The sequence below is a fragment of the Suricata suricatta genome, chromosome 10 (assembly GCF_006229205.1).
Source record: "Suricata suricatta isolate VVHF042 chromosome 10, meerkat_22Aug2017_6uvM2_HiC, whole genome shotgun sequence".
Lineage (NCBI taxonomy): Eukaryota > Metazoa > Chordata > Mammalia > Carnivora > Herpestidae > Suricata > Suricata suricatta.
Window position 1 is genome coordinate 97,983,143 of NC_043709.1, and position 56,423 is coordinate 98,039,565.

The following is a 56,423-nucleotide window of genomic DNA, read 5'->3' on the forward strand; positions in this document are numbered from 1 at the left end:
AGTTCGCCCCTCTGCTACTTCTCCAGCTCTCCGTTCCCTCTGTCACCATTATTTCTTTTTTCCCTGGAGAGGTTATGGCTACATTCTCACCTCCTCCATCCTCCGTAAGATTAGTTAGCCTTTCATATTCCCTTTTTAAAAAGTTTTTATTTATTTTTTTTAGTAATATCTAAATCTAACATAGGACTTGAACTTATGACCTTGAGATCAAGAGTCAGATGCTTTTCCTACTGAGCCATTCAAGCACCCCAGCCTTTCCTATTCCTACAAGCACCCGTCCCTCATCATTAAAAAAAAAATGTTTACTTTTGAGAGACAGAGAGAGAGAGAATGAGCAGGGGAGGGGGCAGAAAGAGAGGGAGACACAGAATCTGAAGGAGGCTCCGGGGTCTGAGCTGTCAGCACAGAGCCTGACATGGGGCTTGAACCCACAAACCGTGAGATCATCACCTGAGCTGGTCTGTTGCTTAACCAACTGAGCCACTCAGGTGCCCCACACCATTTTTTTTTAAAACAGAATTTTATCAAACAATTTATACCACATATTTCAAAATTTAAAGTAAATACACATTTATCCTAAACAATGAAAGAAACTTTCTTTTTATGCCAGGCTTACATATAATGGCTTTGATAGTTGACACAGACTATTAAAAACTCCTTGTAACACTAAAAACTAGGACATTAAAGTTGTTATTAATTGTGAATACTATTAATTGTGCAACTTTTTAAATTTAAAAATTATTTATGTTTATTTTTGACAGAGAGACAGAGAGACAGTGTGAGTGGGGGAGGGACAGAGAGAAGGAGACACAGACTCTGAAGCTGGCTTCAGGCTCCGAGCTGTTAGCACAGAGCCGGACATGGGGCTTGAACTCACAAACTGTGACATCATGACTTGAGCCGAAGTTGACTGCTTAACCAACTGAGCCACTCAGGCGTCCCTAATTGTGCAACTCTTAACATTGCTACCACTTATCGAATGCTTAATACTTGGTAAACACTTCCTTCTTCAGAAGCTGGAGAATGGGGTGGAGTGAAGTCAGCCAGAGAGAGGTGGGAGGTGTCTGAGCTCCATTCTCATCTACAGATGCCCTGCTCTTGGGATGGAGAGCCAGGGAGTATAGAGTCTAAGGTGTGGGGTCAGTTGGTGGATCAAGGGGAGAGGGAACCAGGAGCTCTGATTCCAAGTCACAAAGACCTTGGACCTCACCCCTCAGTCTCCCTGTATTTCTAACAACCTCAGCAGATGGAGGACTTTGGGCCTGGAAGGGGTATAGTGAAGGTCATTGTGCCTACAGGGTATTTGGGTGAAGGTTGTACCCTTATTGTGGGATTCATCTGGGAGATATCCTGCACAAACGGAGGTAGCATGAAGTACCCAGAGTCAGAGTGTGGTGTCTGACTCAAGGGGACAGATAGAAAAGTGGCAATGTGTCTATCATAGCAAAATGGGCTCTTGGACTGAAATTAGGGCTCGGGGGTTTCAGCTGGCTGTGTAGAGAACATGCCATGTGTGTCCCCGGGCCTGTTTTCTCATCTATAAAACAAGGGGCTACAGTAGCTTATGTCTAAGGTCAATTTGGATTGATGTATCAGAGTATTTGGGAAAGGGGCACTGAGAATATACTGGTAATACCTGATCAAGATTATCTGTGATTTCCAAAGCATTTTCACAAATAATGATCTCATCAAGCCTCATGACAGCATTTCCCCCATGTAGGTGGGCTAGGCATTGTTACTGTCACTTAATAAATGAGGCTTGGAGGAGATTTTGCCACCAGTTTTTTGTGGCAAAGCCACATCAGCAGCTGGAGGTCCTAGCCAAGCGAGAGTGAATGAGCACCTGACTGGGGGGAGGGGGGTATCAGGGCAGAAAACTAGGGTTTGGGTTCTCGTTGGAGGGGTAAATTCCCAACTAAGGGGGAGATTAGGGTGTCAGTGGAGAACTCCAGGGCTTAGGGAAGAGTTCCTAAGGAACATTGAGTACCTGTCATGGATCAGATGCTTACCTGTCCTGTCTCAGTCGATCCTTACAGTAGCCCATGAGCTAGGTGCTCTCTCTCCATTTCACGGATTGGAAAACAGACCCACAGAGTGTAGGTTATTTGTCCAAGACCACCCAGCTCAAAAGCAGAGGATTCTGAACTGGAACTCAGTGAATTGGACTCCAAAGCCCTGAATCGTTCTAGTGTTGTTCACGTGGGGAAAGTCTGGTGACGGATGAGGAGGGAGGGGCTTATTGCACCGTGGGGTTGGGTCGGGATGGGTCCGATTGGTGGGTTGGGGTCACCAGGCAGCTGGATCTAGGACTCCAGCTCCTCTGACTGAACTACGAAGGGTTAAGGACCTTCGCCCCCTCCTCCCGCCTCCTCCTGTCTCCTCCCCCTGGCTCTTCCTGTCCCGAAGTTGCAACACCCCATCTGCCACTCTCCCTTCCCTCCCACCTACACTCTCCTCTGCTTTAGTTTTCTCCTACTTCTCAGGACTCGGGCTCGGGCTCTGGCCTTCGGGGTGTGAGGTCCCTAGGACCAGGCAGTGACCTTCACTCTAGCCCCTCCCCCGCGTCGGCTCAGCTCCCCTCTCCGGGGCGCGGGCTCTTCTAGAGACCTACCGGCCCGTGCATCCCGAACTCCGTCGCTGACGCCGCCGCCACTGCCTGAGCCCTGATGGGGGAGTGAGAAGCCAACACTGGCCGGACATGGGCCTCCCCACCGTGCCTGGCCTGCTGCCGCCTCTGGTGAGACCCGGGACTAGGGCCGAATGGGCTGGGGTGCGGGGAGGACAGGGCGCCGCCCGGGAGGAGTGGGCCTTAGCCCTGGGCCGCGACTTTCCGCCCGCGAGGCCCGACTTCAAACTCCGCCAGAAGTTCGGTTTTCCCATTCAAACGCCTGCTCTGAGTCGGAGACAAGGGGGAGGGAGACCCCAGGACAGCCATGAAAGTTTGCTGGGCTATGGAGGTGATGGGGAATGTTGGGGCAGGTGATCCCCCAGGGCGGGGCGCATTTCCAGAGGGTAAGGAAAGGAATGGAAGAAGGACGTTTAGTCCTCTTAGAGTCCAGATGATTCAGAGTTCTGACCTCTGGTCAGCTGGCCAGCGGGTGTGTGTGGGGCTGGGAGAGGTGAGGCTGCTCGTGGGCCCTGGTAGAGCAAACCTTGGCAGGAGATAGGAGTTGGATGCTAGTGAAGGGGGGAAACTGAGTCCCGGAATGGCGTTGGGTTGGGGGTAAGTTTGGGATGTTGTATGCTTCCCTATGGAGAGGGGTTATTTGGGAGTGGAGTGGGAACCGGATAGGGACAGGGCAGTGGAGAGCTCCCCAGGGTCAGGACTCCCACTGCTGGCATTCCCCTACTCTGCTTTGGGCTTAGCTTCCAGGCGGTGGCCTCCATTGCACTGACTCTAGGGACTGACTCTATAGACAGCTACCAGCACCTCCACCTGGTGTCCGACCCTGTGCCAGCTTTCAGCCCCCTCCCTGCAGACCCAAACAACAATCTCTTGGTTTCTTCTTCTACAGATCAGTTTGGGGAAGTTGGTAGAAAGTTGTTTTTGTCACTGGAAAATGTCCCTTTCTTGTGCCTCAGCCTTGTTTCAATGTATCCTTGATTTCCCTGCTTTTCCTGGAGTCAGCCTGTGTGTGCGATACCATGAGCCTCTCTTCCCCACCTAGTTGGGTGGATTTTCCTGGCCTATGTTGACTAGTTTCTTCTGGGTCCCTGTCCTTCTCTGGCCCCTGCCCTCCCAACTCTCCTCTCCTCTGGGTCTTGTCCTGTCTCCCCTAACCATTTCTTCCTTTTCTGTCAGTTTCCCCAGAAGTCTCCTTTGTGAAACTTTGTCTCCCTAGTTCCTCCCTCTCCCTTTCTGTTCTGCTGGGAGTCCACATTTCCAGACCCTGATTCCCCATGCAGCACCTCTCTCAATCTGAGTTCTTGCTATTCTTCTCACTGTCTCACCTCCCATCTTCCCAACTTGTCTCTTGACTTCTCTCAAGCCTGTCCTTCTCCCAGACTCCCTCATCCCCCATCCAGCTGCCTTGTCTTCTCTTTTTTCTTTGGGGGTACATCACTTGGATTCAAATCCTGGCTCCCTCACAGACTAGCTGCCTGAACTTGAGCAGACTACATAACCTTTCATGTCTTAGTTTCTTTAACTCTAAAATGGATGTAATAATCATTATTTCCTAATGTTTTTTAAAATGTTTTATTTATTTTCAAGACAGAGACAGAGCATGAGCGGGGAGGGGCAGAGAGAGAGGGAGACACAGAAGCAGGCTCCAGGTTCTGAGCTGTCAGCACAGAGCCCGATGCGGGGCTCAAATCCACGAACGTGAGATCATGACCTGAGCCGAAGTCGGAGGCTTAACCGACTGAGCCACCCAGGCGCCCCCTTAATGTTGTTTTGAAGATTAATAAATTGTAACACAAGTGACTCTAGAATAAACACGGGCAGGTCCACTTCTATGTGGACTTTCCCCCCCATTAAATACGGTACTGTGAATATATTTTCTTTTTATAATTTTCTTAGTGACATTTCCTTTTCTGTAGCTTGCTTTCATGTAAGAATGCACATACAAAATATGTGCTAATCGATTGTTGATGTTATCAGTAAGGCTTCCAATCAATGGGAGGCCATTAGTTAAGTTTTGGGGGAGTCAAAAATTATACTAGTTTGTGATTAAGTGGGGGGGTGCCAGTACTCCTGACCTCTGCGTTGTTCAAAGGTCAACTGTATGTTAGATCTTCAAATTATTAAGTGCTGGGTCTGTGCTGTACGTTATTTTAAGTGCTGGGATTACAGCAGTGAACAAAATCTCTGCCCCCATGGAATCTATGTTCTAGTAGAGGAATAAGGTATAGAAAGCACTCAATAAACATTAGATTTGTATTGTTAGTATGGTGATAATTACTTGGTGGCAACTGTGCTGGGAAAACAGAGGGTACAGGTGACCTGAACAGATAAAGGAAAGTGCCTGGTGGCAGGGCCAGAGGATGGCAAGTAGGAGGTTGGTTGTGAAGGGACCCAAGGTCGGCTTGGAGCTGGAGGGGAAGCAGTAGGAATGAAAGGTCTGAACTGTTTTCAATTGCTCACCAGTCCCTGGGCAATACTGAGCACACCAGAATGTATGTGTGGGTGTGTGTGGGGGAGGTGGTGGGGAAGAATACAGGAGAGAGTGTGACAAAGCTTCTAGGATTTTGCTATTCTCAAAGAGCTTGCAGTCTGGGAGCAAAGATGGCGTACAGCAAAAAATGATTTCATAACCGTCTGGGCAGAATATCTACAAAAGCATTTTGATGTGGTGCCCTGGAACATGGATGGAAAGCAGGACCAGGGAAGGGAATAAGCACCATCCAGCTGCCTTTTCTTACTTAGCAGACCTCATCTCTGGTGTCCGTGCCTCAGCTCCCCCTCCTGTCTAGACCGCAGAGCCTACAATCAATGGATTGTCTCTGACCCAGCTGAGAGCTTGATAGTATGAGCAGCATGTATTCACTCTAGATCCCTAGAAGCTATATGGGACCTGGTGCCTATGTGGTGCTCCTTAGCTCCGTTGAATGAATCAAGGAACAGGTGTTGGTCAGATGGAATGAGGAGTGGAAATCCTCATAGAAAAGTGGATTTGGAGTTGAGATTCGAAGTCACAGACTGGCAGCATGGCTAGAAAGAAGGGAGACTGGATTGAGGGAGCGTAGGGGAATGGAGAGGTGGGATTTTGTGCCGGGGATGGTGGTGGCAGGAAGCTGAACACCTTGGCTGGAGTGGAACGACCTGTTGAGGAACAAAAAGATGTGAGAATGAGAAAGTTGGAGAAAGTGGGGAAGGGAATGAAGAGAGACTCTTGAATGTGGTCCCAGGTAGAGGAATTAATTAATTAATTAATTAATTAATTCAGAAACAGTTCTCTGAAGGGCCCATGGTGGCTGGGCACGTATTCAGGATAGCAGTGAGGTTCCTCTGCAAGTACTCACACTGGGAAGAAGTGACTTGTATGGAACTGATGTTCGAGGTCAGGCTCTGGAGAGGAAGGTTCCCACACATCTGGGTGCAAGCTGAAGAGTGAACATAGATAAAATGGATTGGACCAGGAAAGAGGCTGGTGGCTAGGCAGTCAGCTGGGAGATGGTTGCAATAATGCAAGCGTGAGGCAACCCATGGTTATGGACAGGACTGAGAGACCACGGAAGAAGGACTGGTGAGATGAACTGACAGGCTGGATGGCCACAGGATAGGGACGGAGACCTTGAGGAGAGAAGGGTGGCAAAGCTCTTGGCACTGTGGGTGGTGAGAAGTTGGTGGTGTGACATTTGTCTAGACAAGGAGATTGATGAACTGAGTTTGGGGCATGTCGAGGGTCTGGGAATAGCCAAATGAAGTACCTAACAGACTAGAGCAGGGCTTTTCAAAGTTTTATCTGCCTTCAGATCATTCACACGTGCAGCATTCAGTCACCAGTGATGCTCAAAAGGAGAGAAACACTCGTCAAACTCTCCAGTGAGGAGGTGTGCGTGTACGTGCACGTATGTGGGAAGAAGTGGGCATTTGACAACTCTCCCCTGGAGATGAGTATGTTCCTTCATGGGAGCACTGACTCTCTGCTTCCCTCTCTGGGAGTCATTGTCTTCAGCTGGAGTGGAAGACAGATGAGTTGTTAGACTGGCCAGCCAACCCATGTTTATTCTGCTCCTTTGGTTTTGGGGGCTGAGAAGATACCCAGGATGATAAGACACTATCTCTGACCACACATGCTCTTCTGATCGCTCATCTCATAGAGTTTATGGCCCATTTGGGAAGATCGTATCTATACACCCAGGGTAATTATATTATAATAAGAGCCAAAAGTAATATAGTTAATTTCTGTTATTGAAGTTCACAGGAGGCTGAACATCTAATGAGCCTGAGTGGAGGAAGTGGCATTAAAGGAGGGCTTCAGGGGAGAGAGGTGGGGTCTCACCCAAGCTTTTAGAAGAGAAGCTGTCATAAGCTCCCCAAAGATTGACATTAAAAGACAAACACATTTTAATTTAATGAACAAATTAATGCAGGGGAAGGGCACAGCTAGGTCATGAGGTGCTGGGTCAGGGTTAGACCACAGGGTCCCTCTGCTCTCATCCTCTCTGCCCCCTCTGCAGTCCTGGTACAGGAAGTCTCACTTTAAAGTCTCCCCAAGCGGAAGTTGTGGGGGAGTTGGAGGGGTGCTGGGCCACCCCCTCAACTGTCTCTCCCCAGGCACCTCCCAGCTTCCTGCCCTTCCCCTGCTCCAGGCGACAGGTGCAGGCTGGCTAGGGTCTTTGTGATCAGAGCTCACATCCTAATTCTGCTGCAAGGTGCAGCTGCTAAGATGGACACACTCCCCTTCCTGGAGCTAGCTGGTGCTGACTGGTGGGAGCCTGAGGCCCTGGCTAGGAGGGGTTAGAGCAGGCTGGCTGGGGCTATGAGAGACCTGGAAGTAGTGCTGGCTGTCTTACATCCCTTCTTGCCTGTACCTTTACTCCTGGAAGTGCGCATTCCGGGCTCTGGAGTTTTTCCTGTGCTGCCAGTGGAGATGGGGGGAAGGGCTGTGGAGACTCAGAACTGGCCTTATTTCCTAAGGATCGTTTGGGGACCCCAGGGAAGTCCCCAACCCAACCCAAGTGGCCAGAACCAGCCAGGCTGTGGGAATACAGTGAACCCCGGGTGGGAGGGCAGCCTTAGTTTGCTTCCTTTTGGAACTGGGGAGTGTGGGGGGGGGGGTCCTGTGAGAATCCAGGGAAAGGGCTGGTCATTTGGGGACTGGTTAGATGGGGAGGAGGACCCGAGGTGGGGCCTGGTCTAAAGGAAGGATGCTGAGGGGTGGGTAAGAGCTGAGTGGCCCCTCAGTGGGGGCGGATAGTGACCCGCTGGGAGGAAGCCAGGGGTTGAGGAGGCTTTCCTTTGGGATGGAATGGGAGAGGGAGCCATTTCCCGAAATATGTGGGCCAAGTGGGACAGGGGTCTGCTGCCGACTCTTTGGAGAGGGGAGAGAAGTGTGCTCCGAGTGGGGGTTGGAAGGAGAGCCTGGCTGAATGGAGAGGGCTCAGATGGGGTCCTAATTTCTTAGTCCCTTCAGCCTTCGTGCTGACTCATGACCCTTGAGGAGCTGGAGCTGGGGAAGCTGCTAGTTCTCTCTCCCTTCCCCTAGATGCCCTCCCTCCCTGGCCTGAGTCACTGGGCGGAGTTGCTGGGAAAAGATTTCCCTTTCCCGGATCTGACTTAACCCCCAAAGTGCTGGAGAGGGAGGGGGACGCTAGGCTTGAGAAAGCCTCTCTCCCTCCCTCCCTCCCTCCTGGGAAGCTTATTCCTCACAGGCCAGGGGTCCCTGAAAGGCTCCCCACCAAGGCTGTTAGGGGGAACTGGAGCCCCCAGTTTTTCTTCCTGACTCTGTCTCTGCCGGTTGGCTTTGCTACTGTGGGAGCTGGCCCCGCATGGAATTCCAAGTGTCAGTAACCTTATGTCCTGAGAGCTCTTCTTCGGGGAAAGGAACCACAATTTCAGGATTGGGAAGTTCTTCCCATAACCACCCCTGACTCTTCCTGTTGTCCTGGACGCCCCAATCTTGTTCAGGAGAGGTGGCGGTGCTGGAGCGCCCTGGAGAGGGGGCTGCCTTCTGAGTAGGGGGGCGCAGCCCTGCCGTGGCTGCTGCTCTGTTTCTCAGTGTGGCTTCTGATTGTGGCTGAGGCTCCAGCTTCCAGGCTGCAGCCTCTCTCAGAGGAAGACTCAGGGCACGACCTGCCTCCCTGCCTGCCTACCGCACTGTGGGCTGCTATGCTCTCCTGTCCCGGACTGGGATTTCTGTGATCTGATTAGTCTGTTTTTCCCCCATTTTTAACACACTTTGAGGACATTCTCTTAACTTTACATAAAGGGGCTCTTATAGCAGAGGGAAAAAAAAAATCAAGGCCCAGGGAAAGCCAGAAAGAGGCTGATAGGAGATCAAGGAACAATGTCTAGATTGGAGCTGAACATTGACTCCTGGCTTTGCTGTCCTTGGCTCTGAAGCCAGAACTGGGCGAGTGACTCAGGGCAGTGGGCTTGCCCTGGGGCTGTAAAGCGTGCCTTCCCAAATGCCCCAGTGTGGACTCCAGGCCCACCCTCAGCTCCTGACTTCATTTGAGCTGGCTCTGGTTGTATGTAACCTAGATGCCTTCGTCCACTCCTGCCTGTACCTAACCTTTGTCAATCACCTATCTCATTCCCAACCTGGAACTTCCCCTTTTACTCTCCTCCCCCTTTGCCATGGCCAACCTGGGGTATTTGTGTAGATTTAGTGGTGGAAGGGGATGCAGCATGAGGTCTGAGGGCAGAATCCTGAATGAGGTTTTGATACAGATTTACAAAGAAACTCTTCCTTTTGCTTTTGCCCACTCCCTATGAACAGTGCCCATAGAAACATCACTTACTTCCATGCCAATCTGATTTTATTTTTTAGTTTTATTTGTTTACTTATTTGTTTATGTATTTTGAGAGAGAGAGAGAGAAAGAGAGCATATACAAGTAGGGGAGAGGCAGAGAGGGAGAAGGAGAGAATCCCATCCCAAGTGGGCTCTGTTCTGTCAGTGCAGAGCTGGACCTGGGGCGTGAACTCATGAACCGTGAGATCATAACCTGAGCCGAAACCAAGAGTCTAGTTGGACACTTTAACCAACTGAGCCACCCAGGCACCCCCTCCAATCTCATTTTGTAAAAAAAAAAAAAAAAAAAATCTTTCTACTGGTATTATGCAATCCAGGAAAGTGAACAGATTCTAGCTGTTCACCTCTGTGGATGTTTACAAAGCGAACACACTGTGAACATAGCACCTAGAAGGAGAAACACCACCCTTATCCTTAGGGCTCCTTGTTGGAAGTAAGGGCTCCAATTGAGGTAACCTGCCAGTTCCCAATAAACAGAAACAAAAACAAAAACAAAAAAACATTCCTTAAACACCAGCCCTGTATCCAGCACTGTTAGCCGCTAAGAGGAAATAAGGATAAAGTACAGTCCAGGCCTGGGGTCTACCAGTCTTAACTTGGAGGGACAAAAAATTAGTACACAGAACAACTAGAAAAGAATTAGGCACTAGATCACGTGGGGCCAGCAGTCTAAGTTTAGAGGGAAAACATTGAGTGTGAGCAGGAATGGCCCGGGGCAATGTTCGCTGAGAGAGGACTTGAGCTGGGAAGGCTTTGCACTAGCTATTCCTCTAAGCTCCCACCTTCCCTCTCCTGATAGATCTCCTCTGCTTGCTTCTTCCCCAGGTGCTCCTGGCTTTGTTGGTGGAAATATACCCTTTAGGGGTTGTTGGACTGGTCCCTCACCCCAGGGACCGGGAGAAGAGAGCTATTCTGTGTCCCCACGGAAAATATATTCACCCTCAAAATAATTCCATTTGCTGTACGAAGTGCCACAAAGGTAGGCAAGAGTGGGTACAGTGACTCTCCTGAGTTATGGGCTCCTGCTTCTTCCTTTGCTTTTTCCAGATATTCTAGAACCTGGGGGTCTCTGACCTCCAGTCTCCTAACTTTGCTGCCTCTTCTGGGTTGGGATTTTCTCCCTTCTTTCCTTTCTTACAGACTTCTGGCTGTTCTCTCTAGCATGGGACTCCTTCCTTGAGTTGCCGCTGCAGCCTAACTGATTCCCCACCACAGGGACCTACCTGTACAATGACTGTGCGGCCCCCGGGCTGGACACGGACTGCAGAGTATGTGAAAATGGCACATTTACTGCTTCAGAGAACTACCTCAGACAGTGCCTTAGCTGCTCCAAATGCCGAAAAGGTGAGTCTCAGAAGTTTGACAAGGGTTCTAGATGGAACGTCAGGTGGATATGTTAAGAGCATCGTGCTCGCCTGTCTGTGTGTGAGGGCAAACACATCTCTGTGGGTGGGTGTCGGCAGGGATGTTGAGTGCAGGGGTGTGGGCATGCATACAGAAATAGACACACACTGTGGTGGTGGTGGGTGGGGGGACTCACGCCCTGTCTCCTCCCCTCTCCAGAAATGTACCAGGTGGAGATTTCTCCTTGCACAGTGTACCGGGACACTGTGTGTGGCTGCAGGAAGAACCAGTACCGGAATTACTGGAGTGAAACCCATTTCCAGTGCCTCAACTGCAGCCTCTGCCTCAACGGCACAGTGCAGATCCCCTGTGAGCACTACCCTCCCTAGCCCAGCTCCCTCCCTGCCCCAGGGTGGGTCCTGTCTCAGGAGGAAGGTCTCTGCCTTTCTGTACCCCAGCCCCCTGAGCCCACACTTCCTCTCTTTCCCACTCCTGAAGTCTGTGAGACCACTCTGGCCATCTCCCTCCTGCCCCTCCTAGTTCTCCCTGTGGTCCTCTGTGCAGGGCGCACCTCCTCTAGCTATACTGCATCTCTGCCCACAGGCCAGGAGAGACAGGACACTGTATGCACATGCCACGTGGGCTTCTTTCTAAGAAGGAATGAATGCGTCTCTTGTGTTCAGTGAGTATCTCTGCCAGCTGCTGGGCACTGGATCGGGTGAGGGGACTTTGGGGGGGAATAGGGTGCCTCAGGTGAGAGCCACCAGCAGGGCAAGGGAGACAGCCCAGGATGCTCTGGTTCTTACTGGCTGTTTGAGAGGTTGACAGTGTCAAAACGCCAGACAGTCCTTCTTCCTCCCCCCTCATTCCCCTAAATTGTTCCTAAAATCTGAAGAAGTCTTTGGGAATAGAGGCTCATACTCCATGGACTTGCAGTTCTTTGAACTTAGACCTTTGGATTTTGGGGTGACAGGGTCTACTATAGTTCATTGATTCTACGATGCACATTTTCATGCCTCTGAAATCAGACTGCATCTTCCACCTGATGATATATCATGGTTTAGTTGACACCTGTCTGTGTGTAGTGTGTAAATAATGGTGCTTATTAGTGATGGCATCTTTGATGCAATATAGTATTTCTTCCCCAGTCTCTGTTCAGGCCTCCTCACTTCTTTTGACTCCACAGAGGCTGTTCTTGCACACTCGGGTGCAAAGAATGAACTCTGAGGGGTCTAAAAGTTCAACTGACCTGGGTTTAAATTTCAGCCTAGCCACTTATATGTGACCTTGGGCAAGTTGCTTGACATCTCTGAGCCTTAGTTGTTTTACCTTAAGTAATGATAATGACATCCATGTAGCAAAGTCCTACAGCTACAAAGCGACACCAAACTATTTGTTTTCTTTTTCTTGTAAGTGTCTTCTCTTCTCCTTCAAAGAGCTTTTACATTCATTCCATGTGGTTCTCACTGAACACATGAGGTGGGCGGAAGCGCCTCTTCCTGCTGAGGACTGACCTTCCCAAGTCCCTTCTAGCCCCCCCGGAGTGCTCCTTACTCCTGCTGCCCAGTGACAGCTCCCAGCTGGGGAATATGCACTTGTTCTAGAGTGCTCTCTGGCTACCCCCAACAATAAGTATTTAAACATTTTTCACCTGTACGTTTGGCCCCTCTCTCCACAAAGTCAGGGACTGTCACTAGCAGTGCCATCTCAAGAAAAAGCTCTCCAACCTCTCTTTGCCATGGGTTTCTCACAACAATTCAGTGACAGCCACCATTAATCGAGCGCTTCCTGTATGTCAGGCATAATGATCTCCCTTACTCCTCAATTCTGACAGGTGGGTAAGAGTCTTATTTTACCGATGAGCCACTTGAGGCTTACAGGTTAAATGACTTGCTTGGAGTCACACTGCCAGCCAGCGAATGGACTGGAATTCTTACCCTGTCCTTTAGTGCTTTGAATTATTTTTTTCTATACAGCCTCCTTGAGATTACTCCCAATTCTAAAATGAAATGATTTTATGATCCGCTTCTGTTTCATTCCTCTGTGTCAGAAGAGGTTTAATTTCCATTATATCAGGAGAGAGCTAAAATGTTCGTAAAGCAAAGAATTTACAGATGTGTGGAGTTTTCTCTCCCACCCCTTCCTCTTATGGGAGGGCCCCTATTCACCTGTGCGGTCTCTTCTTTTAGCTGTAAGAAAAACACAGAGTGCACGAAGTTGTGCGCACCCATCGTACCCATCGTGGAAACTGTTAAGAACCCTCAGGACTTAGGTGAGGAGAAATAAGCTGGTTTCCATGCTCACCTGCCTTCTCCTCATCCCTGCCCCTCCACCTACCCAGCCAGCCCTGCCCGTCCTGCCTCCCCTCTCCTCAGATCTGCCTTTTGCCTCCAGGCACCACAGTGCTGCTGCCTCTGGTGATCTTCTTCGGTATTTGTGTTTTATCGTTCTTCATTGGTTTAACGTGCCGATACCAACGGCGAAAGCCCAGGCTCTTCTCCATTGGTGAGTGGGGCCCTTGGGAGGGGAAAACGTGCTGGCCGAGTACATGGGAGGCGGCTGAGCGAGTGAGGTGGGTCCGCATAGAGGGAAATGAGGAGTGTCCTCTTAGTTTGCTGCCAAGGACCCCGTTGGCAGGAGGTGGCCCTGATGGCTTGTGAGAGGTCACAATGCATCAGTAGGTCTCTCGTCCCTGGGGCCACTTTGGACCTGAAGCATGTCACTACAAGTCCCCAGGGCCAGCCCCGGTTTGGGCTCCAGGGCTGAGAGAGGAAGTGAAATTTGTGACGCTTGGTTTCTTTTTTCTCAGTTTGTGGGAAAGCAACACCTACAAAAGAGGTAAGATGAAACCAGGAACCTACCCCCAATCTTTCCTGCTGATTGTTCATTGCTATCATGTAATACCTAAATGACCCTCGGTCACCCCTAATTCCAACCCCTCTCCAGAATAAAGAAGGTTCGGGCTGTTTGTCCTCTCCTCCACTAATGTTGTACCTTCTCTCTTTCAGGGAGAGCCTCAGCCCCTGGCCACAGCTCCGGGCTTCAGTCCCATCCCCAGCTCCAACTCCATCCCCAGTTCCACTTTCACCACCAGCTCCACCTTCACCACCAGCTCCACCCCTAGCTCCTTCACTCCTTGTGAGTGGTCTAACTTCAGGGCTCCGCCCTACCAGGGGGCTGGCCCCAACCTCACCGCGGCTCCAGCCTCCGTCCCCAGCCCCGCCCCAGTTCAGAAGTGGGAGGACAGCACCCAGTCTCATCAACGCCCAGAAGGTGAGTTCCTATCAGGCACAGGTGGGTGGAGCTCCTAGAGGGCGCATGCGCGGGAGGGACTGGCGGGGCCGCCGCCTCAGCCAGAGGCTTACCTCCCGGCTTCCTCGCAGCGGCGGATCCAGCCGACCCTGCGACGCTGTACGCGGTGGTGGATGGCGTGCCCCCGACGCGCTGGAAGGAGTTCGTGCGGCGGCTGGGGCTGAGCGAGCACGAGATCGAGCGCCTGGAGCTGCAGAACGGGCGCTGCCTGCGCGAGGCGCACTACAGCATGCTGGAGGCCTGGCGGCGGCGCACGCCCCGACGCGAGGCCACGCTGGAGCTGCTGGGCCGCGTGCTCCGCGACATGAACCTGCTCGGCTGCCTGGAGGAAATCGAGGAGGTGCTGTGCGCCCCTGCCTCCCTCTCACCCGCACCTCGCCTCCTCCGGTGAGGCCCCGGGAGCGGCCTGCTCTGAGGACCTCTGCCTTCCAGCGGGGCGGCCCAGAAGGACCGTGCGGAATGCCCTCTGGGTCCCCTCTTTCTGGACAAGGGACTTGGAGGGGCAGGCATGAACTGGCAGCCACCTACTTGGTGCTACTCCCTCAGTGTACAGATTTTCTCCGTTTTCGGAGCACTGCTGGAGGGTCAGCCTTGTGTGTGTGTGTGACAGACGTGTGCGTGTGTGGTTATGAGAGAGGCTGAGTGTTTCAGGAACCCAAGCCTGTGGTTATAGAGATTAGGGGGCACCATGCCCCATCACCCACTTTGGGTTTGGAAAACCCAGCAAGGGAGCTTAGGGGCCTCGGGTTGGTCTCTGGGCCATTGTCACAGTAGATAAACAATCTTTTTTTTTTTTTTTTTTTTAATCATTTATGTTACACTAATAAAAACTGGGCACCCCTCTGTCCCCTGCCTGGACAAGCAGAGAATGAGCTGACCTGTCTGAAGGCAGGGGCAGGCACAGAACAATGGGGTGGCCAGCTGGAGCTGTGGACTTTTGTAAATACACTAAAACTCTGGAATTAAAGCTCTGCTCCTGGACAGGCTGGTCCTTCTGAGTTGGGCGTGGAGGCTGGGGCAGAGACCCCTATCCTGATGGGGTGGGCTGGAAAAGCCCTGAGCTTGGGCCAGACACCCCACCACCATGATGCCCACTGACAAAGGAGCAGTGCTGCTGTGACCCTCCCCCCCTCCCCCCAAATCAGGTTCTCTTTCTTTCCCACCCTCATCTAGCAATGACCAGGCAGTCATTTTTATGCACAACTTTATGTGAGGCTCTGGTATGTCTATGGTACAAAAATGTACAGCACTTGATCCCAAAGCCCTCAGAGCAGGAAGGGCACAGTTCCCCGGGCCAGGCTTCTTAGTGGAAAGTGTGGTCCTTGAGGTAGAGTACAGGGGTGGGGTGGACCAGCACTCTTGGGGAGAGATTTCCTCCGGGAGAAATGCCAAAGGTCCTGAGTGTTCTTCACACCTCTCTGAAAAGAAAGGAGGTGAGTGTTAGGCAAAGTAGATGTGAGGTGAAGAATGAGGCTAAGTACCCTTCTTGCCATGGCCCCTGCTCCGGTATTGCCCTCCTTCTATACTCTGTCCCCACCGACGTCTCTGGGACCCCTCTCCCTCCATATTGGCTTTTCCACCCCCTCCCAGGCCACTTTCCCTTCAGCACTTACGATGTGGACAGGGGGGTGTCCAGCTGTATGATGTGGGGCCCGCGCATTCTCTGCAGTTGGACCCGGGTCAGCTTCCGAGGCCCGCTGTTCCTCCCAGGCTCGGGGATGCCCTCAATCCTTTGGCTGGCTAGTTCTTCCCGGATCTCCCTGAGCATGTCCTCAGCCCGGAGAGGGTGGGGGGAGGGGGTGCAGTCAGGTCTCAGGAAGAGGGGCCCCTCTTCCTCATCCCCCGAGGACTCCCAGGGGCTTTCCCCAGCAGAGTCAGTGTAGGTTGGGGATGGAGAGAGCTGTCTCCGAAGTCGGGCCCTTTGCAACGTTTCTGCTACCACATTCCCTTCTCTGGAGGTCTCGTCTTCTTCCTCAGACCAGGTAGGTGGGTCTCCCCTGGGAAGGCTGCCTCCTCTCCGGATATCTTCCCCTGGCAGTTCAGGGGCGCTTCGGCGTTGGAGAGCTTGGGCGTTAGGAGGCTGAGGCCGCAAAGGAACATCTCGAAGGTCCAGGGTGGAGAAGGTGAGGCGAGGGTCACGCCGCAGGGCCTGTGGACGTAGACGGCTCACAGAGTGAGGCCCCTTAGGGGAGTCTGGGATCAGGGTCCCATAGCCAGAGTCTGAAGTATCATCTGGTCCCAACGGAGACTCTTCATCTGTGTCTACTGTCACCACCAGCTGGGGGGTGATGGTTGAGAATTCAGGAGTCCTACAATTGATAGTAATAGTAAATGATCAGAGTCTGGTGCTGAGGGGTCAAGTTCAAGTCCAGAAAATTTCCCTTGATCCTCCAATCCAGAAACGGCCCTTCCTCTAAACTTACTTTGGTATCACTTTTACACCACGTGATTAGTTTCTCATCTTATTGGCTAGAGTGTAAGCTCCTAAGGCATCGGGCCAGCACTTGGGCAAGGACCTTGTATTAAGCAGATGCTCAGGTATTTGCTGAAGGGTTCCTGAGCTCCCCTGAGGGGATTCCCCAGTGATGGATCTTTTTTCTTCTTAACCATGCTGCTGAACAGCTGTGTTACTGTGAATGAACCTCTCATTCCCTCTGGGGATTTGGACTCACTGGATCCTTGCAGCTGTGACATTCTGCAAATCCATACTGGCTTTCACTCTCCATCCCTGGCCTGGGGAGCCTGCTCTTCTCATGCTTACGTCTCTTGTGTCTGTCTCCTTCACCCTGGCAACTGTTGATTGGTGCTAACCTGTTCTACTCCAACCTGGAGCTTGGGTTCCTCAATCTATTCCCAATGTCCCCAGAAGCTGTGTTGCCATTTCTCTGCCTCATAGGTTCCTCTCCTCTGTCTCTCTGTCTGCAGCCCCCCTACTTTGAGAGACACTGTGGTCCCTGGGGGTCTTACCTCCCCTCTGCGCTGCTCTGCGAGCCCTCTGGGGAAGGCGAGGAGGGCCTGGGGCCTGGGGCCTCCCGGTCCCGGTCCCGATAGAGAGCCAGGAGCTCCCTCTTCTGTTGGACGTACTCCTCTGTCTTCAGCTTTTGCAGGGTGACCTGAGGTGGGCATACTTTCATTAAGAGCTCTCATTTATTGAGACTTGCTGTACGCCATGCATGTGCTAAGTGCTTTACATATGTTATTTCATTTAATCTTCACAGCTTATGAACATACTATGAAACTTAGAGACAGATATTATTTGAAAATGGAGACTTGGGATAAGTAACTGCCAAGGTCATGAAGCAAAAGACAGTGGGATGGAGCCAGGATTTGAACTCTCTAGCTGACTCTGGGGGTGGGTGGGGTGAAGAGAAGGCCCCTTTCCGGCTGGTGCAGTTCTTCCTGCTTTTCATGCTTTCTTGGCAAGCCCTCTATCCACTGTGTTCCCTCTTTCTGGAAGCCCTCCCTGATAGATAGTGATGGTGGTATAAGTATTCTGAATGGTGGTGGGCTCTTGAGTTACTGCTTCTGCCACCAGGGTGGGCAGGGTCAGGCTTTGTCTTCTGCTGTCCTTCAGAAATGAAAGCAAGACCGTCCCAAGAGGAATGGAGAAGGGATACACTGTATTTTCTGTCTTCTTCCCTCAACATTTTCACACAGGTGCCCTCAGAATAAAATAGTGGTATCTGAGAAGCACCTTACAGGGCCCCTCCACGTGCATGTGATCATTTGATACACACCATCACCCTGTTGTTGGAAAGCATGGATATTAGCCCATTTTACAGATGAGAAAACAAGACTTAGAGAGACAAAGGGACTTGCTCAAGGTCCCATAAGAAGAGAAACAGAACTGGGACTGGGCCTTCTCTTTGAGTCCTGGTTCAGGAACTACATTGACTTTCAAGGGCAGCCTTAAAGGGTAGAGTTGCTAAAGAACATTTGCTTGGGGGAGGAGGAGGAAAGGCACAGAGAGGTTGAAGGCAGAGGCTGGGCAAAAGGAAAGGCTGGGCAGTGCTGATATCAGTACTCACTGGTATGGCCATATCATTGTTAAAATATTGGAGTACTTTTATGCGGGTAAGCAAAGGGCTGCTGTCCAAGCCTCCTGCCTCCCTATCCTAGGACTACCCTATCCTTCAAGATCCAGCAATAACACTGGCCCAGCAGGGGACTTCTGGCACACTCCCCACGATGCCCTACTCTGGATGATAGCCATGACATACTGGTTGTTAAATATTTTGACTATCTTCCCAGCTTAAGTATCTGAACCAGGCACTTTTGGACACCTGGACCTTCCCAAAGCCTCTCCAGAGGGTGGGTAGCTGGGTCAGGACAAGAGACATGTTGGAGGAATGAATGAACAGGGATAGGAAAATGACATCAGGTTTGTATTGCAAGTTTTCTCTCTCTGGCTCTCAGTCTCTCAAGTGACAAAGCAGTGCAAAGATTCTTAGTAGTCGCAAAAGACTAGTCAGTTGGCCAAAGCAAGGGATGACGGTACTTGGGTTCAGAGAACCAGCACACCAGGGCCAGAGGTCCTGTGACCTCCCTTCTTCCATCTCCAGTGTGGGATGGAACAAGAAGAAAGGCAGCAGGCGGGGTTGTTCTTGGGGCCTGGGTGGAGCTGGAGCAGTTTGCTTGTTGGGCTGAGATACCATGCCCTTGGCCCCACATGATCCAAGTTCAATAGAGTATTTGGGAAGTCCAGGATAGGATGGTGTGTGGAAGGAAAGAACTGGGAGGAAAGGGTGGGGTTTTCAAGGAAGATCTAATACAAATATCTCCCCTAAACTTGCCCTGGCTCAACCCTAGGAAAAAGCAGGGAGGGAGGGGACTTGAGGCATCAGGGAACAGGGCTGTTTGAGGTTCCCTCCAGACACCTCACAGCCTCTCCAGCAACCCTGGGAGGATCTTCTCAGCATGGGTAGGAGGAGAGTCAAGTTGGGAAGGGAAGAGGAAATTGGTGCCTGAGCCAAAATGTGACTTATCCACACAGCTAAGAAGAGGAAGGGAGAGGGGGGAGAGGGAGGGCCCCCCCCCCCCCCAGCAGGATTCTTTTTTCTTTGCCCTGGTGGAGGAGATAAGCCTTGACAGGAAACATCTCTTCTCCCCACTGCCTCTGGGGTTGCTCCTAGATTCATCTGCTCCTTCCAAAGTTCCCCATGTGGACAAATCTCTCAAAGTGCCCACAAACTCTGAGCAGCAGCTGTGAGGCCTTTCCCGAGTCAGCACCCAGCCCTGCCCAGGCGCCATTGACCATCTCTTTCCTCTAATGACGATAACAAACATTTATGGAGCACCCATTAAATGCTGGGCCTCATGCCAAGCCGCAACAATAATTGTCCCAGCTCTCCTGCATGATAGCGCCCACTATCACTGCCATTTCCCAGATGGGGACCGGGCTCGGAGAGATGACTTAACCCCTGCAAGAACACAGATAACAGGTGAGAGCTGGACTCTGGCTACTACCTCAGCTGCCTGCCTCAGCCTCCCTCTGTTCATTTTTTGACCTCTGTCTCTGACAGCTTTTTCTGTTCCTGTCACTGGTTCCTTTTTCCTCTTCCTGGTCTCTAATCATGGGCATGTCCCAGGATTTAGTCTGTCTTCCCTAGAGAAGCTAATTTTTTTTTCTAATTTAAGCTGCCCTGGCTAGACCTGAGGGGAATAAATCTACACGTACGTTTCTGTGAGGGGGAGAAAGCAATAGTCCCACCCTTGGGCAGTTTCTCTATCAAGGGGACCAACAGATATTCCACTGCCCCATCAGTTTACAAAGACTGGTGGCAATAGAGAGCATTTTTCTTTAAGAATTTGGTGTGAAACAATAACAGGACAAACTAATTTCAGTTTCAGTGTTCTTTGTTTTGCTAAGGAAGGCCAAGGAGCTTGTGCACTGCTTGGTTATGTATCAGAAGTGACCTCCTTTCCTCTGTTAGCCAAGAGTGAGGCTGCTGGAGGTAAATTAGTTTGAATAAAATCCCAGTAGTTTGTAGTGGTCCCTTGGGGGTTCTAAAGGAAGGTGGGGGGGGGGTGTCATCTTGGGACTGGGGACCAGAGGAAAAAGAGAAAGTTTTGACAATGGGGTGGTGAAGGAAAAGGCTTCCAGTAAGGGGCCCCCACATGGTGCCCTGGGGAGCCCTGTGGCTTGTTTAGGTATTCAAGGAGGTGGCTGTCCTACAAGGCTGAAAGACACAAGATCTTGAGGTTCTTATTTTGTGTCTTTTTTTTAATGGCAAATTCCTCATATTGACTTTTTACTCTCCTAGTTCAGAGTTTTTAATACACTGTTTCAACAGAGACTAAGTTCTGGATCCATAATATATGAATATGAACTCGTCTAAGGCCACCCAGCCTAGGAAGAGGTAGAACTGGTGTCTGAACCTGGATTTTCTTGCATTCAACACAGGTTTTTAGTCCATAAGCTCTCTGCATTATGATATGGTAGTATAGATAAGATTGCAGGAAGAATGCTTAAAATGATTTAAAGAACAAGACTATTTTCACACATTTTCAAAAGTTCTAGAAGCCCTGATTACCTAATGTGTCAATGACAAATCATTATTATCTATTCATTGAAGCAAGTCCTATGAGAACCACTAATCTGATTTAAATTGTAAAAGGAATGGGGCTGCATTCTTCAGAAACAGTCTACATTAAGATTTCTTTCTTTTTTCAAAATGTTTTTTTGTAACTGAGGTATCATTGACGTATAACATTATCATCAGGTATGCAGCATAATGATTCAACATTTGTATATATTATGAAATAATCACTTCGGTAAGTCTAGTTAACATCTGTCACCATATGTTTTACAAAACATTTTTTTTCTGTCCTGTTAACTAACAACTTTTAAGATCTACTCTCTTAGCAACTTCCATAGTTCATCCTGTGTCCCCACCTGAACACCAGGGCTGTGTTTCCATACTTCTCAGAGTCCCTGAGATGCCTCTACTTGGCTATCCCCTGCTACATCATTTTCAAAGTGCTTCTGTTTAAAACTGAATACTACCCTAGACCCAACCCTCCTAGGAAGCAACAACTAGCCCGACAGGTTTCTCTCATTGTATTGATTTCATTTCACTCAGAGGTGGCTAATGCTGTTTTTCAAAGGGGGAAATCATCCATTGGAAATATCCTTTGTCCTCCCTAACCGGTAGCCTGCATTAGGGAGCATTTACCTAGAGCTGGTAGCATGCTATCTGCTTAATCAGAATGATTTCTATGACTTTCTCTATGAGGCAAAGACTGCCATTATTTATGTCCATTTTGCAGGTGAAGAAATGGAAGCTCAGGGGACCACATAACTCATCTAAGGCCACCCAGCCTAGGAAGAGGTAGAACTGGTGTCTGAACCTGGATTTTCTTGCATTCAATACAGGTTTTTAATCACAATATCCCTAAGGCTCACCTTTCTCTTCCTTCTTCTCTAGCTCCTTTCTCTTTTGCAATATGTCCCTAAGATCATGACACTAAACCTCAGTATTTCACACCCAAACTAGTACAGTAAATCTCCTGCCACCAACCTCTCCCTCCTCCAGCCCGTCTATCACTCTGCCAGATGTCAATTCAAGATGAATATACTGATTTCACCATGGTATTCCCTTGCTCAAGAATCTATGGTGGTTCTCTCTTGTCAACCCAATTCAATTCAACCTCTACCCTCTTCAGTGGCTCTTGGGGTCCTGTAGAACCTGGCCTCTCGTCACTTGCTCCCATAACCCTTGGCTCAGACTTAGACAGACATGGTCACTATCCCCAAAATAATCCAACCCAATTGCTCGCTTGATTCTTCTGCTCATGGTCTTCCCTATCCTTAAAAGACCAATTCAAATCTTTACTCTTTGGCCATTCTGCTCCTATGGTGGGTTGACTAGTAGCCCCAGAAAGATATGTCTAGGTCCTCACCCCCAGAACCCGTAAATGTGACTTTATTTGCAGATGTGCAAAGATCTTCAGTTAAGGATTTCAAGATGAGATCATCCTGGATTTAGGGTGGGCTCTAAATCTAATGACCGGCATCTGTATAAGAGACAGGAGAGGGAGATTTGTACAGAGGGACACACAGAGAGGAAGGCCACATGAAGACAGAGGCAGAGACTGGAGTGAGGCAGTCATGAGCTAAGGAACACCTGAAGCTACCAGAAGCTAGAAAAGGCAACCAACTTCTGGTTTCCGGAGCTGTGAGAGGATGTGTTTCTGTTGCTTTAAGCCATTACGTCTATGGTAACCAGTACAGCTCTATATGGATCTTTTGAATTCCTCTAGCTTTTATCACATAATCTTCCCTGTTAAACACCTTCTTTCAATCCTTGTCATCTATAGGACAGAGTTCCTTAAGCAGAGCATCCAGCAGTAAACATGACCTGGTGGTTCCTACCCCCTAGCCTCTCTGCCACTATGCCTGCCCTTGGACTTAATGTCCTGGTAACACCAACTATTAGGCCAGTGGGTCTCTCAATTCCTTGCCATCCTTGTTCTCCTCACGAACTCCTAGATATCCCCCCAAACAGTGCTCAGACAATAGCCTCTCTGTGAAGGTATCTCAGCAGACTTCCCCCTGCAATGTCCCCTTTCCCAACCAACTCACCAGACAGAATGAATTATTCCCTTCTCGGTCATCGTTCCATTCTGTGTACATGTTTCTATTATTTGTATACTAATTTGTCTAGCTAGGCTGCAGTGCATATTCCAAGGGGAGGAGTGTTTTATTCTTTTCTGATTCTCTAGAACCCAGCAAGTGCTCCATTAATGCCGAATGGAAGATGAAGTTCAGAAGATCGTGGTTTCACTGTATAAAAGCCTTTAGAGGAGGCTGTCTCGGGCTCTCCCAGTGACTGGCACAGTAGCTGGGCAAAGACTTTCTTTCATGCTCTTGTGGATGGTCAAGACTGTGTCTCCTTCTGGAGGGCTTGAACCAGACTGAACCTGCATCCACCCCAGCCTCTTTCTCTTCCTCCCTCCCTCAGAAGTGCTCCCATTTTTGACCTCTGAGGGCCCCCCCCCCCATCCCAGCTTTCACATACCTGTGCCTGCTGGGTCTTCTCTAGCCAGCGGGCACGGTCTGTAGCATTGGGACAGTGCACAATGAGAGCATTGGAGACGCACTGGAATTCAGTGAGATGGATCACCAGGAAGCTGTCTGGGTGGAGGAGAAGGTCTGCTCAAGGGCTAGATCATATTTGATCCCCATCCTGACCGCTCCTTCCCCTTGCCAAGAAAAAAGGAGAAGGAAAAGGTCCTTGCAGAACAGACATACTAGGGTCTCGGAGTGGTCGGCACACAAGCTTCTCCAGCATGAGTGGGGGGCGGATAACCTTGGCTTTGTCTACCTTGCGTTGGGGCTTGGTCACCAGCAGCACATCAGAGAAGAGGAACAGGTGCACATCCAGCTGGGAGGCAGGTGTAGGAGAAAGAAACAAGGGTCAGCTGGAGTAGGGGCAGGGTGGGACATGGATCAGGGCTCCTGCATGGTGTGTGTGCATGGGTGCACATGTGCCCAAGGGACAGGTACAGAACTGTGGAATGCTAGAGCTGGAAGGGGTGTCACTTTGGTCCCATCTCTTGCTTTATCTATAGGCTGACTCAGGGGCATACAAACAACCAGAGCTTAGCCACAGTGACACACAGAGACACACAAACATCTCTTTGCCCATTTCTAGCTTTTCCGACTCTGATCCTGTCTCCTGGCATTTCTCCCTTCTATTCAGGCTAGCTCCCATCTTCCCCATAGATCCTCACCTTCCCTTCTCGCCCCTCCTTCATTCGCACGGGTCCCTCCAGCAGCAGCTGCCTGGTGTGCTCAGGAGCAACACCCAGCATGGGCGACAGCAGGTCCAGGGTGCAGAATGGACGCAGGCTCTGAGGGCCACAGGGTGGAGAGGATCACGGGGCTGGGCAGGGCTGCCTCCCCTCCCAGCCACTGTGGTTCTTTGTTCTATCACCAGCACCTTCTCTTCTCAGCCTTGCCTTCTTGGAGGGAGAGGAACTTTAGAACTCTGACCCTTGGACCCTCCTCATGGGGAAGGAATGGTGGACACAAGCCCTCTGTGCCACCTCTGTCCCTTAGCCTCCAGGGTTCTGCTTCATCTTTTTCCCTGGGGACCTTGCTTTTGCTGAGCCCCCTTCCCCCTGGCCTCCCTCACCTTCTCCACCTCCTCACTGGACGGCTCCAGCACTTCGTAGGGTCCAATGCGTTGGGCTGCAGCCATCAAGATCTCCTGCTCTTCGCCCTGGCGCACTTGTTTATTGATGTATTGCAGGAATGACTCCACAGCAGCAATCTAGGTGATGGGCAGGTGGAAAAAGGAACAGCTCAGCTCCTTACCCTGTACATCGGTGCCACACTGCCACATACATATGAGGAAAGAGACCCTTAAGAGCCTTAAGAGCCCCTGGAAATCAGTTCTCACACACCAGCCCCAGCTCTCAAGGGCATGGCCCTGGCAGGCCACCTACCATGGCGCTCAGGCTTTCTCGGGCACGTGCCTCAGGGCTCCTTTTAAGCACAGCCTGGAGCAGCAGTGGGTACTTGGTGATGCGCTGGTGGGGCTTGATGAGCAGATCACCCAGCATCTGCCTCCCCGAGCGCTTGTGCTTCTCACACCACTGCCAGCAGAAAAGGGCAGGAGGTCAGGAGTCTGAGGACCCCTGCTGCCCCCTTCTAGCACTGGACTCAGCTCTGGACCCAGCTGGAGATGTGGGATGATCTGGTGGTCTAAGGTCCACCCCAGCCCCCTTCCCACGCGCCCTCTCTCCCACCTGCACAAATGAATGGAAGAGAGGATTGTTGTCTTGCTGCTCCCGGGCATAAGCCATGGTCTGCTTCACTTGCAGGCAGTATTGGACATAGGGCTGGAACCGCTGGCTGAACTGAGGGACAGATATTGGCAGGCAGAGGGAAGGAAGTCATAAAATCCAGCTGCAGAACGCGGGGAGCATGGGGGAGAGAGCCTCCCATGGACCTTTAGTCTGGCTTGCACTAATCCCTACCCTCCATGACGCCTTCCCCCATGACTGCCAGCCCCTCCCTCTGGGCTCCAGGGAGAAACTGAGGTCCCAGGAGGCAGACCCAGGGCTGCTCTCTGAGTTCCCATGCACAGCCCCTGCTGTGCCCTGCTGCTCTGGACGGACTCTCCCATCATCAATAATTCAGCTGGAATGTTTTCAGGACGCGGCAGGTCCCGTTTCACACAGGTGGTGGGTAGAGACCTGAGGCTTGCCCAGAAGCCCTGTTCCTGTGGAAGAGGGTGCCAATGGCTCCCAGGAGACTGTCCCCCCACCTCTGTCTCCAGTTCCAGCTCTGCCAGGCCCACATTTTCCTGGTTGGGTAAAACTGTAGAAAAAAGTCCAACCCCAGGCCTTTTGCTTTCTTATCACATTTCTTCATGCTCCAAGTGCCCTGTGGCCTTTTACACCCCCTCCCCCAGTCACCTAGGGGATGCCTTGCTTCAGCCCCGTTCTTCTAGCAGCTATTTGTCAAAGGCTCTCTGGCCAAGAAGTAAGATTTTATAGTTAAGAGATTTGGTGGAACCCTTCTCTGAGATAGCTGCATTTTATTTCAAAAGAGTGACCAAACGACCAAAGAACTTTGGGGACAGAGGCCAAACCTGTGGAACGAAGGACAGGAGGTGAGGTGATATTCTGGGCATGGGGGTGTGCCCTCAGACTCCCTCAACTCACAGAAGGGTTTGAGCAGCACAGGCAGACCCTGAGGGCAGGATCTCTCTGGGCTCTCCCAGGTCCGCCCCAGCCAGACGTGGCCCTTTGCCATGCCTCACCGTCAAGAAGCCATCTTGCAGGCTGACAGGGTCCAGAGGCTGGCCTGAGGCTCGAGTCTCCCCCAGGGTGGGCCCCAGCACCTCCTCCCAAAATCTCTTGTGGACTCGAATCAGGCTGGGGACATTTCCAAACAGGGTCTCGGCTGATACCTGGAGGAGGGAGCAGAGCTTAGCCACAAGACTTGGCAGGTCGCTGTCAGGCAGCATTGGCTGTGGACAGGTGAGGAGCCATAAACTTTGATGAAACTTGCAGGGGAGCTGAGAGGCCTAAGGGGCTGGGGCTTTCCCTTCGACTTCTCTGGCACTTTGGCTCTGCTGTGCTCAGCACCAGAAAAGAGCAGAGGCCAGCCTGCTTGGGGTTGAGAGCAGGAAGGAGAGTAGGGAGGGCAGGGGTGTCCTAGAATATGGGGCCATGGAAATTAGGACATAGCTGCCTGTGGGGCTCTCTGGGAGCCCACTCCCACTCTGTGGGCTCAGAGCTTGGGCTGTGGTGGGTCCTCCAGAGCGCCCACTCACCTCAGTCAGGAGCCCCACTCGCTGCAAGTTCAGCAGGCCGGCGGCCAGGAGCTGGATTCAGGGAAAGAGGAGGGTCTCAGCACCTGACCTCTACCTCTTGAGACCCCAGCCTAGCCCTCTGATGTGTCTCCACCCCCAGATTTACCATGGCTAACCTGCTTCCCAAGATCCGGGGCAGGTCTCCAATGGGGGGGATCTCTTGGCTGCTGGTCCCCACCACCTTCCCCTCACCCCCAGCCATGGTTCTCCCTTTTTGGCCTGGAGGAACAGGGGACAACGCAAGGGAGATGGGTAAATGGCTGAGGTGGGGGCAGCTCACATTGGTCATGATCTTGAGCTTCCGCACATAGATCAGCTCAGTGGTCAGCAGCTCCCACAGTGCTTCCTGTTGGTGGCAAAGCTCCCGGCTCATCTCCTGGGGTAGGGGCAGCACTGGTTCAGTTGGGGAATGATGACAAAAACAGCAGCTGTCATTTGTTCAACGCTACTAGATCTACTTCACAGATGACCTTTTAATCCTCAAGTGTGTAGGTAGTATGATCCCTGTTTGACAGGTGAACCCACTGAGGCTCAGAGAGGTTTACAGTCTTGAGCAACATCTCACTAGTAAGTGGTAGAACTGGGAGCTGAACCCAGAACAAGATGTCTTCAAACTCTTTCCCAACGTGACCCTACTTCCCAAGGCCTTTTCCTCTTCTAGAGCAGAGGAGATGTGTATGTGTGCATCTGTGACACCACAGGGCCTACCTTGTGTCCAGGCACCAGTTCCTTCCAGGACTTCTCAATGCCCAGGCCACTGTCACTGTCCTCTCCTATCTCCCAGTGCTGACGGTCCTCAGGGGGCAGGCGGGGCATCCCAAACATGCTGAATGTATGTAGCCTCATCTCCAGTTGTTTGGCCTTAGTGACTTCCTAGGAGAGCCGAGAAGGGGACCAGTCCTGGCCATGTCCTGGGCACCCAGACCCCTGGGCTGGGGAGGGCTGCATGTGTATGTGTGTATGTGTGTGTGTGTGTGTGTGTGTGTGTGTGTGTGTGTGTGTGAGGGGGCAAGCAACACTGTGAGTGGGGACACGGAGGCCTGGGGGACAGGGTTGACCACGGCTGGGATTACAGGTGGAAGAGCACTGCTGGAAAATGGATGGAGATGCAGCTTGGTCTGTAGAAAGGTGCCTGACAGGGTAGTGGGAGGGCCTGATCTAGGCCCTCAGACCAGACAGATACTTTGTAGGGCTCTTCTGAGTCAGAACCCTGCAGAGGGACCTCAGGTGGAGACCAAACAGCACTAGGGAACCAGTGGTCTCTGGCAACATTTTGACATCTGCCTCTAAAATGGTCATTTTTTATGAGGTAGCATGGCTTGGAGATGCATTCTTGAGAGGGTCTCTAGACAGAACCAAACGCAGCTTCTTTGGCCATGCTCTTGGCCCTGACCATCTGTGAGGACACCACAGCTTGGGCTGTGAGCATGGGGATGGGAGAAGAGGGGCCCCTTACCTTGAGTTTGGGGGAGTGTGGTGGGCCAGCCCCCAAAAGGCCTCCATGCCTCTTCTCATGCTCTGGCTCTCGGAACCTTAGGGGAGACAGGCCTCGGACCTGGCCAGAACCCTTGGCAAATGGGACATAACCTTGGAGGCGTTGTCGACTGGGATCCTGGAGGAGGAGGAGCAGGGTAAGTTTCTTAGAGGGCCCTCCCTTTTCCCAGAAGTCCTGGAGTCATAGTGAGGGGCCAGGCTTGACTCCAGATAGGGTCCCCTACCCCTGCAGGCAGGGCGGGCTCACCTGTCCCCTCAAACCAGTTTGGGGTGAGCCACTCCCGCCCTGAGTCACAGCAGCTGCTGCCAGGGAGGCCGAGCTGAGCTGGGCAGGGGCATGCTAACTTGGCTCCCCCAGTGGGCCCAGTGCAGAAGTGGGGGCCCCCTCTAGAGCAGGCACACAGGCACCTACACACCTGGGCTCTGGTGTATGTGTCCCCCAGGGATCTGCCCACTCACAGGCGTGCTTCCTGGATCATGGGCTTGCATGCACAGGTCACAGCATGCACTGCAATTTGGGTCCCTCACAGCTTCCCTTGCACGTGTGGATGAGGAAACACACATGTGCAGCCTCCTCTGCAGGAGCATGCAGCCCATGTCCTTTCTAGCTGGGAGTGGCTGCCCTTTTGCATGAGAGATTGAGACAGAGCGGCCACAGGTCTCCTCCCCGGCAGGCCTGGTCACATTCCTTGATCTGCCTGTGGACTGACTGACACCGCATACTTCCTAGTCTCCCTTCCTGCCCTTAGCCTGGGAGAGTCCCCAGACTTCCTCCCTGTCTCCCAGGGCCAAATCTTCTCCCAGTAAGGCAGGGAATACCCCAGCTGGAAGCAGAAGTGTTCTCAAGGTGAAGGGGTAGCTTGGAGGCTGAGGGAAAGACTGCTTGGCCTCCACACCACTTTTCTTGGTCAGGATTTGAGGCAGGCCAGGAGGGCAGAGCCCTGGTGAAGCCCAGGGAGGCCCCTGCACCCCTCCCTGCTTGTAGAGTAGGGAGACCCAGAACCTTTGTTCTTCCTTCAGGGCTGACTCAGAGGGAGCAGGTCTCGGAGCCCACAGGCTCCTCCCAGGTAGAGGCGGGAGTCTGGGAGGTACCAACCCCAAGGACTGGTACATGTCACTCTCTGCCACCCCCCAGCCCCAGCTCCATGCCTCAGACCTGTCTAACAGCACCTCTTCTGAGGACCTGGCTTCTCCTGGCTTTTTGCCTCTCCTGCCGCATCTGCCTGGGATGGGTGTGGAGTCCCTGGAGCCTGGCCCAACCCTTCCCTCCTCTCCCTCGCAAGCCAGGAAAAAAGGTAAAGGTGAGGGACAGGAATAGAGCAGCCGGTTAACTTGCAAGAGACACTTGAAAGCCTTGGTATCCTCCCTCTGCTCCACCCAGGTCACTTTGGGGGCAGCCTGGACTCACCAGCACAGGGCCTCCTCGGGGATAGAGACTGCTCGCGGAACTCCGGGTGGTGGCCCGATGCCGGCCCCCATAAGTCTCAATGCGGGAGGCCACGAGTCCTTGGAGGGGACCTTCATCTGGAAGAGCAAAGGTCTGCATCTCTTTTCTCCTGGGTCAGCTCGGAAGGGTCATAGCTTCAATGTCCAGGAGAAAAGGGTCCCCTGAGGCTGCACAGAGAAAGTAGAAAAATGGAAAGGTCAGCCTTGATCAGTGGGTGGCGCCAGGCTGGAGACCAAGGAAGAGAGGAGGGAAAGATGATGGAGTGGGGGAAGAAGGAACAAGAGTTTGTCACTTACTGTGGGAGCCTAGCTGCCTATCTGTGACGTGGTAGCATTGGGTATTGACCCCACATGCTGGGTGGAAGGCCCCTTGGAGCTATGCCTCCTCCCTCACATGTATGAACATTTGGCTACAGTCTTCTTCACCTGCCTCAAAGGATGCTGTAGTCCTGAGTGGCTGGGAGCAAGGGCCATAGGCAGGTCCCCAGGCTGGATGCCCCCTTCCTGTGGGGGAATTTCCTCTGCACCTAGCAGCCACCCCCAGCCAAGGGAAGAGCAGCGGGGAGGCCACGGGGTGGGAGGCACTGGACATGAACCACCCGTCTACTGGTTTTGCATAGCCTGAAAGCTAAGAATGCTTTTCACAGGTTTAAATGGTCAGAAAAAAAAAAATCAAAAGAAGACTAATATTCCAGAATACATGAAAAGTATACAAAATTCAAATCTCAGGGTCCCTAAATAAAGTTTTAGTGGAACACAGTCACATTTACTCTCTTCCAACCATCTACCCCTGCTTTCTTGCTAGTTGTGACAGAGACCATTCCTATAGGCTTCAAGTCTGAAATATGTACTCTCTGGCCCTTTATTCAAATTTGCCTACCCCCGACCTGGACCCTCCAGGCCACAGACAGGGAGGTGACGGAGGACAGCTAGGAGGCCGCTGGCCTTAGAGACAGAGCCAAGGGGCAAGGGCAAGATGCTCCCCAGCCTCTGGGAACACCTCCACAGGGCCGAGCCCAGAGCCAGGTGGAGGCTCCATACCTTTCCCCTAAACCTGGATAGAGGACCCACCCTCTGAGTGGGCAGGGCCTGGAGAGCAGAGGCCTTCTAAGTAGCTGCTTGTGCCCCTCCAGATGGGCCTGAGGCCCCTGCCCTCTCAAAGGGCCCGCTCCTTAACTTTCCTCTGATTTATGAGCAAAGGAGGAAAACGTTCATTGTCTCTCAGGTTTCCTCCCAACAAGCCTCTCTTCAAGGGCTGCCCCTCTCTCTCTCCCTCTTCCTACCCCCTGACCTTTTCGAGCTCAGGCGCCTGCTTCCCTTCCCATCTCGCCCCCAGCCGGCCCCGCCCCCGTCCGTCCCTGCTCGCAGCAGCTCACCTGTGCTCTCAGGTGCCCCGGCGCCCACCGTCCGCACTGCCGGCCCCCGCCCGCTGGGCTTCCAGTCGCCGACCGCTGCCCGGGCAATGCCAGCTCCGCTGCCAGGCCTGGGTCTGGACCGAGCGGCCCGCGGGACCCGGGCAGCACAGGGCCGGGCGGGGAGGGAAGGTGGAGGGAGAGGGGCGGGGACTCGGGCTGGCACCGCCCTCTCACCGCAGGCTCCGGACCGGCTGTCCGGCGCGGGCGCCCGTGGGGCCCTGGGGACAGAGGGTGCCGTGCCAGGGACGCAGCCACCACTCTCCCAGGGCAAGGAGAGCTCACTGCGCAGCACCCCCGTCCCCTCCGTCCTTCGCACCTGAACTCACCTGCTGCCTGGCCTGTACGCAGGGCCCGGAACCGGGCGCTACCCTCCGGCCCTCCTCTCCCGGCCAGACTCCTGGAGGCGCCACAGTAATGAGGCATAAATGCGAGGCTGGGCGTCGTGGGAGGCGGTGGTGAGGGTAATGACCGGAGTGATCTATGGCGCCCACCTCGCTTTCAGGTGCAGTGGCCGGCTATTCCCTCCTCCCCCAGCCTCCTCTTCCTTGTTTAACTGGGCAGGGGAGTGGGACTGCTCGTAGAAGGGGTACAGGAGCCCGGTTCTCTTGCTGAGTCCAAAGTGTGACCCTTATCTCTCACATGCCTGCCTTGGTCATCGGGTGGAAGGCTATCTCTGGACTTTGCCTTTGCTCCAGGGATAACACCTTGTGCCCGGCTGAGGCCAGACCCAACACTTCTTCCACCACCCAACACTAGGGGTGGGTGGACGGAGGCATCAGATGGGGACAACCTCACACTTCACTGGCTGACAGGCACATTCCAGGCTTCGCAAGGGCCATCCTGGCACCTACAAGTGGCCGCTGACACAGACACTGTTCAAGCAAGGGCACTCGCTGGACATTACATGAAAGGACAACATTGATACATCTCCAAATCATGACCCGTCACCCGACAGAAGCCTGCATATCGGGAATCAGACGAGTCCACGGATGTGGGGTCATTAAAATCTTACAATCATGAAGCCAAAGCGCCTGTAGTGGTAGTGGTGGGGGCTGGGCAGGCCTGAGTGTCTCCCACCTCCACCTTGTCAGGGGGTCTTCCTCCCACAATCAGCTATGCAGCAATGGATAAACTCCTTCCCTTTGTAGAGCATTCTGAATTTCATGGAACATTTTCAAAAGTATAATTTCATTATATCACTAGGGGAAAGGGTCTCCATTCTACTCTCCCATCTGCCATATGAAACACGTAAATGATTGGAGGTGTTCTAGTCCTCAGTCTGACCTTGATGACTGTTTTGTTTGGGAGAGGAGTCTTCATCATTAGATGGCTTCTAATTTCGTCCGCCCTCCTCATATTTGCCCCTCTGATATTCTCTTTTGTCTGAGCGTGCCGTTATGGGATTGCTCTGTTGTACCTCTAGCTCCTGGATGATCCTTCCCTCCTGCCTCCGGGTTGATCAGGATTCCTTTTGGGGAGAGGAGCTGAGTAGGGTAGGAATTGTAGTCGAAAGAAGCCCTTTTCTTTTGCATTCACAGTGAGAGAGAGAGAGAGACAGAGAGACAGAGAGACAGAGAGAGACAGAGACAGAGATTCAGGAATGACAAGAGTAGCCACGAGGGAAAGACAGCTAATGAACCAGGAGCTGGTGATTAGTGGCAGTATTAAATGACAACCCAGAGAGAGCTGGTGTCTAGGGCCCCCGGCCTCTCCTCCCAAAATCTCCCAGAAGGAGGTGGAAAGGAGGAGTAACAAGGAAAGGGAAATAGGGAGACCACCAGAGACAGGCCTGGACTTACAGCGCTCTGGGGTGAGCTGGCTAGACTGAACCAGTGGACACAAGGAGCATTAACCCTTTCACTGTCCTCAAGTCTGAGATCCAATCTCTACCTGCCACTGCCTCAGGGACTGTCTTCAATCCAGGAGGAGAGGTTCCCAGGGAAAGCTGGAGTCTAAAAACAGGAGGTGTGGCTAGGCACAAGCTGTGGGCTGGGAGGCGGGACTCCTGTGATCTAGCCATTCTATTCTGGCCTTTTCAGATCCTTGCCCTCGTAACCAGTAATCCCAGTTGCCTCTCCTGTGGGATGTTTCCCTGTGGAGAGCCACCTTCAGACAGGCAGAAGGGCCACACGGCTCAGGGAGCTGAATGAAGCCCAGAGATTTGGAGGTTTGGAGAGTTGGCCTCTACTGCGGGAGCACCTGGCTCTTGGCGCAGAGAGGGGGCACTGGATGCTTGTGTTTCCTCCTGGCAGGCCCAGACTTCCCTCACATCTCTAGCTTGAGTCCTATCCTTCCTCCGAGCCTGAGTTTCTCTTGTAGTGTGGATGTCCTCCATCAGGGTACCCCCAGCCCCACCCCACAGCTGAGGAGAGGTGGCTGTGTGTCCAAGACCAGAGCTTTGAGGATTCAGAGCATGAGGAGAGTCTTTTGGGGGCAGCATGTGGGGCTCCATGTCCCTTTTTTCTTCCTTCACAGGTGGGAAGATCAAGGAGACTCACCTGAGCTCAGAGCTCTGCCCATCCTGCACCTCTCAGGGCAGGGCGGGGGACATCTGGGTTAATGAGGTGCTAGCAGGTGCATTCTCCTTAGCTCAGGGTCAGGGAGAGGAAGGGAACCTGAGGGCTTGAGCTGGGAGGTGCCGGGGCATGTGAGGCAGCTAAAACCAGGAGGCCAGGCCACTGGGCCCAGCTGCCAGTGCCGCAAACCAGGACTGATGTCCTCCTTCCCTTTCCTGCTTCCCTTCTCCCTCCCTCCCGGCCTTTCTTCCATACTTACTGACAGTATTTATCCGTGCAAGAAGGTACTAGGGAGTGTATAGATCACATATTCCCAGTATGAGGATAGTCCTATTCCTAGTGTAAGAGACAGTCACTGGCTTCCAGGAGGCTACAGATAATGGAGAGACAGATGGATGGTGAACAGAACACTGATCTACAAGTCGTACATGTCAGGAATGAGCCAAGGGCCACGGGAGCTCCTTGGAGGAACTAATAGTTACACGAAAGAGCCAGGGAAACTGCGTAGAGGTGAGCTTTATACTGGAACTTTAAGGATGGGTAGGAGTTTGCCATGCAGAGGAGGAGGAAAGGGCATTTCTGGAGGAGAGAACAGCATGAACAAAGACCCAGAGAAGGGAGGAGCATGTTTAAAAAGAAAGGGGGAGGAGCACCCGGGTGGTTCATCAGTAAAGCTCCTTTGGCTCAGGTCATGTCTCATGGTCATGATCTCATGGTCCTTAGTTAGAACCCCACATTGGGTTAATCAGGCTCATGGGGCTTGCAATGCCTGGTGTGGGGCTTGAACTCACAACTGTGAGATCAAGGCCTGAGTGGAAGTCAAGAGCCAGATGTTTAACCAACTGGGCCACCCAGGTGCCCGTAAAAGCACCACTCTTATTCTGCCCAATACTGTGGCTATCTGATATGCCTATGTCCCTCACTAGACTCCAAGCTCATTGAGAGCAGGGGCCGGCCCCCAGCATAGGACCTGTCACAGGACTGGCATCCAGTATCTGTGGAATTGAACTGCATTGATTCTCTAGAGCATCCAGATGGAATCGAGTTGTGGGTAGACTTGCCTACTCTGTCATTTCTCTACTCCTGCTCAAAGGAACCACCTTTGATTTTTAAATAACTGGGATTCTGCCATAACTTCAGTTTGCCATTCCTGCTTCATAACAGTAGCCTCAGCATTTCTTTGGTGCTTCTTCTAAAGGTTTCTGTCATGTTAGGACAAACAAACCATCTAAGTTTCACTCTGCACATCACTCCTGATGGGTTAGGACTGGTTTCCCTAGAATATTATGCCAAGAAGGATTCTGTGGATGATGAGAGCTCAGAAGAAAGAGCTTAGCAATACTTGACATGTGAGGAGGCATGGCTCCCTCTACCTTCTGTTTATCAGATATTTTTCTTACCTGAAGCCAAGACTGGGGCACTGTGAGAGCTGAGGCCTTCCCCTCTGGTGGAAGCTGAGGGAGGAGAGTGAGCAGAAGAGGGGCTGAGGCTCCAAAGGTAGATTTACCTTCTTGAGATTTCTTAGAGCAGATCTTGGAGGCAAGGGTCCATGCTTTCACTGTGCCCCCTCCTGCTCTTGAGGTGATCAGTCCCCAGAGGTGGCTGTGGACTCTTAGACCAATAAGGCCTCATGGTTCAGGATGCCCAGCGGGTTCCTCAGCTGGTGAAGCTAAGGCAATGGCCCTGAGTTCCTCACCTGGGGGAATATTCCCAACTCCTCTTTCCTCTTAGGTAGTCAAGGCTTCAAGAAAAACAAGAATGTGTCAATACATAGAGATAGTTTATTTCTTGGCTATCATTGCTCCATTGCACCTGGAGGCCATGGTCTTCCCTAGTGGCATTCCCCCAAAAGGCTATGAGATTTGACTTGGTTTCAGGGGCCAGGAGTGGACAGGCTCCCAAGCCCTGCCCTTTCCTACCTGAATGGTAGAAATGGGTCTTGCAACCCCAACAGTCCTCCTCCTGCAAGAACACAGGTTAATGACCTTGGCAAATGGCCTGTTATCGGTTTCTACCTGAAAACTTCCAGCAATGCTGCTCCCATCTGTGGTTTTAATCAGTGGAGGTGTGCTCACTTCCTTCAAGTCCCCTTTCTCCCAGGAATCTTCTGATTTTTTTTCCCTCAGGTTTATACTAACAATGGGTCTCCACCTCTTCAGCTTGAGGTAACTCAAAAGTACTTGTAATTGTGAAAGTTAAGGCTCCGATTGGTTTTTGCAAATGTTCTCCAACATTTGCCAGCCAATGCCTGGCTCCCTGCCATAGTCAATTTCCAGCTCTGTGGCCTTCAGTTCAGGGTTACAGCCAGTCCTTGCTCTTGGACCATATATTTTGAGGCTCATTTGCCCAGGATGGCTGATGGTCTCATCCCATCTCATTATATTATCCAGTCCAGGAAGATGGGCAGATCTTTTACTCTTTGAGTAGATGCCAGCACCCCAGTCCTAAATCATTAGTTCTAATTTAAGTTGACAACCTGATTTTCAGGAAATTCTTTCTCATCTCTGACCCAAATACCTCCACCTCAAGCTTAAGATAATTTCCTCATACCCTGGGAACGATCCTTCTCTGTATCATGAACCTCTTTTCAGACAAATGAACCACAATTTGGGTCATTTTAGAGACCATCCTTTAGAGACCCTAATTCTCTGTTTGGGTTCATGTGGACAGGCACATCGTCTGGGGCACCTAGGTCTGGTGCCAGGCACTGTGCTGGATACCCAATGTACATAAATCAGCATTCTCTTACTACAACCCAGTGAAACAGGTACCACTGGTATTATCCCATTTGATGGATGTAAGACTGAGTCTTGGAGGTAAAGTAACTTGGCTAAGGTCACAGAACCAGTGTGTGGAACACTTGGGATCCAATCCCCATATCTAACAAAGCTTTAGAGCTGGGAGTTGGTCCAACCACTAGCCTCCAAACAGGAGATTTCTGTGAGCCTTTAGGACAGATATCTTCCTCTGACCTAGCTCCCATTTTACATTGGTCTCCACCCTAATTTTGCATTAATCCTTTTGATCTGCCTCAATGACCTTCAGTCATAGCCCTACACATTCCTTAATGGTCTTTGTTCCAAGGCAAGCCCTTCACAAAAGCTTCTGGGGCAAGAGAACTTGACTTTTCTAGGTCTCCATCCTTATATGTAAAATGAGGATAATGATATTAAATTTTAGGATCATTGTCATAATAACAGCTAACATTTTAATAAAGCAATTACCATAAGCAGGCATAATTAAGCACCTGACATGTTTCACTTCATTTAATGTTTACAAAAACTCTATGAGTTAGATATTATCCTCCTAGAACACATGAAGAAACAGGCTCAGAGAGGTTATGTAACATGCTTCAGATGACTAAATTAGGAAGAAGAAAAGCTAGGATTTGCACTCACATTTGCCTCACCCCAAAGCATGCACTTTTAGCGCCTGTCCTATGGGAAAATAAATGGGCTGCTTTGTGTAGCTTGCCGTATGGCAAGAAAAACAAGGAAATGGACTGTCTTGTTTCAACTCCGAAGGTCACCTCAACATTCAAAGAAACAGAAATCAAATCCCTGAAGTAACCTTGGTCTTTGCTAAAGGCTGTTGACCTAGAGCCCAGCATCTTGCAGCTTACCATGTGGCAACATTTTCTAAGAAAAGGGTCTTTGCACATTATTGCCTGTGCCCCAGAGATCCCTTCTCATCTGTTCTAACCTCTCCCACCCCCTTTCCTGTCTCCTTCCAACCCCTCTGCCGGGTCCTCCCCCCACTTCCCCCCACCTTCAGCTCCATTCCTTTTCCTTTATAAAGCCATCCATTCTCACCTTCCCTTCTGCAGTTCTGTCTACTTTTCTGCTCAGTAAAACCAAAGATTTTTCTGAGAACCTACCTTTCTCAAGAGGGAGTAGTAAACCCATATATGAATTGAATAGAATTGTCCTTGGCATGCTGGGCCCTGAATGCGTATCCAGGGAGGTGGAAGGAACCCTAAGTGGCTGAGGACACAATGAAGAGGGGATTTAGATACCGACTTTCCTCCTGGGTCCCTCATTCCATCCCTTTCCTTTCCCCCCTTCGGTACCTGGGGTAGCAGAGAGGAGGCAGAGATATCCCACCCTCCTTACCATCTGATTCCATGCTGCACATTGTACAAGACCCAGATGAATCCCCCCCCAACCTCCCCCTCCTTTCCAGTCCACAGTGCCCTTTCCTACCTTCGATTCCTGTTGCTTTCGTCTCCCTACCATTTGTCTTGCCTTCATTGTCACCAAACCTTCCATGGTGGTGTCTCATCTCCTTAACTAGGCTGTAAGCTCCTTGAAACTAGGACCTTGTCTCTCTGGAGAGCCCAGCAACGTGCTGGGCACATGCAGGGATGGAACTGGAAATAGATACTATAAAAGATTTGCTAGGGAGGTGGCTGTGAAATAATGGTCAAGAGAAGTCTCTGAAGTTTGCATCCTGGCTTCATCACTATGGACTGTCCCTGGGTTTTCATGCCTCTGTGGCTCTCTGTCATCTGAGAGCACCCTGCCACACTCCCTCTGGGCTTGGCCCGATGATTTGCTTTGGCCAATAGAATGGCAGAAATGACGACGTACTAGTTCCAGTCTTGGGCCTCAAAAGGCTTTGTGCACTTTCATTCTCTCTTGGACCCTTCCCACTATCACAAGAATAAGCTCAGCATAGCCTTCTGGAGGATGAGAGGCCATGTGGAGGACACCCCAGTCATCCCAGCAGAGCCTGTGCTGGGCCAGGCAGAGTACACTGACCCAGGGCCACAAATGCATGAGTGAGCCCAGGTGAGGCGAGCCTTGCCTGGCCCAAATCAGTAGAACCTCCTAGCTTACCAATAAACTCACACACAAAAGTAAGTAATTATTATTAGCCTGTTGGTAGAGGTTTTGTGGATGTTTGTTATGCAGCATTAATGTGGCAATAGCGAGTGAATACACCCACTTACCAGCTCTGTGACCTGGAGCAAGATATTTAATCTCCGTGTGCCTCAGCTTCCTTATCTGGGAAATGAGGACACAGCAGAGTTTTCTCTTCTGTGGATTGGTTCAGCTGAAGCGCTGCTTTACTCAGGGGTCTGCCCCTTCCCCTGGATATAGGCTGTGCCCTTCCCCTTCCTTTGGGCTGCCTATATCCAATGACTGGCTGATGTAAAAGTATAAAGTTCTGGCCCCCTTGTTCCAATTTGGGACAATGCTGCCTGGCCATCCCAGCTCGAGAGCTGCCTGTGGGATCAACTAAGACTTTTGTTGCAACCGTGTCATTTCCCTACCTCTCCCTGTGCTTCATTTGCCCTCTGCAAGGGTTGAAGCCAAGAGTGCTGCTAATAAGCCTCATCTGTTCATATCTTCATCTTAGAGGTTGATTTCCTGGAGCTCACCAGTGACAGAGGCTGCAAGTGACCGCGTAGTGAGTTCTGGCTAATGGAGTGAAAGCAAGAGAGTTACACGGCAGTTTTCTGAAATGTTCCTGATTAAGACTGCTATCTTCAAACTTTGGACTCATTACCACTACCAAAAGAATTTTGGAAAACTATATGCATCCTTGCATATGTTTTAGGTCTAAAATTTTTTCTTATAGTTTTTAAATGTAATTTTTGGCAGATTATATTAACATTTTAAAACTCTTCAGTGGGTAAGGAGCATTAAGGACTCTACTCTTGAAATCATTGTCGCACTATATGCTAACTAACTTGGATGTAAATTTAAAAAAATTAATAAAATACCCAGATGATTTGTATGTAAAAAAACTCTTCATTTTTATTTAATATACTTAAAAATTATAAAATTTAAAAAAATTTTAATGTTTATTTTATTTGTTGAGAGAGAGGGACAGAGAGTGAACAGGGAAGGGACAGAGAGAGAGGGAGACACAGGATCTGAAGCAGGCTCCAGGCCCCAAGCTGTCAGCACAGAGCCCAACGTGGAGCTTGAACCCATGAACCATGAGATCATGACCTGAACTGAAGTTGAACACTTAACTGACTGAGCCACCCAGGCGCCCCCTAAAAATTTTTTAAAAGTTGCAAAATAATACGATGACTTCTTGCATACACTTTCCTTGGATTCATCAGTTATCAACATTTTGCCCTGTTTGGTCTCTCCCATACTCTATACATTAGTACAAAATTGATTAAATCAGAAATATATTTCAAATACACATTAAACTGAAAAACTTATTGGGATTGTACTTCCCCAATGAGATGGCCAGAGCTTCCCTGACTTAATTTTTTCAGAGAGGCAGCCTTGTCCAGTTTAGCTCATGAACGGAGTCAGCAGCCTGGATTGGAAGCCTGGTTCTGTTACTTATTAGCTGTCTGGCCTTGGGCAAGTTCTTTAACCTCTCCGTGCTTCAATACCTTCATAATAATAATATTTTTCTCGTATGGTTGTGATGAGGACCCAATGAGTTAATATTATAAGGTGCTTAGAACTTTACCTGATACATTGTAAGTGCAGTTTATGTTTATGATATAAATACAATGCACCAATGGACAAATAATTATTTATTGCTAGAATAATTAGAGTTCAGAGCAAATTAACATGAAGAAGAAAATATGTATTACCAGTAACTCGGAAGCTTAAAAAAATAGATTGATTGTTGTTGAATGTATTATTTACAGGAGATCACATCACAGATGTTATTGAATTAATCTAATAAAAACATGATAGGAATAGAGGGGCCCAGATGTGACTGATAACTGACAGTAAGCAGGAGACACGTACCCAAATTAAAAAGAAAAGAAAAGAGTATGACTTTCCATTATCTAATAATTTAAGGGCATAAGTTAATGAAAATTTTTTTCTACAAGTCAATAAGTGCTTACAAAAATATGAAACACTAGGGGCACCTGGATGTCAAGTGTCTGGCTTTGGCTCAGGTCATGATCTCACAGTTCGTGGGTTTGAGCCCCACGCTGGGCTCTGTGCTGACAGCTTGGAGCCTGGAGCCTGCTTCCGATTCTGTGTCTCCCTCTCTCTGCCCCTCCCCTGCTCATGCTCTGTCTCTTTCTCTCAAAAAAAATAAACATTTAAAAATATTTTAAAAATATGAAACGCTAAAAGTGCCCCTGATACATGTTCTTTTTCTTTAAAGCCGTCATGTTCATCTGTTGAAAGTAAATGTGAAACTTTCACTTCCTCTTCCTTGAAGTCATGTAAATGTGCAAAGGAGAACAGACTCAGACAGGGTGACTGAGGGTGCTGGCCACGCTCTTTCTAACCTGCTGACAGCACAGTGAGGGCACAGAGTGAGCTTCCTAGCGGGTCAGCATTGCCTAGATCCTTTTAAGAATCATGAATAGTTTTAAGGGCATGGAGCTCTGCCATGAGTTTTTCACCTGCATGACATACTTTTAGTCATGTGCTCAAGGGATTTTCCCTCGGGACATGGGTATTCTTGGACAATTTGGGGGGCATGGAAATTAATACCGCCATTCTGCGGCTCCACTCTATGCTATATCTGAATCCAGAACATCCCAACATGGGCCATAATATCTTTCTTCTTTTTCTTTAAGCCCAATGCCGGGCTTGAACTCACGACCCTGAGATTAAGACCTGAACTGAAATCACAAGTGGGATGCTTAACTGACTGAGCCACCCAGATACCCCATAATATCTTTCTTTTTTTAATGTTTACTTATTTGAGAGAGAGAGAGAGAGAGAGAGGAGTATGAGCAGGGGAGGGGAAGAAAGAGAGGGACAGAGAATCTGCAGCAGGCTCTGTGTTGACAGCAGGAAGTCCAATGTGGGGCTTGAGACCTGTGAGACCTATCACAAGTTGTTGGTGATTTGATTACAGGGAGTTTCACTATATTTTAGCATCTTTCTTGTTTGGGGCCATGACACTTTTACACTCTAAGCATTATATCTTAAATTCAAGAGGGATGATGGCCTGAGGCTGGAGTGTTGGACAATGATGTGGATTATTTTTTTAACACCTTTCTCCTCTTTTAGACAAAATTATTTTTAGCAGTAATCCTGAAATGAAATAATTACGTTTCATGCTTGCTCTTACTAGACAAAAATAGTCCAACTTGGAACCTGCCCTCCTTTTCATGGTTTTAATTTTTAACATTTATTTATTTTTGAGAGACAGAGCAAGACAGAGCACGAGTGGGGGAGGGGCAGAGAGAGAGGGAGACACAAACTTCAAAGCAGACCCCAAGCTCTGAGCTGTCAGCACAGAGCCCTACCTGGGGCTCGAGTTCACGGACTGTGAGATCATAACCATGAGCCGAAATCGGACACTCAATCTACTGAGCCACCTCGGCGCTCCCTTAATTTTTAAACCTAAATAAAAAATCCAAGCAAACAGAGGTAAAATAACTCAATTTATTTCTTTTGTCTTTACATCCTTAGTGCTGTTGTTGTTTCCTTTGAATCTCCTGTTTAAACCAGAGATAAGTAGTTTGCCCAGATGGACGGGCTGACCTCACATGCAGGGCCATCCTACTGGAAACCGGCATGCATGGCTGAATCAGAAGTTGAGGGGACCACCATGTAAATGGAGTTTCCAGAATGAAAATCTCTGTAGAATATAATGTTTCTTCTTATTTTTTGTTGTAAGTTTATTTATTTATTTTGAGAGAGAGAGAGAGAGAGGGCGAGAGAGAGCAGGAGTACAAGTGGGGAGGGGCAGAGAGATATGGAGAGAGAATCTTAAGCAAGCTTCAAGCTCAGTGTGGAGCCAGACATGCAGCTCCATTTCACAAACCGTGAGCCTAAATCAAGAGTCAGACACTTAAGCAACTGAGCCACCCAGACACCCTGAATATAATGTTTCTTAAAGATATGTTCTAGAAATATGCTAATTTGGTAATATCTATTATCGAAAGCCAACAGTAACTACAGCATTAGTTTAGATTTAAAACTTAGACCAGGGGCGCCTGGGTGGCTCAGTCGGTTGAGCCTCCGGCTTCGGCCTAGGTCAGATCTCACGTTCGTGGGTTCGAGCCCCGCGTCGGGCTCTGTGCTGACAGCTAGCTCAGAGCCTGGAGCCTGCTTCAGATTCTGTGTCTCCTTCTCTCTCTGCCCCTCCCCCTCTCATGTTCTGTCTCTCTCTGTATCAAAAATAAATAAAACATTAAAAACAATTAAAAAAAACAAACTTAGACCAACAAAATATTTTTTTGGGGAAGGATTATTTTATCACTGATGTCATCTAGAAATGCTGGTTGAGGTGATAATAAAGAGCAGCTGGCTTTTGGTTGATCACTGTTTGAAAATTCTCTTTAGGGGCGCCTGGGCGGCTCAGTCGGTTAAGCGCCTGACTTCAGCTCAGGTCATGATCCTACGGTTTATGGGTTTGAGCCCTGCGTCAGGTTGGGGGCTGACAATAGCTCAGAGCCTGGAGCGTGTCTTCAGATTCTGTGTCTCCTTCTCTCTCTGACCCTTCCCTGCTCACGCTGTCCCTCTGTCTCTCAAAAATAAATAAAAAACATAAAAAAGAATTCTCTATAGACAACTCACCCCTTTGCTGCCCTTGGTGGCAGGGTGACAGTTCCCATTACCCCACTCTTGTGCAGATAGGAGGTCTACCTTCTTTTATAAAGTGGCAAAACAGTGGTACGTGCCAATAGGCAGGCGGAGCAAGAGAACTGGCAGGGGCCTTGACTGTAGGCAGAAGTAGGGAGGAGGTGGCAGAATGTGAGCTGCTGGAAATCAATCACCTTCCGATGGTGCCGGGTAGCCGTTGGCAGATTTAAGGACCTCTGTTTTTACACAGCAGCCAATACAAGCCCTTGGCCCCTTTTTCCTTGTTCCTGTCTCCGTCCTGCTGTCCAGATGCACACACTGCCCTCCTTAACCATGAGGCCGAGGGTCTGACCTGTATGTTAGGGCTGGCAGACGGGGCAGCAGCCTGGGACCCTGAGGATTCCATGAAGAGCACCTGTATCTCCAGATTTCACTCAAGTGAGAGAGAAATAAGATTCCGTGTTTCCTGGGGTTTCTAGCACTTCCGGGGGTCAGGGAAGGCCCTGGCACTTAAGGGACCTAATATTTAATGGATGAATGCGTGTTTTCGGAGTAAAAAAATAAGAGGGAAGAGAATTTCCTGGAGTAAGAAGCTCTTATAGGAAAGTCAGGAGCCAAGAGACAGCATGGTGAGGTTAAGGAAATGGAAGGGGGCTCAAGATGGGGAGACTCAAAGTTCAAAGCGGTTTTAGGGGTCTTGAGAAGGAACTCCAGGAGAATGGCAAATTATTTATCTGTGTTTGTTAGCCTTATCCCAGTTGGGGAGCTCTGCTGTTCTAGGAGGTTCTCAGAGGCAAAACCAGAAATCCAGGGCCCTGCCCTCCCAGGGTTGCCCCAGGCAACTTCTGTTTATTACCATCTGACTCACAGTCACCTGTGGTTTCCATGGCTGCCGCCCACAGTGAAGCATAAATCCATTCCTAGAGGGTGGGGTCTGCAGGTGGGGCTCTTCTCTCCCTAGTCTGGCTCAGCACCCCCAGCAGAGCTGCCCAGCAGATAGCAGGGGGGTTGGTGACGGAAACTCAGGGGTGAGTTTCCTTGGGAGGGGATGAGAGAGAGGCTGGGCATGGAGCCGAGTGGGGTTAAGGAGCAGATCTCTGTGGTCAGGCCTAGGGGTGTATGTCGTGTGTGACAGAGAACTGTGCAGCCCCCGCTCTCTCCATATACTTATGGGAGGAGCCCGGGAGATGGAGAGACAGGGGCTGTGGGACACGGAAGAGTTAGAGCGGGATTTGGGAGACCTGGCAGCCTTCTTTGCCAGGGACAAGCAGGGTTTGTTCCCCATTGTGGTGGTAGGGATGATAGGCCAAATTTACAAATGCAAAGCCAGGGGGATCAGGCTATTTGGCAACTGGTGGGGTTGCACGTGAAGGACCCAGAAGAAGGGGAAGCCAGAATATAGAGAGCATTTAAAAAATTCATTAACTAATTAAATTTTGAAGTTTATTTATTTACTTATTTAGAAAGAGAGAAAGAGAGAGAGGATCCCAAGCAGGCTCTGCATTGTCCATCATGGGGCTCGATCCTACAAACAGTGAGATCATGACCTGAGCAGAAATCAAGAGTCGGCTGCTTAACTGACTGAGCCACCCAGGCGCCCTATAAGGCATTTAAGAAAAATGACTTCATCTCATACATTTGCACAGTCTCACAGGTTACAAAGCACTTATGTATCCCTTGTTTCATTTGCTTTTCCCAGAAGCCCTGGGAAGAAATTAGAACAAAAAACATCAGTGTATTCTAAACTAGGGTTTATAGAAGTTATTTAACATAGCCAAGGTCAAAACCAGGACTAGAATCTAGCCCTCCTTGTTCCCTGTCCAGTGTTCTTTTTATTATATTCGTGTTTCTGGGGCATCTGGGTGGCTCATCGGTTAAGCGTCTGACTTCAGCTCAGGTCATGATCTCACAGTCCGTGGGTTTGAGCCCCGCATGGGGCTCTGTGCTGACAGCTCAGAGTCTGGAGCCTGCTTCAGATTCGGTGTCTCCCTCTTTCTCTGCCCCTCCCCAGCTCACTCTCTGTCTCTCTCTCAAAATAAGGACATGAAACAAAAAAAAAATTAAATCCATGTTTCTTAAACTTTGGCATCCATCGGCCACTTTAATGGATATCTCGTACATAAAAAGTTCCTAAATTTTGGGGGCATCTGGGTGGGTGAGTCAGGTAAGCATCTGACTTCAGTTCAGGGCATGATCTCGTGGTCTGTGAGTTCGAGCCCCGCACCGGGCTCTGTGCAGACAGATCAGAGCTTGTGGCCTGCTTCAGATTTGGTCTCCTCTCTCTGCCCCTCCCCCTGCCCATGCTCTGTCTCTCTCTCTCTCCTTCTCTCAAAAATAAATAAAACATTTAGAAAGTTCCTAAATTCAAAAAAATGTTTATTTATTTTGCGAGAGAGCAAGCACAAACAAGGGAGAGGCAAAGAGAGAGACATAGAATGCGAAGTAGCTCCTGGCTCTGAGTTCCTGGAGCCAGACATGGCTCGAACCCATGAACCATGAGATCACCATTTGAGCTGAAGTCAAGATGCTTAACCCACGAAGCCACCCAGATGCTCCATTTTGAGAAAATTTAAAAAGTATCACAAATTTTAAAATAGCTTAATAAAACATGTAAAAGTAACAACAATGCTTTGTTTTAAATCAATGAGAATGACATATTTGTAATCTTTACCAAAGTATTTGTATCCAGCTTGTTGTCAGATAGTTTGAGCCATAGCTCAGATCCCATGTCCAGTAGGGTTGGTTTTTTAACCATTTCTACTAAGTTAGGAAAATTGAAGGAATGGCATCAAGTGCTTCATCAGCCAGTCCTGGGTAAGTGGATTAACTTGGACTCAGAACCGTAGTGAGCATTCTCAGTGAAAATTGTTTGCAAACTACTAGGACCTAGGTCTGTAAGCCCATGATGCACAAGAGTTGGAATATTAACTATAGTAACCTAGAAGGTGGGGGCAAATGGATTTTTTTATCCAATCCCAGGCTTAGTTCAGCTTTGGAAAGCACTTCTTGTTATGATGTAGAAGTTCGTGTGTGTGTGTGTGTGTGTGTGTGTGTGTGTGTGTGGGTGTGTGTGGTGAAATACATAAACAAAGCTTCTCATTTTATCAAAGTGGCTTTAAATATGCCAAATAATGTGTTTTTAAAATTTCTTTCTCAAATAAATCAAATGTTAGGAAATAGTAAATCTTTGGTGCTGCTACCATACCACAGTTCTGGTTTCAAGGAATCCCCATATTGTATTCCCAACATAAAAATTGTGAAATTTCGTTCAGAACCTCAGTGAAAGGTTCTGACATCTTGCTAAGGTATGTGAACAGACCATTGGCAATTGGAGAAATGTTTTTTTGTTGACATTATCAATGTCATGAAGTGTCATCTCACGTTTCAAAAACTCATATAATGAAAAGGAAGAAGTAAAACTATCTTTATAGTAAAACTACTATATATAAGAAGACATGATCTTATATCTAGAAGACCATAAAGAGTTTACAAAACACCAATTAGAGCGAATAAGTAAGTTCCACAAAGTTGCAGGATACAGAATTAATATACAAAAAAAACAATTGTGTTTCTATACACTAGCAATGAACAATTTGAAAATGAAAATAAGAAAATTCCATGTATAACAGCATCAAAAATAATGAAATCCTGGGGCACCTGGGTGGCTTAGTCAGTGAAGCGACCAACTCTTGATCTCAGCTCAGGTCATGATCTCATGGTTTCAAGGGGTCAAACCCCATATTGGGCTCTGTGCTGACCATGTATGGAAATAGCTTGGGACTCTCTCTCTCTCTCTCTGCCCCTCCCCTGCTCTCACTCTCTCTGTCTCTCTTTAAAAAGTACTTAGGGATAAACAACCAAAAAAAGTGCAAGACTTGTACACCCTGAAACATTGTTAAAATGAATTAAAGATGGTTTATGTAAATCCAACAACATCCTGTGTTCATTGTCTGGAGAGTTTAATATTGTTAAGATGGCAATACTTTCCAAATTGGTCTCCAGACTGAGTGCAATCCTTGTCAAAACTGCCCCCCCTCGCCCCCAGAAATGGGCAAGCTGATCCTAAATTTCAAATAAAGTTGCAAGGCACCAAGAATAACCTGTAAAACAATCCTCAAAAAGGGCAAAGTTAAAGACTCACACTTCTCAGTTTCAAATTTTGCTACAAAGTTACAGTGATCAAGAGTGTGGTACTGGTGTGAGGAGACCTGTGGCCCAACGGCGTAGCATTGAGAGTCCGGGAACAAACTCATTTGCTTCAGTCAGTGGTTTTTTGACAAAGGTGCCAAGACAATTCAACAGGGAAACTTTTTTTCAACAAATGGTGCTGGGACAAGTGGTCATCCACGTGCAAAAGACTGAATTTTGACTTCCATCTTACACCAAACACAAATCTTAACTCAAAATAGATCAAAGATCTAAATAAAAGAACTGAGAGTATAAAGCTTTTAGAAGGAAACAGGTGAAACTCTGCATGGTTTCAGATTAGGCAATACTTTCTTAGAAAACCAAAAGCACAAACAAAGAAATCATAAATAAATGAGACTTTATCAAAATTAAAATTTCTTTGTGGACTTGGGATGCCTGTGTGGCTCAGTCTGTTGACCGCCTGACTCTTGATTTTGGTTCAGGTCATGATCCCAGGGTTGTGGAATCAAGCCCTGTGTTGGGCTCTGAGCTGAGCATGAAGCCTGCTTAAGATTCTCCCTCTCTCTCTGTTTCTCTCTCTGTCTCTCCCCCTCCACTCTTCCTCCACCCTAAAAGTTTGCGCATGTGTGTGTGTGTGTGTGTGTGTGTGTGTATAGGTCAAAGGATACTAACAAGAAAGTGAAAAGACAATAGAATTAGAGAAAATATATGCAAATTGTATATCTGATAAGAGTCTAGTATCCAGAACATATAAAGAACTCTTACAACTCAGCAATAAAAGGGCCCAATTAAAAAATGGGCAAGAGGTTTGAATAAGCATTTCTCCAAAGATATACAAGTGGCCAATAAACACATGAAAAAATGCTCAATGTCATTAGTTCTCAGGAAAATGCAAATCAAAACCACAACGAGACACCACTGCACACCCACTAGAATAGTTAATAATCATAGTAATTACAAAAAGGAAAATAACAATTGCTGATGAGAAGGTAGAGGAATCGGAGCCCCCTAAGACTGCTATTGCAGATGTAAATTGGTTCAGCAGCTGTGGAAAACAGTTTGGCAATTTTTCAAACGTTTATAGAATTACCATACAACTCTGTATTTTCATTCCTATGTATACACCTAAAAGAACTGATAACAGCTTCACACAAAAACATGTACATGAATATTCAGAGCAGCATTACTCACACTGGCCCAAAAGTAGAACCAATACAATGTTCATCAAGTGATGAATAGATAAACCAAATGTGAAAGTGCCATGTAATGGAATATTATGCAGCCATAAAAAGGAATGCAGTACTGAGGCCTGCTGCAACATGGGAGAACCTTGAAAACATGATGCTAAGAGAAAGAAGCCAGCCCCCAAAGACCACATACTGTATGAATCCATTGATAGAAAATGTTTGGAATAGGCAAATCCATAGCGACAGAAAGTAGCTCAGCAGTAGCCAAGGGATGGGGGAGGGAAGGAATTTGGACTAACTCCTAACAGGTGTGGGGTTTCTTTTTGAGGTGACAGAGATGTTTTGGTATTAGTAGTGATGGTTACACAACATAGTAAATATACTAACACCTCTGGAGTGTATACTGTAAAACGGTGAATATTATGTTATGTGAATCATATCTCAATGAAAACCTTAAAACAAAACAAAGCCAATTCATGATAGCACCTTTGCCCTCTCGAGTCAGAGGACCTGCTAGGAGCCGGGAGGAGGGAGCGGTTTCTGGGACACGCTGCCCATTTTTACATGAACACGTTGAAAAGTATGTAACCTTGGTGACTGCAGTTTGAATCATGGTGAAAATATTTTCTATTTCCTTCAACACTGAGTTGGATTCAAGAGGCATATCGAAGGCTGTCAGTGGCTCTCTGTGAATTGAAATGTTCAAACTAGCATTTGTGTGATGCAAACAATAATCATCTTTATTGAGTACTTTCTGTCTGCGAGACATTGTCCTGTGCACTTCGGATATATTTCTTCACTGATCTTCACCAGAACTGTATGAAGCAGGTATTATTATTATGATTATATCTTAATCATTCCCCCTTTTTAGAGGGAAAGAACCCGAAGCCTGGGGGAGTATAACTTCTCATTATGATTTCAACTTCCTGCCTTCTTGCTCCCAAAGCCAGTGCTCCATCTGTACTGATGCCAGTGTGTCTCTTTCACTCACAAAATGATCTCTAATAACACAAAATATTTTTCTCTTGTGGTTGGGACGTTTAAAGGTAAGGAGAACAAAAATTCATGGACTGTTTACTATCGTACATCTTGTCTCTACTCTAAAAGCAATGTCACAGGGCACCTGGGTGGCTCAGTTGGTTAAGCAGCTAACTCCAGCTCAGGTCATTATCTTGTGGTTCGTGGGTTTGAGCCCCGCATCAGGCTCTGTGCTGACAGCTCAGAGACTGAGGCCTGCTTCGGATTCTGTGTCTCCCCCTCTCTCTGCCCCTCTCCTGCTCATGGTCTATCTGTCTTTCTCAAAAATACATAAGCTTAAAAAAAAAAAAAGCGATGTCACAGTTCGTGTGTCAGGATTTTAGCCAGCCCTGAAGAGACATGAAGGCTCACATGCATATAGGATGGGGACTGCCCTTGCAGCCTGTTTGCCAGTTACGTGACATCCAACACTCGCATTTGCTAACACCGTTTTCTCTCTGAGTATTTATGTCATTAACGTTACAACTGGTCTATCTTCTCTGTTGTTGTGTGATCTGGACCTATATTTGCTCTGAGGAGTGATGATGGCAGCTTGGAGTGAGGTGCTATATTTTTGGTACCTTTTTCTGCCTTTAGCACAAAATTAAAATTTTATTCTGGGAAGTGCTACTGTGTGCTTATTTTGAAAAAAAAAAAGTCATTAGGCTCTGACTATGACTGATATACAAGTTTTGATGACTTTGAGCCATGATTTGACGTTTCACAGCTGATAAAGCATTGGGGACCAGGGGTGAATAGTCAATAAAACCTAGTTTCCAGATAATCTTTGTGGTAGCTCCTATCTGCAGTTTCTTTTTTGCTTGTTGTGCAAAATAATCACTCTTAGATTTTCCTTTGAGTCAGTACACTTAGACATATTATATTCCCACTGAAATCCTGCTCACTGTTTATGGATGACATTGTTCTGTGTTGTCAGATCCATCTTACTATCTTTATTGCTACTTTTATGTCTCCAGAAAGCACTTTTGAACCATTAATGAATTTTTTGTAATTTAGGGATAAAACATAGCACAACAGTCTGAACACATAAAGTACACATTTTAAAATGTAAGCAAAAACATGCATAAACTGGCCCCTTGAATTAAAGAAGTCCTGAAATTTTTAGAAATGTAATAATTGTTAACACGAAAGGTCTGTGACTGCCGTAATCAATGCCGTATTTCAAATTTGTGAAAGGGAACAAAATTGTTTATTGCATTTTCTCCTGAAACTGCCAGTCTAAAGTTGATAAAACTGTCCTTGGAAACATTCACTGCTCCAAGAGATTTTAAGTTTCAAAGAAATGAGCAGTGGGGAAGGTGAAAGAAGGATAAATAGTAGACAGAGGCCACATGAAGCCTTGAGGGTAGACTTCAGGGTGGATTCGAGGGCGTTCTGGGGAATCCTGCACTTCCTCCTCTGGCCCGCGAGTCCTATGCCAGAGTTAGAGCCCACCACCAGAGGGCACTGTAGAACCAGGGACGCCGCCATGTTCCTCCTTGGGTCTATTTAGAGCTCTTCGTTTCTTCCAGGCATTCCTGAATGCTACCCAAGCCTCTGCAATTTAATATTATTTTGTTTTTCTCCTTTATATTCAGGGTTCTGAACCTGGTGACTGTAGTCAGGTTTCTGATGGTCAGTGAACATCTAGAATTTATATATAAAATTTGCGTGCCTGTGATGAGCTGTATTTTTCTAGTTAAAGTTTTAGAGTTTTAATCAAATTCTCAAAGGGATTTGTGATGTCTCCCTTGATCCCCCCAAAAGCAATAGTCTTCCCTTGAAGGAGCAGAATGTAATGGTGTTAGGTACTAATTTGTTGACATCTACCAGTGGCAAGCACTTAATATACACTTCATATAATGTTATTTAACATAAACCTGAAAACCACTTTGCAAGATATCTTCACTTCACAGATAAATAAAGTTCAAAGAGGGGAACATACTTTGCTCCAGGTCACAGGTACTTAGTGGGGATGCTGGGATTTAAGTCCAGGAGTGTTTGATTCTCACTTCGCTATTGATACTCTGGGAAAAAAGCAAGAGAGCCTGGCCAGCAAACATGCAGGAGGTACTGATATGTGCCCAGTAGTGTGCTGGGCTCAGGGACAGAGCAGAGAACCAACAGCCTTGCTTCCTGCTTTCCTCCAGCTTAGCACCTGGAGGAAGTGCTGGGAGTGGTGGTCATGTTCGTGGGAAACAGACAGTAAACAAATAAGTATGCAATTGCACATTAAGAAAAGTGCTGTAAAGAACATCAATAGGGGACAACGACATAGGAAAATGGGGACATCTCCAGGCAGGTTGGCCGGGCAAGGCCTGAGGAAATAGCATGTCAGCTCAGATTAAGGGTGAAGGAGCCTGTCTTGGGAAGAGGCAGAGACAGAGCCTTCCAGGGAGGAAAGAGCCTGGCCTGGGTGTGCATCTGAAGGGCTGCTGGTGTGGCTGAGCAGGAAACCATGAGCAGAGCGGAGGTGACAGGAAAGCAGAAGTCACAGACTCAGAGAAATGAGAAGCCATCATAGAGTTTAAAACAGGGAGAACCACCAGCTAATTTATGCTTTTCTTATTTTATTTTTAATAGTAAGAAGAAACACAAAATAAAATTTACTGTCTTAACCACTTTGTAAGTTTACAGCTCAGTAGTTTGAGTGCATTCACATTGTGCAATTGATTTCTAGAAGTGTTTTCATTTTGCCAAACTAAGACTCTACACCCATTAAAGAACAGCCCTTCTTCCACCTACTTCCTGGCCCCCGGCAATCACTGTTCTATTTTCTGTCTCTATGAATTTGACCACTCTAAGTACCTCCTGTAAGTGGAATCACACAGTGCACATGTACACGGTATTTTCCAGTGGCTGGCTTATTTCACTTAGCATCATGTCCTCAGGGTTCATCCATGTTCAAGCATGTGTCAGAATTTCCTTCCATTTTAACGCCGAATAATCTTCCTCTGTGTGTGGACCACATTCGGTTTACCTAGTTGTCTGTCAGCAGACACTTACGTGACTTCCATGTTTTGGCTCCTGTGAGTAACGTTGCTGTGAACATGAGTGTAGAAATATCTCTTCAAGACTCCGCTTTCCATTGTGTCTCTTTCCTTTTTAATTCATGTCTTAGAAATGATAATATATGAGTTTGACACAATTTTCAAAAGATACAAAATCACTGTGTCTGGGTGGAGGAGCGTGGGAGCCAAGTCAAAAGTGCAAGGGTGTTATGTGGTCTAGGCCTGCCTGGGGTGGTGGCCTGCTGATGGAGAACAGTGGACAATATTGGTCCATCTGTAAAGTCCTGGGAGGCCTTCAGGCAGTCACGTCGAGAAGGCAGGAGATGGACTACAGGAGTCGTGGTGACGCAGAAGGTGTCTGAGGTTGTGAGGATGGTGAATGTGGCTGAGGCAGAGTGAATTGGAGAAGATGGGGGCCTGGGACCAGACCTTGCTGTTCACAGTTGGGTTGGAGGCTGAAGCTGAAGAGGAGGCAAAGGATTAGAAAGAGGGGGAAGCATGGGCCCCAGGGGCTGAGAGGAGGGAGTGATCCCATATGGGGCCACAAGACAATGGGAGGGCAGAGGGGCAGTGCTCCCTGGATGTGGACAAGAGCAGTTCCAGCCCCAGCTGGGGGCAGAGGCCAGCGGAAGGAAGAGCAGAGGTGCACGAGTACAGACAGCGCGGGTGGACAGCTCCATCAAGAAGCTGGGCTCTGAAGACCAACAGAGAAATGGGCAGTCCTGAGCGAGAGGGATGTGGAGAAAGAGCAGGGCTTTTGGTAGTTGTTTTGGCTTTTAAAATGCTTTCCACTATGGAAAACAGTATGGAGGTTCCTCAAAAATTTAGAAATAGAAATAGCATTGTGATCCAGTAATTCCACTGCTGGGTATTTACTCAAAGAAAAGAAAAACACTAATCAAAAAGATATAGGCACCCCATGTTTACCACAGCGTTACTTACAACAGCCAAGATAAGGAAGCAATCTAAGTGTCCACTGACAGGTGAATGGATAAAGAAGATGTGGTGTGTATATATGTACCATGGAATATTACTCAACCATCAAAAAGAATGATAGCTTCCCATTTGCAACAACATGGATGGACCTAGAGGGTGTTATGCTAAGTGCAATCAGAGAAAGACAAATACCATATGATCTCACTTATGTGGAATCTAAAATACAACTGAAAAACGAACAGAAACAGGCTAATAAATACAGAGAACAAACTGGTAGTTGCCAGAAAGGAAGAGGTTAAGAGATACAAACTTGCAAGCATAAAACAAATAAATTATGGAAATGAAAAGCTTAGAGAATGTAGTCAATAATATCATAATAATTTTGTGTGGTGACAGGCAGTAACTACACTTATCATGGTGAGCACTTCATAATAGAATTGTGGAATCACTGTGTTGTACATCGAAGATGAACACAATGGTGTGTGTCAACCATATCTCAATAAAATAAAAATAAAGAAAATGTAACTAGAAAGCAAATGATTGATATGACCATGTGTGATGTTGAAGGGAAAGATGGGGGTGTCGGAGAGAATGCAGACAGCAGCTGGCAGAGTGCGGACAGCAGGAGAAACCCACAAGATGGATCCTGTGGAGGGCTGGCTTTTGGGAGGAGGCACTTTTCCCCTGTGGTATCAGGAAAGGAAAAGGAGATGGGGTCTGGTGCAGGCAGGTGAATTTGGTCACAGGGGGTTGAGAAAGCTCCTGTCTGATGGCTCTATGTTCTGGGGAAGTGAGAAGAAAGCTGTCAGGTGAAATTCAGGAGGGGCAGAGCCAGGAGCGGGTTTGAGGGGCAAGGAGAGTGTGAGAGGGAGCTTGCTTCAAAAACGTCTTAGGATCACTGGCCGCTCCCTGGGGCCCGCTGGATGATGGTGGGCAAGAAGTCAGAGCAACGTCATCCTCCTGGTTGATGTGTTTTCTCCAGCAATGTTTGGCTCTATTTGTGTGGCCTGGAAAAGTCCATCAGAGCTGAGGTTTTGTTAGCCGAGTTTGATGGGAGGGAAAGAGGGGATTGAGGGTTTGTGAGCAGATCTAATGAGGATCCATTGACCCTCTCCTGGTGGAGAGGGAAGAGAAGCCAGAGGAGGGGTGACAGGCTGGAGGTCTCTGTGACACCAAAGGGTTGGTTTGCAGGTAGTCCTTGAGCAGGTGGCCCAAGCTGGGATGATGACACAGGTGCCTGTGGGGGGAAGGGTGGGGCAGTTTCAAGTAGGAAACAAGATCCAGGGCGTGGCCCAGGAGTGGGGAGCTGAGGGGGAGGAATTTGTCATCAGGAGGGAAGAGCAAGGACAAGGACAAGACAAGCCGCAGTAATGGCAGGTCACGTGTGTGGATGGCGAGGCTGCCCTGAAGAACAGAAGGAGTGAGGTGGAGAGCAGGATGGGGACCCGTGGCTTAGTCTTCAGGGGAGGAAGAGGAGTGGCCGGGAGGCCAGAAGACGCCAGCGAGAGGGAGGACAGCTTGCTAACGCTGGATGCCTAAACCCTTCTCGGATGTTTAGAAAGGGTGCAGGGCTGGGGGTGGGACATAACCCGGAAGCAGCCATGAAAAGCCAGAAGGACGTCAACTCACTACTGGCCCTGAAAGTACATGGGGAATGTGTGACTATGTTTGAGACTGGATTTGAAGAAGAAATTTCTGACCTTGACGGGGTGTGAGGCATGAAGACTGGCAGCTAAAGGAGCCCTAGGAGGTGTCTTTCCTTCCTGGACAGGTTGAGAACTGTCCGCACCCCCGCCCTTCACTTCCCGGTCTTCCAGTCTTTCTGAAGCCCGTGAGCGCTGTCTGGCCTCCGGTGCTGCAGAGATTGCACCCACTCCACACAATCCTCTTGAGCCACGATACGTGGTCTGTCCTAGGCACTGCAGAGACGACAAAAAAACAGAAACAACGGAGAAAAGAAACCCTGTCCCACTGAGCTGGCTGCCGAGAGGGGGATTTGGTTTATTTTCTGAAGAGAAAGCTACCAGCGGGGTAGCTTCCTCATGGGTTCTGGAGTCTGGATGTGGAGTGCATTAAGAGAGTGAGTCTCTCTTGCTGCTGGGTGTAGGAAGAGACGGGGTGGCTGGAGGGACATGGAAAGAGCACCATGGCTTGGTGTCCGAGGGCTTGGGCTGTGTGACCTTGAATAAATCATTTACTTTTTTTTTTTTTTTAAAGACTCATCCCATTGGCTGATCTGCAAAACAGGACAATAATCTCTCATTCCTTGGGTTGTTGTGGAATTAAATGAGAGCATTGCCTACATAATTAAGTTCTCTACAAATGGTTATCATGCTATGAAGTCTTTACTTCTTTCTCTGAGTATGGACACAACACGGCTACTTCCCCCAGGGTGGCTGTGGGTATTTAAATAAAATAAAGTGTGTAAAAGTCTTAGCAAGATGTCTGGTACCTGAGCTGGGTAAATGTTTCCCGCTATCAGTAGTCCCCAGGTCATCTCCAGAGAATTCTTTGTGTTCTGAAGACCAAGCTCAGCCAGGAAGGGAAAATGGGTAATTGTGCCAGGCTAGGGGTGGTGCTCAGGATGCTGGGGGCCAGGCATGGGCTTCCCCTGGGCCTGACATGGTGAGCAGGTGATGGGGGGAGGGGAGCTCAGGGTGGTGCCTCAGTTTCTTGGGAATGAAGGAGGAGGAAGAGGCCCCCTGATGAGGAAGTCTTGTGTGATTTCTAGGGGTAAGGGCACCTGGAGGAGTGGATGGGGACCCCTGCTTTCCTTTGGCCAGCTCCCTTCTCCCTGCACTGCAAACTCCCTCACCCATGCCTTCATTCGGTACATTTTCATGGAGGGCCTACTATGTGAAAATCCTGTCTTCGCAATGGGGTTGGGGGATGGCGAGCCTGACAGGCAGGCTCCCTGTTCTCTGCGCCCACATCCCAGGTGTGGACAGAGGTGGACAGGAGTGGCAGGTGGTAGGCTGTCGCTGGTTTTCTCCCTGGAAGCTAAGGGTATTTCTGGTCTTTCCTCTTGGGGGTTGGGGTGGTTGGGTAGGCCCTCCCAGCTTCTAGCTCCAATTTGGTATTGGAGTGGGGTCCCCAAGAAGGGTCAGAAACTCATCTTTTAAAAGCACAATGTAAAAAAAAAAAGCACAATGTATTGTGGGGAGACAGAGAGAGAGAGAGAGAGAGAAAGAGATCGATCTCCCCCTCCAACTTTTTATTTTGAAGATGCTTCTATCTGCCAGAAAGTGGAGGAAACACCCAAAGGAGCCCCATATAGCCTTCAGCTGGCTTCCAGGTCAGCATCCCACGGGGACTCCGCCGCGGGCGGGGCGGGGCGGGAGCGGGGCCCCGGGCTGCACGTTCCG

The 56,423-nt window shown here is 49.2% G+C and overlaps 2 protein-coding genes and 2 long non-coding RNA genes across 5 annotated transcripts; 1 reads left to right on the forward strand and 3 right to left on the reverse strand.

Moving 5' to 3' along the window:
• Positions 1-2,277: 2,277 nt before the first annotated feature.
• Positions 2,278-15,060, forward strand: TNFRSF1A (TNF receptor superfamily member 1A). Of its 2 annotated transcripts, XM_029954626.1 has the most exons (10): positions 2,280-2,737; positions 10,249-10,402; positions 10,639-10,767; positions 10,987-11,136; positions 11,371-11,449; positions 12,957-13,039; positions 13,162-13,272; positions 13,577-13,605; positions 13,776-14,040; positions 14,151-15,060. In XM_029954626.1, exons 1-10 carry the CDS (start codon positions 2,699-2,701, stop codon positions 14,468-14,470), a joined length of 1,359 nt encoding a protein of 452 aa, XP_029810486.1. In that variant the 5' UTR covers positions 2,280-2,698; the 3' UTR covers positions 14,471-15,060. The 2 variants fall into 2 exon arrangements, with proteins under 2 accessions (XP_029810487.1, XP_029810486.1); XM_029954627.1 differs by lacking the exon at positions 12,957-13,039 and having other exon boundaries at positions 2,278-2,737; positions 13,109-13,272.
• LOC115304455 lies at positions 12,794-13,194 on the reverse strand. The gene is made up of 2 exons (XR_003914439.1): positions 13,105-13,194; positions 12,794-12,956 (listed from the first exon to the last, which is right to left on the reverse strand). It is a non-coding gene; the product is annotated as an uncharacterized LOC115304455 (long non-coding RNA).
• A 223-nt stretch (positions 15,061-15,283) lies between the features above and the next one.
• On the reverse strand, positions 15,284-29,448 carry PLEKHG6 (pleckstrin homology and RhoGEF domain containing G6). The gene is made up of 15 exons (XM_029954478.1): positions 29,311-29,448; positions 27,865-28,020; positions 27,117-27,281; positions 26,689-26,784; positions 26,370-26,420; positions 25,854-26,003; positions 24,835-24,945; positions 24,532-24,681; positions 24,219-24,356; positions 23,815-23,934; positions 23,333-23,465; positions 23,100-23,215; positions 17,047-17,192; positions 15,693-16,388; positions 15,284-15,497 (listed from the first exon to the last, which is right to left on the reverse strand). The coding sequence occupies exons 1-15, from the start codon at positions 29,446-29,448 to the stop codon at positions 15,488-15,490; spliced, it is 2,376 nt and encodes a 791-aa protein (XP_029810338.1). The 3' UTR covers positions 15,284-15,487.
• Positions 29,449-41,601: 12,153 nt separating this feature from the next.
• On the reverse strand, positions 41,602-43,177 carry LOC115303397. Its single transcript, XR_003914026.1, has 2 exons — positions 42,753-43,177; positions 41,602-41,811 (listed from the first exon to the last, which is right to left on the reverse strand). It is a non-coding gene; the product is annotated as an uncharacterized LOC115303397 (long non-coding RNA).
• Between the last annotated feature and the right edge of the window lie 13,246 nt (positions 43,178-56,423).

What these genes read in the sequence shown, in the direction of transcription:
- TNFRSF1A (XM_029954626.1), top strand. Translation starts at nt 2,699, where the DNA reads ATGGGCCTCCCCACCGTGCCTGGCCTGCTGCCGCCTCTG. An exon ending in CTGCTCCAAATGCCGAAAAG is followed by an intron (nt 10,768 to 10,986) that starts GTGAGTCTCAGA and finishes TCCCCTCTCCAG; the next exon opens with AAATGTACCAGGTGGAGATT. An exon ending in AAGCAACACCTACAAAAGAG is followed by an intron (nt 13,606 to 13,775) that starts GTAAGATGAAAC and finishes TCTCTCTTTCAG; the next exon opens with GGAGAGCCTCAGCCCCTGGC.
- PLEKHG6 (XM_029954478.1), bottom strand. Translation starts at nt 29,448, where the DNA reads ATGCAGACCTTTGCTCTTCCAGATGAAGGTCCCCTCCAAGGACTCGTG. An exon ending in TGCAAGATGGCTTCTTGACG is followed by an intron (nt 24,946 to 25,853) that starts GTGAGGCATGGC and finishes TCTGTCCCTCAG; the next exon opens with TTCAGCCAGCGGTTCCAGCC. An exon ending in CAGAGCAGCGCAGAGGGGAG is followed by an intron (nt 16,389 to 17,046) that starts GTAAGACCCCCA and finishes TATCAATTGTAG; the next exon opens with GACTCCTGAATTCTCAACCA.